Genomic DNA, 71,504 nt, shown 5'->3' with positions numbered 1-71,504 from the left:
ACTCGCTGTCAAGTATAGGAGAGAACCGATGATGCCCTGATATGCGATCTGGTCTACCGATTGGCCCTCATCATCCCTGTCCAATTTAATCGATGAGCTCATTGGGGTAGCCGCTGAGGAGCATGTGTTCATTCCAAACTTCTTTAGAAGTTCCTTGGTGTACTTAGGTTGGCTTATGAAAGTTCCTTCCTTGAGTTGTTTAACCTGAAGACCTAGGAAGAAACTTAATTCTCCCATCATACTCATCTCAAACTTGTCAGTCATCATTTTTGAGAATTTATCACATAGCTTAGGATCGGTGGAACCGAAAATGATATCATCTACATAGATTTGAACAAGTAGGATATGTTCCTTCTTTTCAAATTTAAACAACGTTTTATCCACCGAACCGATGGTGAAATCATGTTGTAACAGAAATTCGGTTAGTGTATCATACCAGGCTCTAGGTGCTTGCTTTAGACCATATAAAGCTTTATTTAACCGGTATACATGGTTTGGAAATGCAGCGCTTTTGAAACCGGGTGGTTGTTCAACATACACTTCTTCACGTAGGTCACCATTTAAAAATGCACTTTTAACATCCATTTGAAAAACCTTAAAGTTTTTGAAAGCAGCAAAGACTAGAAAAATTCTAATTGCTTCAATCCTAGCTACAGGGGCAAATGATTCTTCAAAATCAATGCCTTCTTCCTGTTTGTAACCTTGAGCCACTAATCTGGCTTTGTTCCTTGTGACCAAACCGTCCTCATTGAGTTTGTTTCTAAATACTCATCTTGTTCTTATGACCGATTGATCTTTCGGTCTAGGGACTAGGTACCAGACTTTACTACTCTCGAACTGGTTTAGCTCTTCTTGCATTCCCAAGATCCAATCCGGATCTAACAATGCTTCATCTATTCGTTTCGGCTCAATCTGGGATATAAACGCGGAATTGAAGTATTCCTCCAGAACTTGACGCCTAGTTCGAACAGGTTCTGAAGGGTCACCTATAATTTGCTCAGGAGGATGTTTAGTATTTCTTCTGAGGTTTAGTGCAGGGATGTCTACCAAATTACCGTTTACTTGATCAAGGCTAGACATATCGGTAGGCCAAACAGGATTATCAGACCGACCGACTTCCTCGGATTGGACCGAAGTGTCAGCTTCCTGTTGTGGGACAGCTTAATCCAGCTGGGTTTCAATATTACCCATTTGGTCATGGACAAACCGCCTGAAGACCGGAGTCTCATCTTCACTATCAGAGTGGATATTGTTGTTTTCCAATCTGTTGTGTAGATCAAAGTATGATGTAGTATTACTTTCAACCGATTCATCGAAAACAACGTGAATTGTTTCCTCCATGGTTGAAGTTCTATTATTATACACTCTGTATGTTTTACTCACTGCTGAGTAGCCTAGCATGATCTCGGTATCGATTTTTGCATCAAAAACAAAGAGTTGGTTTTTCCCATTTATATGTATATAGCATTTACAACCGAAAATCTTGAGGTACTTAAGTTTGGGTACTCTATTAAAATAGACCTCATACGGTGTTTGTTGTGAAATTTGTTTATTAAAAACCGGTTTTGTGTATAACATGCAGTATTGATAGCCTCAGCCCAAAATTTCTGAGCAATGCCGGAATCGGCTATCATGGACCCTGCGGCTTCCTTGAGAGTCCGGTTTCTTCTCTCGGCCAGGCCATTTTGTTGAGGAGTCCTAGCACTAGACAACTCGTGTCTAATGCCGGATTCATCAAGGTATGCGGTTAATGTACTATTGGTAAATTCAGTACCTCGATCACTTCGAATGCTATTAATGCGAGTTGATTTTTCATTTTGCAGTCGCTTAAGAAGTGTAATCAGGTTTGATGCGGTTTCACGTTTAGATGGTAGAAATATTACCCATGTAAACCTAGAGTAGTCATCTATAACTACCATGGTGTACAGCATACCTCCTATGCTAATGACCTGAATTGGTCCAAATAAGTCCATATGAAGAAGATCTAAGCATCTACTAGATTGGATATTTCCTTTACTCTTAAAGGTTGACCTAGTTTGTTTACCCATTTGACATGATGAGCAGACCTTATCCTGATTAAACACTATATCAGGAATACCTTCAACTAGCTTTTTACCGCGAATGTAGTTTAAAGTTTTCATGTTCAGATGGTTTAGTCTCTTATGCCATAACCAGGTTTGATCAGTCTTATCTATCATGCATATAGGATGTTCTACTCTAGTTTTCCAGTCTACCTTGTAAATATATTACCTATCTTATTTCCGGTTAGCAGTATAATACCTTGAGAGTTCTTAACTAAGCATGCATGTTTAAGAAATTCTACCGTGTATCCAGCATCACACATCTGACTAATGCTAAGCAGGTTAAAACGTAGGTTTTCAGCTAAAAGTACATTATCAATAGTTAGGTTACCATGGACAATCTTACCCTTGCCCACAGTTCTACCTTTAGAGTTATCACCGAAGGTGATTAGAGCACCGGTTTCTATTCTGATGTCGGTTAGCAAATTGTTATTTCCGGCCATGTGCCTGGAGCAGCCGCTATCCAAGAACCATTCAGAGTTTCCTAGCCATTTCTTTGGATCCTACAAAATGTACATATTTACAACTATTTGGTACCCACATTTACTTGGGTCCACATGCGATTAGTCCCTTGGGTATCCAAACCTTGATAAACCGGACAGTCTTCTTTGCTAAGGTTTTAACCGTCCTTTTGGCACTCGGTCTCGTGTATCTCGGTTTTTCTACATAGGTCTTAAATGGTGGTGATCTTCGGTTTGGTGATCTTTGGTTTGACCTATGCAATTCAGGATAGGCTTTCATATATTTGAGGATTTCGGCTTTTCTTTTCACGGGATCAAGCCACTTTTCAGAGTCGGTTGGACCAACATAGTCGTATTTTAGCTTTTCTTCCTTATAGTATGCGGTCAACTCTTCTTCAGCGGTCCAAGAGCTTTTAAGGAATCTTATAAGGGGAGGTTACTTCTTGTAAACCTTACTTTCTCTACGGGTTTTTGGTCTTTGGAGCTATCTTCTGTGTATCCTAGGCCGAACTTGCAACGGGGATGTCTGTAATGACTACACATTTTCTTTACTATATCACTAGATCTCTTATATGCAGCCATCTTATATTGGAGTCGGGCATTTTCTTCATCGGTTAGTTCTCTAGCCGGTTCACTAGATTGTTCGGTCTTAGGATTTAACTTGGTTTCTAAAATGTGGGTATCATCAGGTTTTACGACCTCCGGTTCGGTTATAATGGGTGTCTCTGGTTCTGTCGGAATGGGTATTATAGGATCGGTTCTAATGTTGAGGTGCTTAGGCAGCATTGCTAGTAGGTTCTTATATTCTTCTACCATGTCATTCAATGCATTGTATAATTCATCTTTAGTAAATTCATCACAAGGAGAGTCAAATACCTGTTCCTCATTTGCCATGAGGCATGTGAGTTCATCATCGCTGTCACTGTGAGCCCACAAGCTTCCTCCATCATCGGCTATCAGTGCTTTCGGTACCTCACTTCCTTCACCGGTTTGTTGATAATTGTTTCGGTTATCTTGGTTATCCGGTTTCCGGGTATCCCTCCTCGGTTTCCTGCATTCCCACTTGAAGTGTCCCAAACAGTTACAGTTATAACACCTTATATTGGATTTATCAACATAGTAGTTGTTTGTCGGTTGGCTTCTTTTCATGAACATCCCAAACTTTTGTGCGAGCATAGCCATGGCATCCTCGGTGAACTGTTCGGCGGTTCTGATCGGTGATGGAGCAAGAGCAACCGGTTCTATGGGTGTGATCAATGCTCTGGTTGAGGTTGAGGCCGAAACCTCTTCTTCAGTTCTAGATCTCATTTCAAACTCATATGCCTTAAGATCTTCGAATACATCGTGTAGCTTCATCTTGTTTAGGCAGTTTGATTCCCTCATTACCATTGTCTTTATGTCCCACGCACTTGGAAGAGATCTTAAAGCTTTCATGATGACCTCCTTGTTATCATACCTCTTTCCAAGTGTTGCTAGCTCATCTAACACGCTAGTGAACCGGTCACTGTACTCCTTCATTGTTTCTCCCGGTTTCATTTTGATGCTTTCAAACTTCTGTGTAGCCACCATTATCTTGTTCTCCTTTGTTCTTTTATTTCCCTCAAAGATCTGGATAACCGTGTCCCATGTCTCCTTTGCGGATTTGCAATCTCTGATCTTGCAGTATGTGTTTCTGTCCACACTGTTAGAGATCCGGTTTCTAGCATGGTTATCCAGGTTGTTTCTCCTTATATCTTCAGCTGTCCATTCTTTTCTGTCCTTATTAATGATTATCGGTCCTTCGGCCAGAATGGACTCCATCTCATCATCCAAAGTGATTAGGTGTAGGTGCATGCATGCCTTCCAGTTGGCAAAGTCATCACCTTCTAGCATTGGAGGCCTATCCTGAAACATGCTTGCTTGAGTATTGTTAGGATCTAGGTAACCGTTGGAGGACCGGGGTTGGACCGGTTAGCGGTTCTCACTCGAAGGGTGGTGGTTAATCCGGTTAGAGATTAACACCGGGGTTTCAATACTACACAACCTGTCACAAACCATTGAACTAGGTTCAAGTGCGGAAGAGGTTTGCTTTCAGGTTGAAGCAGCACACTTGTATAGTAGGCAGAACCGGTTTCGGATGATGAAGGTTAAAGAGAATGGTGGGTCGGTTTCAGTAACCTGGTGATTCGGCTTAGATAAAGTTAAGTATGTTATAATGGTACGGATCGGTTAGATAATGGAACCGGCAGAAAGTAAATGACAAAACAGATTTTATGGATGTTCGGAGATAAAACTCCTACGTCACCCCTTCCTCTCGAAACCGCGAGAAGGATATTCACTAAGGAATACAAGTGCAATCCGATCGAGACTTATTTCCTGCTCGATAACACTCTTACAATTTACACCGAAATTGTAAAACACACACTTTAACTTTAGCACTTAGGCTTTCTAGAACAACACAGTCTTATCACTTGTAGAGTAAATGCTCGTAGAATTTCTCACTTGTCTCACTGTATGTCTGTATCACTGTATGTCGCACATTTACTCTTCTTCAACTGCCCCTTTTATAGGTGAAATATGCCAACGGTCATATTTCACTACCTTGAATCTGATTGGCTGAGCAGGGGTGCAGAGGTTCAGTGATTCAGAGCCTGCGGTCATCTTTTCAGACCTGACGGTCAACCTCAGACCTGGCAGTCTGTTCTTCCGGTGTGTAAGACAAACCTGCTAGGTTTGTCTTTTACTCAATATAGACACTGTCTGTTAGACAGTTGTCTATACTTGGAAGATCTCCTTTCTGACTTATCCCGAAGTGGAAAGATCCTGTAAGACTGTCTTCTGCAGCCTGCAGACTTTCCTCAGACTTGTATGGATATGGAAGTGTTCAGTCTGTTCCTTTGGTATCATTCTCAACAGATACCCGAATTGTCATCTTGTACTGGTCGGTCATTTGACTTAACCGGATGGCTTCCGGTACGAGTGATGTAACCGGACTTCTTCCGGTTATTCCTTTGCCTTGTGGCTGGTCGGCTGTCTAATGTTTCCGGTTTTTAGGCTTTGGCCGATCCTTTCTTTGTGCGGTTATATTCCAAGTGTTCCTGTTCGGTTTAGTGACTTGACCGGCTAGTTTTCTTTAGCCGGTTCTTTTGTTTGTCCGGTCCGGTTCCTTGTTCCTGCATGGAAGATTTATTTAAGTTAGGTTTATGTGAACCGGTCTAATTTTATCTAACACTAATCTACTATAAATCTAAATTTTTTAAAATAGATATTAAGGTTAAAAATGGAAACAATAAAAGATGTTATTAAGAATAGCATAATAAATAAGAATGAATGGATTAGTTATTTTTTCATTTAAATTAACTTAATTTAAAAAATTAAATAACTTCTTCCTCAAACGGTTAGAATCAGAACCGATAAAAATACCGATTGGTTAACATATATGTAAAAAATAAAGGCAAAATTGGACCTAACCTAACCTAGTTAACTAGCTACCCATTAATCAACTAATTGAGCCCTTGAAGATGATGTACATATTTGTATGAGTTCATTCAAAATTGACGTATTAAAATAAATTGCAAATTTCTTAAATTAAAAAAAAAAAAAAAAAAAAAGTCAAATACTCCAAATATATTTGCATACAAGATAACTCATCTTATTTAGGATAACATATTTTAATATGTTAAAATATATTAGGATTTGGAAATGACAGAAATTGACAATTTATTTCTTGAATATATCCAACAAGTGAGGATCAGACTGACCAAGTTCACATGTTACTCTTTTTCCGTGGACCCAAGCTCAGTGCCCTAGCCTCATCTCTAAGAACAAACTTCTGTATTTTTCCGGTAGAGGTCTTCGGCAGCTCCTCCTTGAAAACCACAGTCTTTGGCACCATAAAACGAGCCATCCTTTCCCTACAATACTCCACCACCTCTTTTTCCGTCATCATCATCCCCTCCTTCAAACTCACAAAAGCACAAGGTGTCTCTCCCCAGAATTCATCCGGCCTAGCCACAACCGCCGCCTCATTCACCGCCGGAATCGTATACAAAACCGACTCCACCTCCACACTACTTATATTCTCTCCTCCGCTTATTATCACATCTTTAGATCGATCCTTAATCGACAAATACCCATCTTCTTCCATCACCGCCACATCGCCGGTGTAAAACCACCCATCTTTCATACACTTTGAAGTACCAATCGGATCTCTAAAGTAACCCAACATTACAGACCCACCTCGAATAACAACCTCACCTAGGGTTAAACCATCCCGTTTCACGCTCTTCCCAGTTAAAGGATCCACAACATCAACCGCAGTCGACAACAATGTCCCAACGCCCTGTCTCGCTTTCATCCGAGCCCGATCCTCCGCCGGTAATCTATTCCATTTTGCCTTCCAGGCACAGGAAACCACCAACCCAGCCGTCTCCGTCAGCCCATACCCATGGCTGACTACGAAACCCAGCGCCTCTGTCCTGAACAGAACGGCGGAAGGAGGAGGCGCGCCGGCGGTGAGAATATGAATCGGTTTTCGGAGCGGTTTTCCGTTGGACAACATGTTGAGGACCACCGGTGCTCCACACATGTGTGTAACGTTATGTAAATTGATCGAATCAAAAATAGAAGCGGCGTCGAATTTCCGGAGACAGATATTTACGCCACCCAGAGCTGCGATTCCCCATGGGTAACACCAGCCGTTGGCGTGGAACATCGGTAGTGTCCATAAATAGATCGGTTGTTTTGGCACCGCCCAATCGATTAAACTATCAACTGTCATGAGAAAAATCCCACGGTGACTATGAACGACCCCTTTCGGCGACGAAGTGGTACCAGATGTATAATTAAGAACAATCGGATCAAAATCGGTTATTGGTCGGACCCAGTTGAAGTACGGATCTCCTTTCTTAACCAAATCCTCGTAAGTCGAAATAAAATCATGGGTTGGAATTGGGGATTCGATTTCAGCACTGTCGTCCTCGATGAGGACGAGAATGGGGCGAAGAGAATTAGAAGGGAAGAGGGATATCGATTTGAGTATAAGAGACGATGATTGGCAATCGACGAAGATGAGTTTTGATTGGCAGTGACGGAAGAGTAAGGATATGGTACGAGAGTCTAGTCGGGTGTTGATGTTGTTGAGGACGGCGCCGGACATGGGAACGGCGAATTGGAGTTCATACATGGCGGGGATGTTGGGAGCGAAAACGGAGACAACGTCGCCTTTGCGGATGCCAAGGGATTGAATAGATGAAGCGAGTTGAAGACATCGACGGTGGGTTTCCGACCAGTTGTAGGTGATGGAATTGTAGATGATGGATTTGCAGTCGCCGTAAACGGTGGCGGCTCTTTCGAGGAATCCTAGCGGCGTGAGTGGGCAGGAATTTGCTCCGGCGAGCTTTAACTCATCCATTTTTCTCAATTCTGATAGCTAGCTGAGGAGAAATTAAATGTAATAAGTAAACCTCAAGAGAGTTTAATTCGGGCACGTAATATGTCAATCTAAGTGAAATTTATATAAACAAAATACTATCAAAATTGTGGTTAATAAAAAAGCTTATCATTAATTACCTTCGTCAGGTCTTATCCTCGAGATGCACGAGACCCATTATATATACTATAACTATAACTGCTCATTTAGAAACACTTTTTTATGTTTGTTTTTATCTTTATCTTGATATTGACATGTTTCATAGATATGGATTAAGTATTAATTTTGTTTTTTTAGATGACTCCAAATACTTCATATTTTTTTAAGTTTTATAACAATAAATAAATCAACTCAAAAATATCTAATTACATCTATTACTGATACCAAACAACTACTACATTAATTATTTTAGGGCATGTCTTCTCCAATGTTTCTAGAATATTCTTTGTAGTGGGTTTACTTAGACGATTTGATCTCCCTTGGGCTAGAAAGATTAGCGCACTATGGGGCAAAGACTTTAATGAACTTCGACATTCCCTTGAATGGACCGTGACATCAATGGGCCGTAAAAATCTCCCCCACCTAAGTTGTAGCCGTCCTCGGCTCGACCTTAGACTGGTACCCTTCAATCTTTTGTCTAAATTTCCGCAAATGATCATTTCTTTCCCGGCTATCGACATCGGGTAGACCTTCCCCACACGTCGCTCATTTTTAAATGGTCTCTCGTATTTTTGCACAAGCCCCTTGAGCTCAGATTGTAGAGACTTACACTATTGTAGGAGTAATTTCCTCAATCCTCGGCCCTCCTCCTTAAACCTGACTGCACGCCTCTTCAGATCTGTCAATTTCTTCATCTTATTGGCATCTTCTTCTAAGGATGCCCGAGCAAGATTTGCTTCCTGTCCTAAGGATTCGGCGAGAGTGAAGGTGGAGTGACTTTGACCAACATAACTTCTGGCCAAATTTTGTGGAGTTGATGGTTGTGTGGTGTCTTTGTCCTTGAGCCCCTCGAAGGCCTCCACACACGCTATCTGGACTTTCTCTTTTCCCTTTGAGTTGTCATCATCATCCATCCTGGAAAAAGTGGGAAATGTCTTTTTCCCACATTTTCGACCTCGGTTGAACTGCATTGTCGAGAGCTGCCCATTCCCTTTGATTCTCTTTTTGTTGGGTATCACACTAGTCTTCCCATGATCCAAAATGATTAAGGAATCAGAATAAGGCATTATACAAGCACGTACCTGATCGAACCACTATAGTCCCAACACTACATCATAGTCCTCCATAGGGAATAACGTAAACGAGACCGTTCCCTTCTAGTCTCCGATGCTGGTGTGCACTTTCTTAGCCTCCCCGGTCACTGATTTGGCTGTTGTATTCACGGACTTTATCGTCCCTCTCGTTGGGTGGATGCGAAGACCCAACACCTTAGCCACTCCTCCACAAATGAAATTGTGAGTAACTCTTCAACATAGTGCTAGAAAGGTTTATTGTGTGGTAGGAGACATTGAGCAGTTTACAACCTCGAGACGTTAACATTCGAGGAAACATTTGGAAGGATGAAAGCCTTCGAAGAGTGAACGCACAAGAAAAGCACAAGCGCTAGAGGAAACGAATGAGAAGTGTTACTCACTCAGGAGGAGTGGAAGGCATGGTTGAAAAAAGATGAGGAAGTCTCGTTGAACTAGTGGAAAAGGGATTCCATAGATAGTGGGAACCGTGGTCGAGGAGGTAGAACTCGAGGCATATGCTAAGGAAGAGATGGCTGAGGAGCATTGTCTCGGAAAGACAAAGAAGGTGGTTCGGGTGTATATGAAAAAAGTCGCATTCGGTGTTTTAATTGCAACGAGATGGGCATTACTCAACACAATGTCGAGCAAAGAAGAATGAGGTAGTACACCTTACACACGCGATAAACGTCAAACCAACATTCCTTACGGTAATCTCGAAGGAGATTCCGCCAATTAATGTTGTCATGCTGAATAAAATGAAGCTAACTCCATAAATTCGAGAAGCTAAGAATGACAAGACATCAAGAGATACTTGGTTCTTGGACAACGGTGCTAGCAATCACATGACTGGCAATAAAGAGAAGTTATTTGAACTATACGAGGTAGTCACCAGAAAGGTGAAGTTCAGAAATGGTTCCATAGAACAAATTTGTGGAAAAGTTTTTATCATGTTCGAATGCAAAAATGGAGACTAGTGGCTTCTCGAGGGAGTTTTTTTCATTCCTTCTTTAAAAAGTAATATGGTGAGTCTCGGGCAACTTACCAAGATGAGTCATAGGGTGGTGATGGATGGAGAAGAGCTTGAAGTCTTTGCTAAGAACACTTCATGCCTTATCATGAAAGTGAGACAAACTCATAATTGACTATATCAAATTTGTTTGAAATTGGAAAAATCGGTTTGCCTTTTAGCTAATCTTGAAAATCCAGCATGGTTATGGCATGCTCATCTCGGTCATGTCAACTTCCAAGCACTAAAGTCCCTTATAAATAAGGAAATTGCTATTGTGTTTGAAGAAAGTGTAGTATGGGATTGGCAAAGTGAAAAGAGTGACCGTCCCTTCAAAGTTTACGAAGAGGTTAATCACGAGCATGTTGGAATTCAAACGATCTCATTCGAGAGTGGATCGACAAGAGGATAGTCTACTTTCAGAATGTTCCAGCAAGTTGTCTCGAATCTTCCACAGCTCGAGCAAGTGACTGAACAAACAAACCAAGGCAATGGTCTACCCACTCCATGGTCAAGTGGACACGTTGGGAGTGATGAAGAACATGTTCGATATAGGAACATGACCGATATCTTGGAAGAAGCACCTCGAGTGACACTTGATTTTGAAGAGTTGATGTTAGCACAGATGGAGGAGACGTCTTGCTACAATGAAGCGACTGGACAACCACAATGGGAAAATGCAATGGCTAAAGAAATTGAAGCCATCGAAAAGAATGAGACGTGGTCTCTTGTCCCATTGTTAGTAGGACACAAGGTAATTGGAATCAAATGGGTATTTAAGCTCAAGAAAAACTCAAACAGTGAGTTGATCCAGCACAAAGCTCGTTTAGTTATGTGCAACGACAAGGCATTGATTTCGAAGAAACTTTCGCTCTAGTCGCTCGAATGGACACAATTTGAGTCATTCTTTTATTTAGAACGCAATTTGAGTCATTCTTGGCTTGGCATCTGGTTAGCAATTACATCAACTCAATGTAATGTCAGCTTTTCTCAATGGAGAACTGAAAGAGAAAGTGTATGTGACTCAACCAGAATGATTCAAAGTCACGGGGAAGGAAAATAAGGTGCTTAAATTAAAAAAGGCCTAAGGTAAGCTCCTCGTGCGTGGAATCTAAAGTTGGACAAAAGTTTGAAGCAAATGGGCTTCGTAAAGTGTAGACAGGAGCAAGTAGTGTACACAAGAGGCAACGCTAATATCCGAATTATTGTTGGTATTTACGTGGATGATCTTATTTTAACATGTAAAGATTCAAAGGTTCAAGAAGTAGATAATGGGGGAGTTTGAGATGAGTGATCTCGGATTGCTTTCATACTACCTTGGAATCGAGGTAGCTCAGTTCGAAGGAGGTGTCTCGATGAAGCAGACAACATATGCCTTGAACAATTTGGAATGTTTGATTGTAACTTAATAAAGGCACCGATGGAGCATATATCTCAATTTTTATAAGTATCCCGAAAGACAACCAGTTAATTATTGTTTATTACTATATTTTACATAGAAAAAAAAACGTGTATCTTAAGCCTTGTTCTCTTTGAGTTTTAAAATAACTCATATAAAATTAATTTCTAATCAATCACATCATTCATTTCATTAATCAAAATATTAAAATATTCTTTATTTAAAATTATTATTTTTTATTTTATTTATATATATCAATACCTTTTAAGTCTTTTTACCAAAAATAACCATCACCTCCTTAAAATTATCAACAATAATTATTTTTTTCTTCTTCTAAGTTTTTGAAAAAACTCAATTCAAACAAGGCCTTAAAAGTATTTTAAGAGGTGTTCATTGTAATTCTTTCTTAACTTTTTAAGAGTTATGCATTATATAAATAGATAATAAATATGATCGTGCAACGCACAAAACGTATCATTAAATTCTCTATCAAATCATAAGATTAAGACCGTTAAAATTTCGAATTGACTCTTAAAATTTTACGATTTTACGTTAGGTTAACGAGTCTGGTTTTAAGTAAACTCTTAAATATGTAACTCTTACGATTTTAAATTTACGATAATAAGATTTTACGATTTTAAGAGTTTATAAATAATTTTGATTTTACTATTCTATACAAAGTTTAAAAAAATAAATTTATATTTAAAAATTTAAAAATAAAGTTGTTTTTTATTTAAATAAATTAATTAATATAATTAATTTTTTAAGTATAATTTTTTAGTAGTATTATTTACTTATTATTATTTTCTAATTAATTTTATATTTAAATATATAAATTTTTAAAATTAGTTAAATATAACATTTTTAATTATATATAAATAATAATAATATATATATATTCATTTTTAAAATTAAACTCTTATCATTTCAAATTCATTAATATATTAACTGATATAATTAATAAAAATATTATAAATTAAACTAAATACTCTTGTAATAATATTTTTTATAAGATATCTAAAATCAGATTTAGCTACAAGAGTAATGTTTGAACTGATTTTTTTTTTAAAAAATAATTTATAATGATTTTGAAGTGTTGATATTTTTAATATTATAATAAAATAATAAATAAATATTTTAAATAAAATACATTTTAATATTTTAATTAATTAAATAATATAATAATAAGAGAGATAATTTATACAATTTATTATTATTATTTTTTAATTATTCATAATACTAAAATTTAACAACCATTATTGAAATTGACATAGTTAAGATAGTTTGATTTAGCATATTATTAGTCTTATTATTCTTATTTACTCCAAAATTGTTGTTAAACTATCACTGATTGATGATTTTGCCAGTATTCCACAAGATGAGTCTCAAACACCAGGGTGGTCATCCTTTCCCCTAAATAGCCACCTGAATCCTCAAATACCCGCCGGCGCCGGCGACTATCACGGCGAGGGTCGGCTTATCGCCTTCACCACACCCAACAACTACGCCCAGAGACTCTCACAGCTATTCCGCCTCAAGGGCTGGCACCCTCTTTGGTGTCCCGCCATTGTTGTCGACATAACCCCTTCAACCACCACCTCAATCCGCCGCTTACTCTCTGCTCCTCCTCCCACTCTTAAAGCCCCTCTTCAAGATTTCTCTGCCATAGCTTTCACCTCCAAAACAGGAATAGCAGCCTTCTCCCAAGTCCTAGATCAACTTTCTGCACCCCCTTTATCTTCCGCCGGCGAGATATTCACAATCTCAGCACTTGGCAATGACGCTAACCTCTTGGATTCCACGTTCGTTAATAAAATATGTCACAATCCGGAGAGAATTAAGGTCTCGATTCCCGCAATTGCGACGCCGGCCGGATTGGCTGACTCGTTAGGGACAGGGAATGGCCGGAGAGTGGTGTGCCCGGTTCCTATGGTCGTCGGTCTCACGGAACCGCCGGTAGTTCCTAATTTCCTCGACGACCTCACTGCACGAGGATGGATTCCAATGAGAGTCAACGGCTACGAGACGCGATGGGCTGGGGCGAGTTGCGCTGAGGATGTGGTTAATGCCGGCGAGCGATTGGATGCTCTTGTTTTCACCAGCACGGCAGAAGTGGAAGGACTGCTGAAGAGCTTGAATGAATATGGGTTGGAATGGTTGGAGCTAAAGAAGAGGTGTCCATGTTTGCTTGTGGCGGTGCATGGGCCGGTAACGGCTGCTGGGGCAGAGAAGCTGGGCGTGGCGGTGGACGTGGTGAGTCCTAGATTTGACAGCTTCGACGGAGTCATTGGCGCCCTCCAATCAAGATGGCAACATGACTCCGATGAAGTGGTCATTCTTGAGCCAAATAAATAATTGTATAATAAGAAAACAGAACAAGGAGTTTTAATGATCTACTAGAATCACTTCAAATTTAAGACATCTAACATGATCATAGTGGATTAGGATAATCTTTACTAGCGAAGAAACAAATAGAGCAAAAATAATGGGTATTCTTTTTAAGGATCTTATGATTACAACAGCAGCATTGGTAATAAGACTAATGAAAGTAGTTCCAATCTGAATTTGGGATCATGAAGATCTCTACAATAATATTAATATAATTAAAATGTTACCAAAAAAAAATTAAACTCATTCAATAACTGAAGTGGATGGAACCATGGACGCCAAATCTAGTTCTTCATCAGAATCAATTACATACTCAAAATCATAATAAGGATTTACCTGCCCACCACAATTATTATGAAACACAATCAATAGGTGCCGTCCAGATTGATCAATCTTACAAATAAAAAACCAAACCATACCTTTGGCCTTGGGGTAACTGCTTGGAAACTATGAAATTCTGGAGTCGCAAAATCAGGAGGTTTGAGAACGATGTATGCTCCCTTGTTTTTATACCTGTCCTTTGTTGCCTGTTGTTGTTCAAAAGCAGAAAACAAACAATTGAATTCCTCTTGAGTAATAATTGTTTCAATTTGATGAGCAGGAGGAGGAGCAATAAGAGTATAATACCTGAAACTGTGGATAATCTGGTGCACTGAATAGAGTGATTAACTTCCCAGACTCTACAGTGTGATCTATAGTGTACCCTTCATCCATTCCACCAAGACCGGATCTTTTTTCTCTTGCATCTGGACCTTCATGGGATCTGATAATTAACTGACATTACCAGTTATGGCATCAGAAATCAGAATCACCAATCTTCTTCCAGATTATATACTCTCATCACACCAAAATAAACTCTGGAAATTGAACAAATGGACAACTATATATTTTACAGTCATTTTTGTTTCTTGTTAGATTGGATTCCGATTCAAATCCAACAGAAAAACTGTGAATAAGTTTTACAATATGGGTCACACCAAATTCATATACACCTCATTCCCAAATGTGATCTCATCTGGATCAACACTTGGATGAAAAATCTCACAAAAATAGTCTTTCCATTGATGATGCTATTATGCATTCTGATAAAAAGAAAGACATGGACAACATATAAAGTTTAGTTAACCCCTAAACTTTAGATGACCTTGTCCATTTACAAAGTTTATCCACAAGTAGTACACACTTCTAGACACAAACCTAGTTCCCCACATTGAAAAGGGTACATTCTCATGTTCTGTCATAGCATCAAAATGTCATTTATAGTTATCAATAATATATAACATTTATGGTAAATTAAAGAATCGCATCTGAACAACCATAACAGTCAGCAAAGTCACAAATAGCTCCCAAATATAATAAGTACATGATATGGAGGGTAAAAAATCAACTTAGGAAAGGATGAGTACTAAACAGGTTGAATGAAATGAATAAATCACCTTGAGATTGAACTTCCTTAAGAACTCCTCTGTACAATCAGGACCCCATAGAAGGCCAATGCCTCTCTCTTTATTTGGAGAAAGACCAGGACTCATGGACGGATCAGACCAAAGAATATCACCAGGAATCAAGTTCGAGCCTTCCCAAGGAGGATCCAACACACTTCTCCGAGCTTTCAATAACTCCTCCAATGAACCAAGAATCAAAGGAGGGGGGCCAGGACTAGCAACAATCAATTTGCGATTCTTCTTCCCTTTCGACCTTTTGGATGTGAAAACTGGAGCAGCACGAAAAACCCCTCCATGAGCAGTGTAAACATTCCCTGCTATAATAGAAGCTAGTGGAAGTCCTTCAAAACAACCTAAACATTTCCGATAAACATGCTTTCCTTTTTCACCATATTTCGCCAAAACTTCAGCTTCAAAACCGTAAACAGAGGTGCAATACTTTGATTCATGATTTCCACGAAGAAGATACACCCTATTTGGAAATAAAATCTAGAGAAAAAGAACGATCATCATGAGAATTTCAAAAAAAGAAAGCAAAAGCACACAAATTTGGGTAATGGGTTCCAATATCACCACTAATAAGTACCTTCCAAGCTAAGAGAAGAACGAATGTCTCAAGTCCCCAAGCTCCCCTGTCTACATAATCTCCATTGAACACAAAAATACGATTCTCAGATGGAAAACCCGCGTTCCTAAGAAGAAACAACACATCATGTAGCTGCCCATGAACATCACCAACCACCACGATGCTCATATCATCGCCGCAGTCATCGATCTTCACGCAATTAGGTTCTTTGTGAAGCAACTTCGAAGCAGTCAATACCAAACTATCGAAAACCTGAACCGGTAACACCGTCGGCAATTCCGTCGGCAAGAGGTTTCTAGAAGACCAATCGAAAACCTCCATCATTGTCATCACCCAATCGATGGTCAAATGACCATCGGACGGCCATAAAATAGGGATCTGAGGATCAGGCTTCACCTGGATGTTAGACGAAGAATTCTGATTAAGATGTTCTTCGGATGAAACCGAAGAGAAGAAGTCTTCATCAGAGGAAGATGGGGGCTTGGGATTTTCTTCGAAGTTCAACGAGTTTGCATCAGTTGACGTAACAGCAGTTGATCCTACTATTATTGGTTCCGAATTCGATGGTAAAGGATCTGAAGGCGTCGCCATTACTGATCAATATGGACTGGTATTCTTGAATTGTATCATTCCAAAACCTATAAATTGAAAAAGTGAAATTAGCAGAGCTGAAGAACAGTACGTCACAAAGGAGGAAGAAGAGAGGAAATTTTGTACAGGACGAATGAAAGACGGTAATTTTGAAAATACTTGAATTTAGGTTTAGCTTTAGCTTTAACAAAAAAAAAAATGATTTTTTTTAATTAATAAAATAAAAAATATCAACAAACATTACAAAGTTGAATATCTATGGCAAGAACTTCAACTATATTAATTTAAATCAACATCAAATATATTATATAAAAATAATAATAATAATATTTATTTATAACATTATAAGTCTAAATAGTCAATACTATCAAATATCAAATCTAGAAAATAATTTAAGATTTTTAATTTGACTTTTTTTTAATTTCATTTATTATTTTAAACCACAAATATGACAAAATTATAATAATATATAACCAACTTTACAACTAGGAATCAGCCTGTAAAGTCTAGTTGAAACTTGAAAGTTCTAGTTTGATGATCATATTTAATTTTAGGCCTTTTTTTTTTATGAAAACTTAGATCAACTTATTTGGTTCTATATTATTTTATCAAATAGTTCAAATATAACTTTTTTTTCTATGTAATTTTAAATATTACATAATTTAGTTATTTTACCTAAATAACATCAATTTTCTAACTAACTCTACGTCAAACAAGTCCTAAACAATCTGTCCTCACTTCAATTATTACCATTATTAAATAAAATATTTTTAGTTATTTAAAAAATAATTAAATAAAACAAGTGTTTGTCCTCACCTCAATTATTAATTAAAATATATTTAATTTATTTTTTAAAATATTAAATAAAATCTAATTTTCTCTCATCTGTGTTAAACATCAAATTTTGCGGCTTAAGTCGAGAAAGTTACAAAAAGAAGTCTACTTAAAATTCAATAGTGAAATTAAAAAGTTAAATTTGTTGAAATTGAATAGTTAAATTAATGACATAAATTAAATTTATTTATAAATATCACATAAATAATAAATTAACTATATCTAAAATTATTAAGACAATTTAATATAATTTTAACAAAAAAAGAGTTCAAAATTCTGAAATTTGAAAAAAAAAAAATCTAAAATCTCAATTGGTTTCTAATAAGGAACCCAATTTGATAATCGGTCTTAAATAATTTCAACTTAATTAAACATATTTTCATTTACTCTCATCAATTAAATCACTTAATTCAATAAATAAAATAATAAAATATTCTCTATTTAAAAATAATAATAATTTATTTTATCATTATATATTAATACCCTTTAAATATTTTTATCAAAACAAATCTTGTTTTTAAAAACCACAAAAAAAAAATATTATTTTTTAAAAGATAATATGTATAATATTCCTTATACATGTAACAAATTTTGAAATATCCCCACATATATATATATATATATATTTGTTTAAAATTGAATATAATACTCTAAACATTTAAAATCATTTAAAATGTTATAAAACTAAGTTAGTTTTGGTTGAAAATATACACAAATTCTCTTATACGTGATATATTTATTTTTTTTATTTTTTTAACTACTATGCGGCAAAATTTTCATTTTCGTCTTGAGATGACTTCTTCAACTTCATTCTCATACGACATTGCATCTATTTTGTTCCATTCCAAACAACAATGATGCAGACTAAGGCGACGACGAAGTTGTTACTCATTCGTCTCTTTCATATTTATATATGTTGTTTGTGTTATGCAGGTAATATGAGATAGTCTACCTACAGTTAAAATGTAAATAATATTATTACTCTTTTTAAATATTTTATGTATTATTCTAAAAAGGGAGAAAGAGTTTGAGAGTTAAACAACAATAAAGTTAATTTGAAGAATATTGGATTAAAGTATTAGGTCAATCCACTAAGCTAGTTAATTTCAAAAGGAATGGATTAAAGTGTTAGGTCAATCCACTAAGCTAGTTAATTTGAAGAAGAATGGATTAAAGTGTTAGGTCATTCCACTAAGCTAATTCAAGTTAAAAGAGTATTGTACAAAATCTTCAAATTGAAAGTTAGAGATAATTACTTATTCCAGATAATAATGTGATTACAACTTACAAGAAGAGTAGATTATAAGTAAAAAAACTGAAAATAAAATTGAGTGGAACCCCATTCTTATTAGTGTACAACTTACAGCAGCATATTTGCAATTCACCCAAAAAGAGAAATGAAAATGAAACAACTTTGATACATGTGCTGAACAGAGAATGTTGAGAGTTAGACAGATAGAAAGACTGAAGGCTGGAAGAAAAATAAATTACAACTGATGAAGGAAAGAAAAGGAAACTGTTGGATCATCAACACTCAAAGCAGAACTGTTTGTTGCCTCCTGGATTCTCCTCCTGATTTAGGACAGACAACTGACTATGATTTCATGTTTGTTAACAACAACAACAACAACAACAACAACATATGACTGTTACAAGTCAAAAAAGGATTACGATATGGCAGCCAATTTGGTAACATCTTTGCTAGATCTGTTGTATTTCATATGACTGTTAACAAGTTGTCCAGCTGCAATAGCCGACATTAAAGAAAGCTCCCCTGCAAGAACAGCTCCAGCCACAATACTGGCCAACATCCTTGCATTCGATCCAGGTGATTCTCTGTTAGCTCCCTTCACTCCCAACAGATTCAGGCAAGCCGATTGCGAAGCTAACTGGGTACCACCTCCAACAGTCCCCACCTCAATTGATGGCATTGTAACTGATACATGAAGATCTTTTCCATCATTCACAGCCTCCATCATTGTTATGCAATGAGAGCTCTCCACATTCTGAGCTGGATCCTGACCAGTGGCTATGAATACAGCTGATACTATATTAGCTGCATGCGCATTGAACCCGCCAAGGGCACCAGCCATGGCTGACCCTGTTAGATTCTTCAGCATGTTCAGTTCCACCAGTGTTGATACGTTTGTCTTCAACACCTTCTTCACCACTTCTTCCTTGATGATTGCCTCACACACTACTGATTTCCCTCTCCCTTCAATCCAGTTTACAGCTGCAGGCTTCTTGTCTGAGCAAAAGTTTCCTGAAAACAAATGTACAAACGAATAAACAAACAAACAAACTCTGTTTCTCAATTCTCAATTCCTAATTCTCAATTATCAGCCATGAGAGAAGTGGGTTGGGTTGGGTTTAATTACCGGAGATGCCAACTACATCCATGTCAGGGAAGTCGGACATGAGGAAATCAAGAACATTCTGAACTCCTTTTGATATCATGTTCATCCCCATAGCATCTCCCGTGCTACAGGTGAATCTCATGTACAGATTCTTTCCTGCGATGGCGCATTTGACTCCCTGAAGTCTAGCAAATCTGCTGGATCTGTTTATCAAGAACCCATTTAGATACAATAATGTAACATGACGCAATTGAATCTAAACATAGAGAAATGATACCCACTTGTTGAAAACGATGGAAAGGGTGTCGAAATTAATCGGATCCTCCATAAACATTTTCAGATCTGCAGCTCTCTTCGCCGTGGGAAAGCGAACAACGGGAGCTCTAGTCATGCCGTCTTTAAAAAGAACACTAGTGGCACCACCGGAGGCGTTGATCGCCTTACATCCTCTATTCGCACTCGCTACCAAACAACCCTCAGTGGTCGCCATAGGAACGGAGTATTCCTTACCATCAAGAAGCAGCGGTCCGGCAATGCCAACTGGTATCTGAACATACCCAATTGGCATCTCACAGCACTGACCCAAAATTGACTCGTAATCGAATCCTTCCAAGGGAAGTCCATCTAGAGTCTTACCAGTAATTCTCTGTAACGCCTCTCGTCGAATCCCAGCAGCTTTCTTACAGTCACCGAGTTTAGATTCAAGCGAATAAGAAGGAATCTTACCATCAACAACCGCCTTAACGATCTCTTCATCTTCCCCTGTAATTATGAATTTCTCTTCCGAAACCGCTGTCACTGCTGCCGCCGCCGCCTTAGGAGGATGAGAAACCAAAGGGGATGAGTCAATAGAGGCGGCACAGGGTGTACATCGTTTCTCCTCGTTAAGGATTAAGTTATCATCGGAATCCCAGACATCATCTTGAGGAGATCGTCCTGTAAAGAGGGATTGAACGAAATCGATCCCAAAGAAACCCAATAGATAAACGAATGAAGCTATGAGTGAGAGAACGGCGACGAGCTCGGAGAGAGTAACGACGTGAAGGGGCATGGAATTCCTGATCTTTTCTCTCCATCGATGGAGGAGGAAGTATGCGACGGTGAAGAAGAGGGTGAAGAAGATCCCGTTGGTTAGATAAAGTGGTAAGGGTAAGGCATCAGAAGCCTTGGCCTTTTGAAGATGATGACGACCCTTTGAGGTTCCCTCGGCGACGGCCACTTTCGCCGGCCGGATCGAACTCGCGGGTGGTCGCCGGCCGGTGTCCATTCCCGCGAGAAAGAGAGAGAAAGAGGGGAGAGAGAGCACGTGGAGAAGTTGAAGTTATTATAGTGAAGAAGGAAAGGTTAAGCGGATCTTCAGCACTTATAGGCAGGCCAGCACATGGACTTTTTTTATTTATTTTTTTTTATTTTTTCAGAAATAATTATTTATATGTGAGTGCATCACATATTTAGAAAAGTATAATATAAAATATCATGTAATAATATTAATAAAATAATTAAATAGTGAGCATTACAATTTTGAATATTTAAATTAGTAAGACCAAAAGAAAAAAGATCAGAAAGTAAATAATGTAGTTGAATATGGAATATGGATGGAGAAAATAAAATAATCTATTTTTTTTTTTTTTATATAGTGTGGAGGACGTGATTGACACTCTCTATAATAAAATTTTTGTGTTGAATAAATAAATAAATATATATTATAATGGCATGTAATAATAGGCCTGTCAAAGCAAGGTTGTTTTGAATTTTTAAATATAAGAGAAAAACAATAATAATACTGTTCCACGTGAGCCACGCGGCATGTTGTATGCATTGCTTTTGACACCGTATAAAGACTTTTATTTTGGAAATATGAAAGAAAGATTTCTAAAATTGTTTTTTTAAAGATATTATATGAATATATTTATTAATTTTATTTCAGTTTAAGATTTGAATAGGTGATATTTATTTATTTTAAAATCATTTTTATTACAATATTATTTAAATTATCTTAATGAATTTTGTAAAAATATTATACTAATTTAAACTTTTGAAGAGATTTATTTTATTTGAACTTGTTAACTATTAAAAAAAAATTTGTTAGATGTATGAAAAAAAGTTATATTAATTGTTATAATTGAGTAATTATATAAAGAAAAATGATAAAGAATGAAAAAAAAAAATCTTAACAAGAATGTATAAGGAATGATGTATGATGTTTAGATTAAAAATCTAAAATTATCTTTAATATTTAATTTTAATCAATTTAAAAAATAACACATTATTTCTTACACATTTTTACTTATATAAATTAATAATAATAATAATAATAAAAGAAAGAGATGAAAATAATAATAATAATAATAAGAGATTCAAAGAATATATATATATAATAATGCTTAATTTTTAAAGTGTTCGGATTGTTGAGTAATCCTGGGTCAAGAGCTGTGGTTAATTTGGATATATATGTGAGAGTTAATGGATATTTGGGTCGAATTGTGAGTTGACCCACCCATAAACTTAGAACGGTTAAAAATAAAATTAAAAATGATATATAAGTATGGTTCGAAATTGCAACTTAACAAAAATAAGTACAACCTTTAACCAACTAAGCTAATAACACTTTATATTTTAAATTCAACATCAAATTTGATGAACACAAGACATTTTAACAATATAAGTTCAACTTTTTAATTAACTAATATCCCTCTATATATATAATGATGCATAATTTTTAAAGTGTCCGGATTGATGGGTCGAGAGTTGTGGTTAATTTGGATATATATGTGAGGGTAAATTGATACTTAAGTCGGATTGTGGGTTGACCCGCCCATAAACTTAAAACGGTTAAAAATAAAATTAAAAATACTATAAGTATGGTTTGAACTTGCAACATAATTAAACAAATACAACTCTTTAACCAACTAGGATAATAACACTTTATATTTTAAATTCAACACTAAATTTGATGAACACGGTAGTTCATAAATAGTTTTTAATGGAAGAATTCCGCCATATATATTTATAGAGATAGTGGACATAATTCATATAGATAAAGTAAGTCTCGTCTGAGCTACTTTAATGATAGTTTTTATATTTTTTCTTTCACTCATAATATGGGGAAAAAGTGGACTCAGGTGAAATTAAATGAGTTGAGGAATCAAATTATATCAATTGTTTTAGAAATCGTTCTGCAATGTGAGAGTAATGGATATTTGAGTCGGATTGTGGGTTGACCCGTCCATAAACTTAAAACGGTTAAAAATAAAATTAAAAATTCTATTATAGTTTTACCGTAATATATTTTTCACGATTTTTTATATTATTACTATGCAAATGCACGGGATAAATGCTAGTTAATATAATTACTATCCTTTTGTGGAATTAAAGATTAAAAAATGATCAAAAATTGTAACTTATCTATTTATAAAAACATCACCTCAATAAAAAAAAAAAAAAAACAAATTGTTAGATTTATTCATAAAAACAATTATAATTATTCTTCAATAATTTTGCATAAATCATTTCAAGATTAATTAATATAATAAAATAGAAAATTAAATTTTCTTAGTTTAATACATTTAAAAAAAAACATTTATACCATTTTTTATGATTTTTTTTTTCAATTTAAAACTTGTATTCTATTGAAATTTATAATCATCAACAACATTCAAAGTAACAACAAAAAAAACAATAACAATGTGAAACTCCAGGCTTTCAATTAAGTCGTTATTAAAGAATGATTTAAATGATTAGTGTTTTTTTTGTCGTTTTGTTTGTTTTTGCATTGGGTACATACATGTATATATTTAGCTATCAATATTATGCAATGAAAGGTAGTTACGTCTAAACATAACTAATAATAAGGATTTAGTTTTATATTTTAATTTAAGAAATCATGACCTTAATTCAACTGAAGATAATTTTAGTAAAAATAAGATATGTAATATTTTGTTTTTATATACTATTTTTATAACTTTAGTTATTAGTGGGGAGGAAAATTAGTGGGGAGAATGAGAATGAATGAACATTACTTTGGGAGTTAGAAAAAAAATATATAAATTTATTTTTTCAATTAATCAGATTGCGTCATATCATTAACCCTTCTATATTTCTCGTAGTTGTTCTAAGTTTTATCTTTATTAATATTTCAATGATAATAGATATGTATAAACATGACTATGATATTTTTACTATCCATTTTACTATATAATCTAGGTCATTTTTGTGTGTCTCATTCTAAATGTGGTTGACAATCAATTGCCAGTCTAGTTCAAAACATTTATGTTGGTACAAGACTATGAGCCAATAAAACAACTCTACCAAAATGTTAATAATTCATCAATTAAGCGTGCCAATTCATCTAGATGAGCATGTGCATAATTTGCATTTTTTTTTTTATGTATATTGCAATTGTACTAGCTATTGCTTTATTTGAACAGCGATCAATAATTGCGGTGATGGGTGGACTTAAAAAAATTAGGGTGGGCTAAAATAAAAAACTAGAAATTTTAGATAAAATAGGTAACTATATAAAAGTAAGTTTTACCATTTTTTTAATAATTAAATAAAAAAATATTGAATTCTATTGAATTTTTTTTAAAAAAAATTAAAAGGTAATGTCACATTTTAACCGTAAAAAAGAATTTGGGGTGAGCTTCAACCCACCCGAGCTCCTACATATCTCCGTCTCTGGATCTGTCTTAATTAGTTAATTAAAATATAGTCTGCTTAAAAAAAATGATATATTGTCAACCACATGTAAGTAACTTAATTATTAAAAAATTATCAAAATTAAAATTGATATTTTTTTGTTTTGTTTTATATAATAATGTGTTCTAAATAATGATTCATGAACATGATATGATGGCAATGCCATTTTTTTTTGTTTCATTTAGAATCAAAACTATATTATGGTTCTTGATATAAAATAGTGGTTTAATATAATTTTTTATTTGGTATAAAAATGATTTTTAATCATGTTATCAAATTGTTTTCTAGATGATATTGATTTTTTTTTTTACAAATATGAATTCTTTAAAATTATTATCCAAGCATTGATAACAAATATACTCAAATATCTTGTTTGTAAAAAAAAATGAGTAACAGGAAGTTTTAAGAAAAAAAAAGGTTAAATCACACCGATCCTATATAAAATCAATTTTTTTAATTTTTAAATGTAATTGTAATTTTATTGCCAAAATATCATTTTTTTAATGGCTCAATATATATATATATATATATATATATATATATATATAATTACGAATATAACTTGGATCACAACTAAAAGAAAATCTAATACTAAATAAAAAAATATCTTCTTTAATTTTAAAATGGATGATTTCACTAAAATGGTGAGTGTGATATATTAAGTATATGATGACGAAATATTAATTTAAACCACCACCTAACAACTACATTGTATTCAATTGTTAAAGTGACAGTCAAATAATCAGATCATAAATCATAATAAATTTAATTTTATTGTGTCCCTGTAAATAAAATGTTTTTGTCCACTAAAAATTGTATTCAATTTTCAAAATAATGATCACTTTATTTTTTATTTGATTATTATTACATCATCTTAATTTTTTTTTTAAATACAAAAATAAAATAAAATAATATATATATATATATATATATATATATATATATATATATATATATATATATATATATATATATATATATATATATATATATATATATATAAACTTTAATATAGATCCGAAACTGTATTGAGTACGAGGAGATATTTTATTTATGTAATGAATAGGTTAGAAACCAAGAATAATAAGCAATTGATTATGCATCCAAATTCTATATGATATGTCATAAACAGGTTCAAACTAGGAATCAAGTCAAAATAAATTAATTCATATATTTATAAACATTAATAATATAAATGGGTCGGTGTACTTTAATAATAATTGAATAAAAGACAAATATATTAGAGTTAATTTGTTTCTCTTTGTGGGGAGGCTTGATTCTTGAATGGTTTCTAAGTTATTAATTCAATGGAATGAGTAATTTGTTCGGATTCAATTATACAATTTAATTAGATTTAAGTGCTAGAAAATTATTGATATTTTTGGTATATTAAAAATACTGGCAAAATAAAATAAAATTTGGTATACTAAAAGAAAATGTATGGTATACTAACTATATAAAAATTATCGGTATGGTATGGTAAAGATATAAATTTTTTAAAATTTGAGTATATCAATATATACCGAAATAATATTTATAAATTATATATATATATATATATATAATAATAAATAATGCCTATAAAATTATAAATAATTAAATTTTCATTTTCAGCGGCTCGGTTCAACCGACTTTTTAATCCAAAAATTCATCACAACTGTTAGTGTTGATTTTGTAAAATCTTCATTCGTCGGTTGACAATTAAACATTTTTTTTTTGAAAAATTAACAAGTATATAATATAATAAACTTTAAAATGGAAAATAACCAATATATATAATATAATAACCTCTTCTTTTTTAGCCTAGCGGCAACAAAAGTTAGATATCTCCAGTTTTCTTGAGATACTGGTTCAAGCCCTTTAAACAATAAGTTATGCGTCTGATTGAATGATTAAGTGTGTTTATGAAATATTTACTTAACCCGCGGGAATTAGTTGCACTTCAAAGAAGAAGCGGACCCAAAGTTTTAAAAAATAACCTATAAAATAAAAAAAAAAACTAATTAAGAAACCTTCTTATTAATAAAATTTTAATAAATTATATAATAAAACAATTATTTAACTTTAAAAAAATGTTAAAATATTATATAAATAAAAATAAGTTTAAAAATGAAAAAAAATCAAATATATAAAATAATAAATATGTGTTTTTGTTAAATTTCGAACCATGATCGTTCTTTACCACTAAACTAGAAAGACATATAAAAATATAAAAATAAATAAATAAACCTATATATATAGGTCGGTCGGTTAAACCGTTGATTTTTGTCATTTAAATCGTCAATGTAACCGGCCATGTAACCGGCCAGGGTCCGCATAGGAAATTATAAACTACTTAGAACTCAATTCGGTCATTTTTCGTTGGTTCAGTTCGATTTTGTCGGTTTTTTCTTACTTACCCTACACATCTCTAAATTTTTAGCAAGATTATACAGTCATTAACGAATCAACTAATTTTAATAAATTTATTTCATTCTCTAAACATATTTGAGGCTCAACTCTCAAAATATCATCATGTCTCTCTAATTTTAACATATTTATTTCATTTTTAAAACTGTTTTTTTATGTTAATTCAATTATAAGAACTTAACTTCTTAAATAAAATCAAAATATAATTAAATATAATATTATTCCATATATGTAATCCCTAAATATTTTATTTTACGAAATATTAAACTAATTTGATTTTATAACAAAGTGTGATTTTTTCTTAAAAAATAGATTCAATGTAGTCTAAATGTATTTTTCGGTATAAACAATATAATACCGACACTATACTAAAATCTCGGTTTAGTGTCAATTTTCGTTATGAAGATTGTGTTACTTGTATTATATTGAGATTTCAGTATTATCGAAATATTAGTACAGTATTCGAATGATTTTTTTTTTTATTAAAATTTTCGATAAAGTAATATAGTATTCACAAAATTAAGGTATATAGTACCGACTCACCTTAGATCTATAAATAATTAGTTAACTATACAAAATTTGGACTTATAACTAAATAGTTCGGTTAATCCGTTAAAACTTAAAGGATTATCCATTAGATAGTTGATTATATTTCTTTTGTCTAAAAAAGTTTTTAAAAAAATCTTAAAATAAATCTATGAATATTTTATGGAAAAGATAAAATCTTCAATTACCAAAGTGTCTATGCGTCTCTCACCAGGATTCCAGGAAGGGTAAAAAGTAATTTTTTAATTTTTTTTTAATGATTACTCTTATAGTCGGGGTGACAATATGTGGTTAGGACGGGAATGTATTTATCATTCCCGTCCTATTTTTACTTCGAGGATTTTTTTACTACTATCCCATAGAAAATTCCCGTGGGATACCTTTTATACCATATTTTAAAAAATAAATATTTTTTTTATATAATCAAATTATATAAACATATTATTAATATAATATATATTGTAATATATTAAAAATTATATTATTATAATGAAATAAATTTAAAAGTCTTATAAAATATAATAAATGAATAAATATATTGATAATTTTATATATTTAATTGTGTTTTTGATGTTCGGGGCATAATCAGGATGAAATTGGGACGGTTCGGGGAAAACAAATATCATCCTCGCCCCATTACCGATCAACTACCGGTCAAATCGAAGAAAAATCGTCACAAACAGGAGTACAGGACAATTCAATTTCGCATCCTTATACTCATCATCCTCGTCGTCATCATCATGGAGGACACATGTAACCAGAGATCTCATGTGTAGATTGAATTAAGTTTACTTATATTAATGTTTAATTCCGTATGTAAGCAAAGTTTAATTGCTTATGTAAGCAAATGATTTAAGACTATGCTTATTATATTAAGACTATTATCTATAACAAACATTAATTAATTAATAAGTAGAATGTAATAATGTTTTATTAGTGACTTGAGAATGCTTTTTTTATTTATTTAAAGTTGAAGACCATAAGTTTTACTAAATAAATCATTATTATAGCAAGCCAAGGACGAACGAAAAATACATATCATTAAAGTCTATTAATTATTATTTAATTTGAATTCATTGTATTCTTCTCAGTCAAAAGTCTTTTTTTTTGACTATTTTTTTAGGTTAATTAAATTTACATCTATTATAAATTATTAAGACAAATATCAAAATTACCCAAGAGTTCAGGACTATATAAAATATTTCCTCCGTTTTAGGACTGAATGAATTTTTAATTTATAAAATATTTTAGATTAGAATTTATAACTATACAAAATATTAAAATGGTTGCATCAAGTCTGTCCCAACTATAATAATTAATATATAAAAAATATATATTTGTTAAACAATAATTTATTTATTTTTATTGATTTAGTTGTTTGTTGTATTCTTTAATTTAACTTCTGGTGTTCTATAATAACAGTAGTTTTATTTTATCTTTAATTATATTGCTTTCCGTCTAATAACCGTTGTTTATATATATATAATTAATAAATAGCCAACCAAAGTAGAATGTAGACAAATTATGAGTTATGACCAATTGACTTTCTAATATAAGCCTTAATTTACTCGTTTATTTTTTATGAGTTTCCCTATCATTCTATTGATGATTCCTAGTATATATCCTTACTTGAAAATTCCCATTCATATTTTCCATCTATTTAAGTAGTTGAATTTAATGTTTAACAATAATATTTAATGCAACATCCAACCTATAACGATACATGTTACATACTTACAGTCAAGAGTTTTCAAGATATTTAGTGTAACCTCTTTTTACATCATTACTGATACCAGAAACATTTTATGCAATAATCTTTTTAATCGTTATAAAAATTAATCGGAATAATCTTTCTTCGACTGACATTCACTGAGAATAAATAACATGTTCCAAAGGATGACAATTTGAAACCGGCTCGCGAAAACCGAACCGAATTGCCCCGTTTGGGACGTTTTTTCCCCGAAACTGAACGAGGATGGGACGGGGATGGTATTTGTGTCCCCCGTCCCGCCCCGCTTCGATTTCACCCCGTTTTCACCCCAATTGTGCCCCGAATACCATAAACATAATTAAATATATTAAATTACCAATATATTTATTTATTTACTATATTTTATAAGAATATTAAAATTATTTCTTTATAATAATATAAAATTTTAATATATTACAATATATATTATATTAAAAAAGTGGTTTATATAACTTTATTGTATAATATTTATTTATTTTTTAAATAAAAATTATTAACGGTGCCCCGCGGGATTCCTCGAAACCAAAAAAAAATGAACGGGCGGGGATGGTATTAAAAAAATCCCCGAAATTAAAACGGGACGGGAATGATAATTGCATTTCCCGCCCCGAACCGCCCCATTGCCATCCCTACATGTCCCTGAGTATGAGATTGTGGTGTGGCCAAAAGCTTGAGAGATTTTGTTGCTTTCGTACGCTTCACATCTAAGTCCCATCCATCAGCATTTATCAATGTTGTCAGTTGAAAAAACTAAATGAAATACTTCAAAGGTATGTGCTAAAAGAAAAACATATCTTGAAGCCGAAGAAGGGTTATCCCAATTAGTTTTTATAATTGGAAATAGTATTGCATGAAATGTTTATTGAATCAATCATGGTATAAAAAAAATAGTCTTTCGTGGGAATTCTTGACTGTCACTAGTAATAAAAGAGTCTATAGCGATTGGTCTCCCAATTGCTATTAGCCTCGAATCCAATCGCCGTAGACATAAAGCGATTGGTTATAACACAATCGCCATCAATCGGTAAAGGTTCCCTCGCCGTTGTCTTATTTGGGAGCGGCGATTGGTATAATACCAATCATTATAATCTTATGGCGATTGGATTAAAACAATCGCAATTAACCTATAGTCTCTGGCGATTGGTAGAAGACCAATCGCAACTTCCATGTAGTCTCTGGTGATTGGTAGAAGACCAATCGCAACCTCCATGTTGTCTCCGGCGATTGGTAGAAGACCAATCGCAACTTCCATATAGTCTCTGGCGATTGGTAGAAGACCAATCGCAACTTACCTATACTCTTATGATGATTGGATAAAACCAATCGCAACCTACTATATAAATAATAATATTACATTTAATAATAATATTACCAATACCTGTAAAACCGAAAATATAACTACTACTACCATACCACACCAAATACACACAATTGAATCAATATTAACCAAAATCATCATAACCAATATTAACTAAAATCATAACAAAAGAAGTTTCTTAACACCAACATTTAAAATCAAAGTAGTATTACACCAACATTAACTAACACAAATTCTTACTTAATTCGCGTCTTCCCCAGAATTATCGTCGTCTTGTTGCACCGGTGGAATTGCGGTTGATGACCCTTGACCCGATGATTGGCCGCCAAAATTAGTAAATTGGGAAAATAATGTAGGATTTATCGATGCACCGCTGGGTATAAAATGTGACATAAAACACATCATCTCGGCTCTCTCTATCCTCAACCTCTCTTCAGTTTCAACTTTCTCTATCATCAACCTCTATTCCATTTCAGCTTTAATTTGAGCCATTTTCGTCCTCATCCTCTCTTCCATTATGCTTTCTATATCATCGAATTTTCTTTGCATTGTCACATTCTCTCGACGTAGGTCTTTTTATGACATTGCAGGCCCTCTAACTCTGGAAGCTAAAACTGATCTCATTCCTATAATTTTTCCCTTCTCTTGAGGACCAAAAACTTCTTCAGCCAAATCGACATTAGAAATGTCAGGACGTTCAGCTCACAACTTTCTTAATCCATCCTATAACAAAATATGTTAATACCAATAATAGATAAAATGTAAAGTAAACATATTTTATATATACATATACTTACCACTTTCTCTAGAATGTGTGGATCAACAGTTTTATCTTTTTTGGTCTTAGTCGCCAAAAACAAATCTTCATAGGATGGAACTGATCCTTCTTGAATTTCCTGAGAATGTAAGTTAAAATTTCAATTAATTTGAAAACAAAGTTGAAAAATAAGTCTTACCATTTCTCGCCGTATCTGTGTAAATGAATTGCTACTAGAATGATGTCCATATTTTGATTTCTTTTTGTTTTCTCTGTTGTAGCACTTCGTTTCTGCAATTAAAATATAATGTTAGATTCAAAATGTTATATTTAGTACAAAATATGAAAGGAGAACCTGAAATTTGTCGGTAATGTAGTGGTTTTCAAGAAGCCATTCCCAATCTTGTTGTGTCATTTCATCAGGTTTAGCCGCCCTGATTGCTTCCACGTCTCTCTCGTGCGGCCTTATCCTAGTGAGATTTATGTCGTACATCCAATCCTCCCACCTTTCTTTAATGTTCGTCGTTTCGATAATTCTCAATACCATCATCTGAATCAAATTTATCCTGAAATAAAACATTCTATAAGAAAAAATAATTAATTTCAAACAAAATGTATTTAAAATGATTAACTTACAATAACGGATTGCCAAAGAGTATCTAAGGTGGCGGGGTGAGGTGGCGCCAATGGACCGTACAATGTGGAATAAGATTATTCTCTCGAACAATGGCCCCTAAATGCCGACTCCACATGCCCCTATTTTTGCAACACGGCTTTCTTTCCATTGGGAAAAATGTGACTTGCACCTTTTCTCCAGTAACCGTCAATTTGGTCAATTCAAAGTTTTTGTTGGTACCTCGCTTTCTTCGGGAGCTTGAAGATTGTGTATGTGTGCCTTCATCCGTCAATTGTGTGGGTTCATCTAAATTTTGCACATCATCATCAGTGGATGACCGCTCATCAGTGGATAGTCGTGTGGGCTCTACAACATTTTCCACCCCAGGGATATCCTCCATTCGAGTATGCAACGAAGACTCACCCGGATTCCTTTTTTTCTTTCTAAGTGCATTGCGTTGTGATTGTAAAAATCCAGGCTGAAAACTCTTTGGTGGTGCCATTTATACGTGAAAGAAATATTTAACATTAACTTATGAATAACAAAGAATAATGAAGAAAAATAACAATAATAATATGTTGGGTCAAATTATTTTGACTAAGTGTTGAAATAATTTGACCAATGATATTTTGATGATGAGATAATTTATGAGTTTTTGATACAGGTGTATTGAGACAACATATTACTAAACTTGGATCTAATGAGGGTCATTAGACCGATCTTGATTTTCATTCGCATAGAATTAGACGCAAGTCTAATGAAATTAGACGTACAGTCTAACTCATCGGAGTTAGACGTGTAAGTCTAATAGATGTAAAGAATTAGACGGATAGTCTAATGAATACACGGAATTAGACGCAAGTTTAATAGAATTAGACGTACAGTCTAACTCATCAGAGTTAGACGTGTAAGTCTAATATATGTAAATAATTAGACGGATAGTGTAATGAATACACGGAATTAGACGCAAGTCTAATGGAATTAGACGTACAGTCTAACTCATTGGAGTTAGACGTGTAAGTCTAATAGATGTAAAGAATTAGACGGACAGTCTAATGAATACACGGAATTAGACGCAAGTCTAATTGAATTAGACGTACAGTTTAACTCATCGGAGTTAGACGTGTAAGTCTAATAGATGTAAAGAATTAGACGGATAGTCTAATGAATACACGGAATTAGACGCAAGTCTAATGGAATTAGACGTACAGTCTAACTCATCGGAGTTAGACGTGTAAGTCTAATAGATGTAAAGAATTAGACGGATAGTCTAATGAATACGCGGAATTAGACGTAAGTCTAATGGAAATAGACGTGGCAGTCTAACTCAGTGGAGTTAGACGTGCCAGTCTAATGGTTATTTTATAATTAGACGGGTAGTCTAATTAGTGAAAGTTAGACGGGAGTCTAACTCCTTCAGACAAGTCTGAGGTAGAACCGGAATTAGACGCGTCAGTCTAACTCAGTGGAGTTAGACGTGTCGGTCTAATGGTTATTGAATAATTAGACGGGTAGTCTAATTAGTGAAAGTTAGACGTGAGTCTAACTCTTTCAGACAAGTCTGAGGTAAAACCGGAATTAGACGTGACAGTCTAACTCAGTAGAGTTAGACGTGCCAGTTTAATAGATGTAAAGAATTAGATGGATAGTCTAATGAATACGCGGAATTAGACGTAAGTCTAATGGAATTAGACGTGGCAGTCTAACTCAGTGGAGTTAGACGTGCTAGTCTAATGGTTATTTTATAATTAGACGGGTAGTCTAATTAGTGAAAGTTAGACGTGAGTTTAACTCCTTCATACAAGTCTGAGGTAGAACCGGAATTAGACGCGTCAGTCTAACTCAGTGGAGTTAGACGTGTCGGTCTAATGGTTATTGAATAATTAGACGGGTAGTCTAATTAGTGAAAGTTAGACGTGAGTCTAACTCCTTCAGACAAGTCTGAGGTAGAACCGGAATTAGACGTGACAATCTAACTCAGTGGAGTTAGAGGTGCCAGTCTAATAGTTATTATAATTAGACGTGAGTCTAATTCTATTAGACTAGGCGGTCTAATAGACGTTTTTCCATTAGAAGGAGTTGACTCATTTCATTAGACTGATTTTCACAAATTCGTCTAACTGGAATACGTCTAATGCTCTGTTTAAGTAGTACGCTTAAATCTAGCATATCTCCTACCCACGTGTTATAGATGTACCCTACTTCTGCTCCACTTTCCTGTGAAGATTAGTACAACAACTATATGCATCCAATCAAGGAATGTCACGTAAGAGAATTTTCCTCACATTACCTGTTTTGCAGGTACATCCCTGATGGAATATTCGGTGCACTACCAGTTCGGTACGGCCACGATCCTTGTGCTCAGAACCTGTTGTGTACAATGGAGGCTTTCCAATGGAAGAGTGCCACGTATCATTCTTGAAGATTCGACCGTTAGCTCCTGCTCAGTATTTAATCAATCCTAAGGATAACGGACAATCAGTAGAACGAACAAGCGAATACAAACGATCAAGCATTCTAATTTTGTAGAGAGAGAAACTACTCAATCATCTTGCTTACTGAACTTACTCTGTGAAGCTTCTTTCTGATTGTACTGTGTGTGAATCGAGAGAGAGAGCTAGAATCAAAACACCTTTAGCTGAGTGATATTCTTCATCTTGTAATTGAACAGAAAGTGTTATGTTCAATAGTGAGCTAAGTGTGTGTAAACTGTATTTGATTCTTATCATCTTATAGTGAATCCTTCCGGTGGTTGGAAGAAGGGGTGACGTAGGAGAGTTTCTCTGAACATCCATAAACAAACTGTTGTGTTCTTCATTTCTGTCATCTTTTCATATTTCATCTTGTGCTTCAAACCCAAGTAAACAATTCCTCCTTGAATCTGTTTCAAGTGTTTACACAAGTTTGCGTAGAATAGAAAGAGATATTAATCCCTAACAGGATTTCTATCAAACCGTTTTTCATTAGCCTTCATCCTTAACCAGTCCCCCGTCTCTAACGATAAAGCCGATCCTATCAATTGGTATCAGAGCCTTGTTTCTATTCTCAAGCATCAAGAACCCAAAGCATGTCTTGCATCAATGAAATTCCTCTTCTGTCAATGGACAACTACGATCTGTGGATGATAAGAATGCAAGCTCACTTGGCCGCTATTGACTATGATATGTGGAGTGTTATCACCGATGGCCCCATAAATATTTCAAAGTCAAGAAGTGAGTGGACTACTGAAGATAAGGTGACCGACAACCTGGATAATGTTGCTAAGAACATTCTGTTCCAGTCACTCAATACGAATATGTTCTGTGAGATTAAGTCATGTTCCATTGCAAAAGAAATATGGGATAAGCTCAGCCAGATCCACGGAGTGAGCACTCAAGCAAAGAATAACCAGGAAGCATTCATTTGCAGTCAGAACAAGTCCAGATGGGCTGACAGCGATTCAGAGGAGTCTCCTACTGAAAAAGAGAATGAAGCTGTAACATGGCTGATGGCAGATGACCAATCTAAGGTAAATGACATCTCTGCACCAGAATTTACAAACGAAGAGTTAACTAATGCACTCAATGAAATGGCTATTGAGTACAAGAAGTTAGCTGACTATTTTTATGAAATGAAAGTTAAATATGAATCACCTGTTTTCTCTTCAAAGCAAGAACCAGAATCAAATGTTTTTGATGAAAACTTAACAGAGATCTCATCTGAGAATGAGATGCTCAAAGAACAGATTCAAACTCTTTCATCCGAAAACAAGAGACTGAACTATATTGTTAGTGCATGGACAAGATCAAGAGATGCTGTCAAATATCAGATCAGCATGTTGAAACCTGCTAGATCTAGATTCGGTTTGGGATTTGATATCAATGACCCTAATCTGTCTTTCAAAAAGTCAAAGCCAAATGAGAAACTTAAGCCAATAAGTTTTGTCAAAGGAAGTATGACTGACATTGAATCTGATCCTATTCATGAAGAAGTGACTTTTAAAAATGAAATAGTTTATGTTCCACCAACTGTTAGCTGGCTTAAGAATAAGCTAGAAAAGGCTAATAAGTTGGGTAATTTAAAACCTGACTCTAAGTCAAGAAGTTTTAAAAGAAAATCTTCTTCAAAAGCTAAAGGATTAGTGGCTAGCAGAAAGTTGTTTGCCAAGTCAAAAACATACGCATTAATTATAACTCAAAATGGGAAATCCATTAGAATAACTCAAATATGGATTCCTAAGGGACTGATTGATCGAGGACCCAATTAAAGGTGGGTACCAAAAGATTGTAAATATCTATTTATGTAGGTACAAAAAATGAAGGACTGGAGGAATTTGTATGGTATCTTGATAGCGGATGTTCTAGGCATATGACTGGAAACAAACGGCTTCTCACTGATATATCTGACTGCTCTGGACCTAAGATCACATTTGGTGACAACAAGAAAGGTAAGACCATGGGTAAGGGTAAGATTATTCATGGTAACCTAACTATTAATGACGTGCTCCTGATTGACAACTTGTGTTATAACTTAATCAGTATTAGTCAACTATGTGATAATGGTTTGTCAGTAGACTTTCAAACTCATGCATGTTTAGTTAAAGACCAAGATGGAAACATTTTATTAACTGGAAGTAAAGTAGGAAACTCATATAAAATGAATTGGCAAAAAGAGACATCTGATCCTATGTGCATGATTGTCAAGAATGACCAGAAATGGTTATGGCATAAATATTTGAACCATATGAATTTTAAAACCATCAACAACATTTGTTCAAACAATTTAGTTATTGGTTTACCCAACCTTCAGTTTTCAAAGGATAATATATGTACTGCTTTCCAGTTAGGCAAACAAGGCAGATCATCGTTCAAAAGCAAAGGGAAATCACAATCCAGCCGTATCCTAGAACTTCTACATATGGATCTCTTTGGTCCAATTCATGTAAAAAGTGTAGGAGGAATGAGATTTGCCTTAATTGTTATTGATGACTTTTCACGTTTTACATGGGTTGCATTCTTACCATCAAAAGATAAAACTACTGAAAATTTGATTAGGATATTTAGAGGAATTCAGAATCAGAAATCTCTAAATATCACATGTATTAGAAGTGATCAGGGAACTGAATTCACTAACAGATACCTATCATCTTATCTTGAGGAGACTGGAATTAGGCACGAGTTGTCTAGTGCCAGAACTCCACAGCAAAACGGCATTGCTGAGAGAAGAGTGAGAACTCTGAAGGAAGCAGCGAGATCCATGCTTGCTGAATCAGATGTTCCTCACAGATTCTGGGCAGAAGCCATTAATACTGCTTGTTATACTCAAAACCGATCAATAATCAACAAACATTTTGATAAAACTCCCTATGAACTGTATTATGGGAGAACTCCCATAGTTTCTTACTTTAAGATATTTGGGTGTAAATATTTTATCCATAACAATGGAAAGGTTTATTTGACTGATTTTGATGCTAAAGCAGATGAAGGATTCATGTTGGGATACTCATCAGTAAGCAATGCTTACAGAGTATACAATAAAAGAACACAACTATTGAAGAATCCCTTCATGTAATTTTTGATGAGCCTGTTGAGAGTAAATCCAATGAACCCATTGATCTTGTTGACAGACTGCAAGCGGCTAGTCTTGAGTCTGTAAGTGAAAAAGAAGAAACCTTGGACAAGCGGATGGCTCTATCTGATCTTGTGGATGATCTGGTTGAAGCTCAACCAGATGTGCAAACTCCTGTTCAACAAGAAGTTGAGAGTTTGGATGTCGCGGTGTCACCGGTTTAGATGACCAATCCCCTTGGTTCCAACTTCAGATGGAACAGAAACCATCCACCATAACTGATAATCGGAAATCCTTTTTCTCCTCGAAGGACAAGACGTCAACTGATGGATGAAATGGCCAATTCTGCATTTATTTCTCAAATTGAACCAAAGAAGATTGGTGAGGCTATAGTTGATCCAGATTGGATCAATGCTATGCAAGAGGAGTTAAACCAATTTGATAGAAATAAAGTGTGGTATCTTACTCCTAGACGAACTGACAAGTCAGTCATAGGAACAAGATGGGTCTTTAGAAACAAGCTTAGTGAAGATGGCTTAGTCATTAGAAACAAAGCTCGTTTAGTTGCTCAAGGATATAGACAAGAGGAAGATATTAATTTTGATGAGTCTTTTGCACCGGTTGCAAGACTAGAGGCAATCAGAATCTTCCTAGCATATGCATCATTTAAGAACTTTAAAGTTTTTCAAATGGATGTAAAAAGTGCATTTTTAAATGGAAAATTAAGTGAGGAAGTATATGTTGAGAAACCCCCTGGTTTCGTAGATCATGTTTTGCCTAATCATGTTTATAGGCTTAACAAAGCATTGTATGGTCTAAAACAAGCTCCTAGAGCTTGGTATGACACTCTAACCAATTTCTTGTTTGATCATGATTTTGTTGTTGGAACAGTGGATAAAACTCTGTTTAGATTTGCTAAAGATTCTCACATATTACTTGTTCAGATATATGTTGATGACATTATCTTTGGATCAACTAACCCCAAACTGTGTGAGAAATTTGCCAAGCTGATGCAGGATATGTTTGAAATGAGCATGATGGGAGAACTTACATTCTTCCTTGGACTTCAGATCCGTCAGCTGGAAAACGGAACTCTCATCAACCAGGCCAAATATACCAAAGAATTGTTAAAGAAGTTTGGTCTGGAGAACTGTTCTGCAGTAGCTACTCCAATGAGTTCTTCAGTTAAATTGGACAAAGATGAAGGTGGCCAAAGTGTAGATGTTACAGCATATAGAGGACTCATCGGTTCCTTGCTATATGTAACTGCTAGCAAGCCAGACATTCAATTTGTTGTTGGTGTTTGTGGCAGATTTCAGGTTGATCCTAAACTTTCTCATTTTACTGCTGCTAAACGTATTCTTAAATACTCGAAGGGAACTCAAAATGTGGGACTGTGGTATCCGAAGGATTCCAGTTTCAATTTAATTAGTTTTTCAGATGCAGATTATACAGGATGCAAAATTGATAGAAAAAGCACTAGTGAAACTTGCCAGTTCCTTGGAGATCGTCTAATCACATGGTTCAGCAAGAAGCAGACCTCGGTCGCAACATCTACTGCAGAAGGAGAGTATATTGCATCTGGCAGTTGTTGTTCTCAAGTTTTGTGGATTCAACAACAACTCAGAGACTATGGGATTGAGGCTGATTAATCTCCAATTTTCTACGACAACACAAGTGCTATCGCAATCTCATATAATCCTGTTCTGCATTCTCAGACAAAGCATATTGAAATCAGACATCATTTAATCCGAGAACACGTCAATCATAAGAAAATCCGTCTTGAACATGTTCCTACAGATCAGCAAACTGCGGACATTTTCACGAAACCTCTACCGGAAGCTAAGTTTTCTCACTTTAGAATCATGCTAGGTCTTGTTGATCTTGATTGATATATTTGTGTGCATAAACTAAGGGGGAACATATCGTTCAAAACGTAACTGGACAGATATGAAAGACGGAGGTCTTAACTTGTCCTAAGGATTCAGAGTTTGAGAAACACAACTACTTAGACGAACATCTACCTTAGCAGTTTCACCTTTATATGAAATCATTGTCTTGGTTATTTTAACCTGCTTGGTTAGATGGATGCGTCTAATAGACGGACACGTCTAATAGACGTTAGACGTTTTTATGTCTTGAGCAAGAGGATGCTCACGTCTAATCAGACACGCGTGTCTCACGTGCTGTTATAGCATAATTAGACGTACACGTCTCATAGACTGATTTTTTTTTAAAAAAAAAAAGTTGAAAATGTAAAAAGGAGAATAAAACGTCTAACTACTGGTGTAATTAGACTCCTCATCTTCTGGCTTTTCGGACAACTGTCTTTTAATGATGTCTGTTTGAGTCCTCTTTCCCGCCGAAAAACAAATTCAGTCATTCCTCAAAAGAATTGAAGACACGTGTCTCTCAATATGCAAGAAATGACTAACATTTCTGACACCTTTAGCTTGTACACTTAGTATTAAACGTTTTGTTTCATGTTAACATTAAATGCTGTGTATATTGGGAACTGTCTTTTGAAATTCTTGACGGTAGGAGCAATCATTAGTTTTCTTCTTCATGATTTAGACCCCAATATTAATATGTTCATTCACTCTAAAAGGTTAGAAGATCTTTGAAATCCCTCTTTCTCTCTTTAGAAGTCGAATCTCTCAAACCCTTGTTCATCAAATCATAATGCTGCCCTTTCGACCAAAATTGATTCAAGTGGACTTTCAATCTGTTTCCACTCTTGAATCTCCGGGCATGCAAAGGATATTCGAATCGCTAAAAGCTTCTGGGCTGAGAAGATTCCTCACCCCTCATGAAACTTATCATGAACAACTTGTCAACGAATTCTTCCAAACCGCTAGCTTCTATCAAGATAGTGTTGTTACTGGAGTCGTAATGGGCCAGATGGTCTGGATCACAGAAGAATCTTTTGGTGAGTTTTTCCATCTCTCAACAGAAGGTATTGATGATTTCTCAACCACTCACCCTAACCTAATGATTTCGATGATAAAAGTCTTTTTCCGATTCCCCTGAAGTAGATATTCATGGAAAGAAAAACCTCCTGAAGGTTAAATATGCGCTCTTAAGCGACATCATTTCTAAATCCCTTTTGGCTAAAGAAACTTCTTACAAGTATTGTACGAAGGTCTTTCAGATCATGGTGGCTATCCCCAGAGGTGTTCTAGTGAACTGGACAAGCTTCCTCTTTGGGAATCTTGTCAGAATGGTTGTTGCTAGGAAGAAGATCTTCAGCTTTGACGGTCCTCTCAGTTCTTTTCTCTATCATCGTCTGAACGAACTTGGTAAGAGCTTTCCCCTTCCTTATAAGATCCTGAACTACTAGAAAGTGGTAGATTACATTCAAAGGGTGGAAACGCTCAAGTCTAAAAAACGAAAAAGTGAAGACTCAAACTCCCCTCTAACTGCAATCTTAGAGACATCTTAGTTTGAAGTCTATCCTGTCCAGAAGTCATGACCAGAAAGAAGAAGACTAGTGATAAAATGTCTTTTTGTAGTTATTTTGAATGTCTTAATGATGTTTTTGGTAAACCTATTTTGGCTTCATTGAACAACGTTTTGAGTGTTTCTTCTGAAAACACTCACATGTGATTAATCTGGATGTTTTTGAATGATTACTTGCATGTTTGTTTATTTACTTGATGAATGCATGTTGTTATATATGTAAGCAGGTTTACAATTTCTTCATCAAAAAGGGGGAAATTGTTGGGTCAAATTATTTTGAATAAGTGTTGAAATAATTTGACCACTGATATTTTGATGATGAAATAATTTATGAGTTTTGATATAGGTGTATTGAGACAACATATTACTAAACTTGGATCTAATGAGGGTCATTAGACCGATCTTGATTTTCATTCGCATAAAATTAGACGCAAGTCTAATGGAATTAGACGTACAGTCTAACTCATCGGAGTTAGACGTGTAAGTCTAATAGATGTAAAGAATTAGACGGATAGTCTAATGAATACACGGAATTAGACACAAGTCTAATGGAATTAGACGTACAGTCTAACTCATCGGAGTTAGACGTATAAGTCTAATAGATGTAAAGAATTAAACGGATAGTCTAATGAATACACAGAATTAGATGCAAGTCTAATGGAATTAGACGTACAGTCTAACTCATCGGAGTTAGACATGTAAGTCTAATAGATGTAAAGAATTAGATGGATAGTCTAATGAATACACGGAATTAGACGTATAGTCTAACTCATCGGAGTTAGACGTGTAAGTCTAATAGATGTAAAGAATTAGACGGATAGTCTAATGAATACACGGAATTAGACGCAAGTCTAATGGAATTAGACGTACAGTCTAACTCATCGGAGTTAGACGTGTAAGTCTAATAGATGTAAAGAATTGGACGGATAGTCTAATGAATACGCGGAATTAGACGTGGCTGTCTAACTCAGTGGAGTTAGACGTGCCAGTCTAATGGTTATTTTATAATTAGACGGGTAATCTAATTAGTGAAAGTTAGACGTGAGTCTAACTCCTTCAGATAAGTCTGAGGTAGAACCGGAATTAGACGCGTCAGTCTAACTCAGTGGAGTTACACGTGTCGGTCTAATGATTATTGAATAATTAGATGGGTAGTTTAATTAGTGAAAGTTAGACGTGAGTCTAACTCCTTCAGACAAGTCTGAGGTAGAACCGGAATTAGACGTGACAGTCTAACTCAGTGGAGTTAGACGTACCAGTCTAATGGTTATTATAATTAGACGTGAGTCTAATTCTATTAGTCCAGGCGGTCTAATAGACGTTTTTCCATTAGAAGGAGTTGACTCATTTCATTAGACTGATTTTCACAAATCCGTCTAACTGAAATACGTCTAATGCTCTATTTAAGCAGTACGCTTAAATCTAGCATATCTCCTACCCACGTGCTATAGCTGTACCCTACTTTTGCTCCACTTTCCTGTGAAGATTAGTACAACAGCTATATGCATCCAATCAAGGAATGCCACGTAAGAGAATTTTCCTCATATTACCCGTTTTGCAAGTACATCCCTGATGGAATATTCGGCGCACTACTAGTTCGGTACGAACACGATCCTTGTGCTTAGAACCTATTGTGTACAATGGAGGCTTTCCAATGGAAGAGTGCCACGTATCATTCTTGAAGATTCGACCGTTAGCTCTTGCTCAGTATTTAATCAATCCTAATGACAACGGACAATCAGCAGAACGAACAAGCGAATACAAACGATCAATCATTTTGATTTTGTAGAGAGAGAAACTACTCAATCATCTTGCTAACTGAACTTACTCTGTGAAGCTTCTTTCTGATTGTACTGTGTGTGAATCGAGAGAGAGAGCTAGAATCAAAACACCTTTTAGCTGAGTGATATTCTTCATCTTGTAATTGAAAAGAAAGTGTTCTATTCAATAGTGAGCTAAGTGTGTGTAAATTGTATTTGATTCTTATCATCTTATAGTGAATCCTTCCGGTGGTTGGAAGAAGGGGTGACGTAGGAGAGTTTCTCCGAACATTCGTAAACAAATTGTTGTGTTCTTCATTTCTGTCATTTTTTCATATTTCATCTTGTGCTTCAAACCCAAGTAAACAATTCCGCCTTGAATTTGTTTCAAGTGTTTACACAAGTTTGCGTAGAATAGAAAGAGATATTAATCCCTAACAGGATTTCTATCAAACCGTTTTTCATTAGCATTCATCCTTAGTCAGACCCCCGTCTCTAACGATAAAGTCGATCCTATCATAATATCATACATTTGACTGTTTAGGATTTGACTTTGTTACAATATCCCAACCCGATTTATTACCAATGTCTTTGGTATAAAATATTTGTTTTGCTTGGGTTGCCAATATAAACGGCTCATTTTGATATTGAGACTTCCGTTGACGATTTAGGCTAACAAATCCGTATTTATCAGTTTGAAGTCGTGTAGCTCCGGAATGCACATCATACCAAATGCACTTAAATACAACAATTCGTTTACCACTAAAGTATTGCATTTAAATTATATCTGTAAGCACACCATAATAATTTCGTGTTTCCGTGCCATAACAACCAATCACGAGTATTCTACTATTCTGAGTCTTCAATCCAAGGTCATGTCTTCTAGTGGAGAATTTATATTCATTTACTTTACACCAAACAAAAGTTGATGCATATTGTGTGGAACCGATTCCTAACATTTGTAGCTCAAAACTTTTTTCGCTTTTGTCAGAAAGTTGTTTAACTCTATTTTTGAACCACGTGTTATAATCTTCATCGCATCGACCACTTGAACATTCTTGGATATACTCGTTGCATATTACACACATAATATACTTTATTACCACATTTTTTGATAACATTCATACATATAAAAAAACTTGAGAAAATTCATATCGATAAAATGGCTCTGCTTCTTCACAATTCTTTAACACATATGAATGAGCCAATTCTCGTTCATCTGATTTGTAAATATATATTCTCCTCGATGATAAATCCTCAACAGATGAAAATATGGCAAGAGAACTCGGTGATTGGGGTGACATGTGGACCGAGGAATCTTGAAAATACGTAGCACACAAGCTCATACTTTCATTTACCAGATAACTCTCACTAATTGATGTTTCAGGATGATATTTATTTCGAACATATCCTTTCAAAGTTCCCATATATTGTTCTATCGGATACATCCATCTATATTGAACTGGCCCTCCAATTAAAGCCTCCATTGCTAAATGAATAGGCAAATGTATCATAATGTGAAAAAATCTGGGCAAAAATATTGTTTCCAACTTGCACAGTGTTACAAAAATATCATTCTGAAGTTGTTCTAAGTCGGCTTTTAATAGTAATTTTGAACACAACTTCTGAAAGAATTTTGAAAGGCCCACAATAGCTTCATATACCTTATCCTCAAGTAAACCACGTGTAGAACCCTAAGAAAGATATGAGTCTAGGTGGGGACAAAGCTTCTCCTCTCTATCAACCAATGCACAAATTCAACACATTTCCTAAGTTCAATTCAATAATCATGTTCAATAATCATGTATCAGCCTGAAATTTCATTACAGTAACAAGACAACATCACATTTTGCAGCTTCATAATCTCTTGGATCAACTCATTTCATAACAATTGGTTGTAGCTTCATCAAAACATATTATAGACAATGACTTCATCAAAATATATCATAAAAAGTAGCTTTATCAAAATAGTGTACACATACTATGAATCAAATTCACTCATTATAACATCTTAGCTAGCTACAGTTTAGCATATTCAAACAAATAAAGACTCGTAGCAGATTGAAACATTAGATACAGATTTTTTAGTTAGAATTTGGACAGATTTTAATCGATTTAATAATAACAAAGAGGAAAACCGTTCCTAACAGAAGAATGAAGGAGAAGAGAATCGGAAGAATTCGTCAAGAAGTGGAGTTCAGTGATTCAAATAGGAGCGGGCTTGCTTCGGTCGCCTTGGATTCAACGCCGTCTGAACTCAACGAACACAACTCCAATCGGATTCAAATTTTCAAAGATTCCTTCAAACAATTTGAAAAGATTCCTTCAGACGATTTGAAAACGAGTAAAATCGATTGCGGGTAGAATCGATTTGAGAAGATTCCTTTTCGATCTTCATTCTTCCTTTAGCTAACGAGTGATCGGTGACATTCCAGACGAAAGAAGAAAAGCGGGGCGGCGAAGAAGAAAGAAGTTGGAGAAGAAGAAAGAAGTTGGAGAAGAAGAAAGAGAAGCTGGGATAGGGTTTAAAAAGGAAACCACGATTGGTTTCAATTCAATCGCTGATATGACTTAAAAATGGCGATTGGTTTTTATTCAATCGCTGATATGACTTAAAAAAACGATTGGTTTCTTTTCCAATCGTGGGTAATATTTAAAAACTCTAGTAGCGATTAGTTTTACATTCAAGTTAGTAGCGATTGGTTAAAGAACTAATCGCCAGTACATGAGTAGTTGCGATTGGATTTAATTCCAATCGCTATTATGAACAATAGTAGAAATTTTTCTAAACACCAATCGCCATGTTTGATAGCTATTTACCCTTTTTTTACTAGTGTGTGCCATATATTGTTTTAGCGAGATAAAAATTTGACATATTGACCAATATAATAAATCACAATGTCTGAGTAGGAGACTTTGGTGTGGCCAAAATCTCGAGAGAATTTGTCGCTTTTGTACACTTCACATCAAAATCCCATTCATTGATCATTTATCATTGTTGTCAGTTGAAAAAACTAAATGATATACATCAAGGGTATATGCAAAACGAAAAACATATTTGGAAGTCGAATAAGGGTTATTCCAATTAGTTTTTTTATAATTGAAAATAGTATTGCATGAAATGTTCATAGATGGTGTAAAAAAAAAATAGTCTTTCGTGGGAACTCTTGACTGTGCCATATATTGTTTTAGCGAGATAAAAATTTGACATATGGACCAATGGATTGTTGAGGATCTCTTTGATTGACGTATGTGTGAATAGACGTTCCTTAATTCTATAGGGGCATGAGGCAAGATTTTTGTGACATGAAATAAGGACATGTATGAGAAAATTGATTCTAGCTTAAGTAAATACTCGATTAATATTCATTTAAAAAATTAGGGAGACTGTTAGATATATTACTTTTATTGTTTTTATTAACACTTAAGGATATTTTAGTTTATTAGCATTTAAGAGTATTTTAGTCTATTGTAATCACTAACTATATAAACTTTTTCATTATATTCAGTTTATTTTATGTTTGCTAATAAGAAACCCTAATTTATCTCTTTATTTTATCATTATATTAGAGCATTCATTTATGGATTCTCTTTGTTCAACTTAAAATTTTTAATCCACATCTTTCGATTTGGATTTGGTGTTTGAGTCTGCAATCGTCAATGGTATTTTTCGTTTTCGCTTCCTTTTGCTTTAGCTGATTTTGTATGGAAATTTGTATTTGTGCTGCGTCGTGTCACATCATTTCGCGTCGAGCCATATTCATGTTATTGTATTTGTGTTTCTGTTGGAGATTTGTATTCGTGTCGCGTCGTGCCATATTTGTGTTGTCGTTAGAGATTTGTATTTGTGTTGCGTCGTGCCATATTTGTCTTGCTATATTTGTGTTGTCGTTGGAGATTTGTATTCGTGTCGTATTGTCCCGCGTCGTGTCATATTTGTTTCTATTTTCACCATGTCTGGTTATAAAGATGATTCATCACCGAGTGCACAATAGACTTATCTTTCACCGCATATTGGTAATCCAATTGATGCTTACCTTGGATCCATATATGTTTGAGCAGTTTAAGCAGTTCTCTGCCTCACAACCTCACGCCATGTCTGACTTTTTACATAAAGGTTTTTCCTCGTCTGATAATTTAGGTACATCGTGTTATGCCCAAACTCATCTTTTTCTGTTCAAAAAGGCTAGTAGGGTCAAGGGTGCAATTATGGAATTGTTCACCCTTATGTATTTATTTATGGGTCATTTTAGGAAGAGACTTGTATTATTATTACTTGGGACTGAGATATAAAAAGGCTGTGCTAATTATATTATGGGACAGTTTGTAGGAAGAACTATGGTAGAAGAGGCTCACACTTAATACTTAGGAATAGACTTGCTGCTGCCATTATGAATTGGGATATAATTGCTATGTGTTAACTTATAAATATAGCCAGAATGTATAAGGGACGTGCTATACTAGAGGCTTTTATTTATACTTAGCCAATTTTTAATAAAAACAGCAAGTGGCATGGACCCATGTGAAGGGACCCACTAGATAATTAGGATAAGTTTAATCCTAATTTAATTACCTTTTTAGTCAATAATTAAACCAACTTTCTTTTCCTTTAATTTGGACACATGGCAGCTAAATAACACTCCACTCATACCCATTGCATGCTTTCCACTTACCCCAGCTGCATGCTACACACTTAGCATAACAGCCCTTAGCTCACCTTACCCCCTTTAGCCTAATTCATTTCCAAATTCAGTTCTCTCTCTCTTTAAGCAAGAATTAGGATCTTTCCTTCAAGGCAAGAGCCAACCTAGCCAAGAACATCTTCTTTATCTCAATTTCGAAATTAAGGCAAGTTTTTTCTTAAATTCTTTTTTTATGCCACACAAAGCTATATATCACAAGTACTTTCTGCCCAAATTTCATATATGTTGGAAATACATGTTTTCATGGCATAATAATGTTTTATGGATAAACTTGGGTTGTAAACAATCTCTTTTCTAAAGAAAGATAAGGGTCTTCATGTTTTCCAGAAATTATAGGGTTTCCATGATTTGTAAGTATAAACTTTTATAAAACAGAAACCCTTATGATTTATGCATACATGGGAGCATACTATTTATGAAGGAGTATTGACGGAAACGGGAAGAAGCTGGCTGGCATGAGCTCTAGCCAACTAATTCCAAATGTACTGGCTGAATTATTTATGGGACCAGAATATTTAGCATGAGCTCTATTTATTGATGCCCAACCCAAAGACGGTCCAAACAGATTTAGGGCTTTTAGTGATGGACTCATAATTGTGCCTTTTCCAAATACGGCTCAAACAGATTCCTAGCCTTCAGGATCAGCTCTGAATGGTGTAGGGTCAAACATGGCTCAAGATGTTACTGTACAGGCTCATTAACTCATATTTTCTAAACATGCATATGGTTTTTTATGGACTGATCATCTCTTTTAAAGTATGAATCTTTTATGCATACATCTTTCTTTTTAAAAGCAAAGTATTCCAGCAGGTTTTATAATATTTAATTGCTTGCTGAGTCTTTAAACTCATTATGTTGTGTGTGGTGTAGGTATCCAGCCTTAGCTTTTATACACTTGAAGGATTGAGGCTTGGAGAGGAGCAAGCTGTGGGAGAAAGTGTGGGAGGAGGGACCGAGGCTGTTAGATTTACTTGTCTTTTGTATCAACACTTAACAATTATTTTGGGTCCTTTCTTACTGTTTAATGGTGCATGTATATAAGACTTGTACAGAAACATGTTAGCATGATGGTTTATAGGTTATCCTGTTGTAGTTCTTATTGCGGTTTGATGGAGCTTATATATATAATATATTTTTGAACAGAACAGGTGTTTATGACTTCAGCTAGGGATCTTAAAGTTAAATAGAGATACATGTTGAGTAGTAGTTATTAAAATATGAGCAGGAACGTCTCACATCGTCTCCCTTATGGATATTAGATTCATGCGCATCTCATCACATGTCTCATAATATTAACTCATTTGTGTCAGTCAATTATGTTTCATCATCTTCTGTCATGAATGTCGATGGTAATCCAATGTCATTGTCAGGAATTGGTTTTGTACATACATCTTGCTTTTTCTCCCACATGTCTACCATATTCTCCGTCTTTCTTTAAACCTTGTATCTGTTAGTCAATTGTGTGATTCTGATCTCACAGTTTTGTTTACTTCTTCCAATTGTTGTTTTAAGGACCCATGGTCGCAGAAGGTGATTGGGACAGGCCGTAAGAAATGAGGACGTTATGTTTTGGGTGAACTCAAAGTATCAGATCTTGCTGCCTCCAGCATTGACTTGTCATCATTTCGTTTGAATCGTTCATCTTCGGAATTTTACCGTTGGCATTCTCGTTTGGGTCATGTTTCTGAATCTCGTTTAAAGTTTCTAGTGTCTACTAGAGATTTGTGTTGTTTAGAAAGTCATGATATTTCTGATTGTAGTGGTTGTAAATTGGCTAAATTTTCAGCATTGCCTTTTTATAAAAGTATTTCTTTTTTCACTACTCCATTTAATCTCGTGCATTCTGATGTGTGGGAACCTTCTTCTGTTTCTTCTAAAGGAGGTTCTCGATATTATATTTTATTTGTTGATGACTTCACTCGTTATACTTGAGTTTATCTTATGAGACGCAGGTTTGAATTTCTTACTATAGTCACCAATTTTCGAGCTCTTGTGAGAACCCAACATTCTTCGTTCATTAAATGTTTTAGGTGTCATTTGGGAGGTGAATACACTTCTAATAATTTCTCTCAGTTATTTGCCTCTGATGGTACTACTCACCAAACCTTATGTATCGACACTCCTCAACAAAATGTTATGGTTGAGAGAAAACATCGTCATCTTGTTAAAACAACTCGTTCTTTCATGTTGTCAGCCAAGGTTCCTAGTGTGTTTCGGGGAGAAACAGTTCTTACCTCTGCTCATGTGATCAATAAAATATCAATATCTCATAATTTAGGTTTGTCCCCTTTTGAAAAATTATATGGTCATTCACCTGATTATTTATCGTTGCGTGTTTTTGATTGTATTTATTTTTTCCTTCGATCACATGTTGAGCGTAATAAGTTGTCTACCCGGTCTGCCTTATGTGTCTTTCTAGGTTATGGTATTGGTCAAAAAGGATATCGTTGTTTTGATCTAGTTAGTCAAAAATTGTATGTCTCGCGTCATGTTGTGTTTTTAGAGCACATTTCATTATTCTTTATTCCTGTTAGTTCACATCATATGACCCAAGTAGATCTAGTTTGTATTGATCCCTTTGACATTGAGCCCAATGAAGATCTATTTGATATTTTGGTCGACGATACATCCATCTCCCATTTCTTGCTCCTACAACCACCCTATGCCGGATGAGATTACAGATCCTCCTCCTTGTCACTCCACTCGAATTCGTAAGTCTACTAAACTTCCCAATTTTAAGTACTCCTCTTATTTTACTTCATTTGCTTTCTTTGTCACTTTTGTTCTTAATTTTTCTAAGCCTTCACCTTATAGAGAGACAATTCGTGATCCCCTTTGGCAAACTACAATGGTTGAGGAACTTACTACTTTACATCAGGCTCATACATGGGATTTGGTTTCACTACCGTCTGGAAAACATGTCATTGGCTCTCGTTGGGTCTACAAGATTAAAACAAAATCAGATGGTTCCATTGAGCGATACAAGACTCGACTTGTTGCTAAAGGTTATTCTAAAAAATATGGCATGGATTATGAGGAAACATTTGCTCTTGTTGCGAAAATAACAAATGTTCACACTTTGATTGTTGTTGCTTCAGTTTGCTAGTGAAAAATCGATCAAATGGATGTGAAGAATGTTTTCTTGAATGATGACCTTCATAAAGAGGTTTATATGATGCCTCCCCTAGGTGTTCCTCATCAACTTGGTGAAATTTGTAAGCTTCACAAAGCTCTTTATGGTCTCAAACAAGCACCACGTGCCTGGTTTAAAAAATTCTCTATGGTGATCACTTCGCTTGGCTTTTCTTCCTAATCACCATGATTATGCTTTATTTGTTAAGTGTACAACATCATGACATATTTTTCTATCCTTTTATGTTGATGATATGATTATTACAGGTGGTGATCATGATGGTATTGAATCATTGAAGTCTGAGTTGGCACGTTCATTCTCTATGAAAGATTTGGGCATGCTACGTTATTTTTTGGGAAGTGAGGTAGCTTATTCTCTAAAAGGTTATCTCTTATCTCAATCTAAGTACATTGCTAATTTGTTTAAGCGTGCTCGACTAACCGGCAACCGAATTGTTGATACACCCCTTGAGACCAATGTTAAATACTCACCGTCCAATGACACTCCTTTGGAGGATTCTGGTCTTTATCGTACTATTGTTGGTAGTTTGGTTTATCTTACTGTAGCTCGCCTAGACATTGCGCATGCAGTTCATGTGGTTAGTTAGTTTGTCACTGCCCCTTTTACAGTTCATTGGGCTATTGTTCTTCGAATTCTCAGATATCTTCGGAGCACTCAATTTTATAGTCTCGTGTTTCCTTCCGCATCTTCATTAAAGTTGTGCGCCTATTCTAATGCGGATTGGGTTGGTGATCCTACGGACCACAAGTTGACCACTAGATATTGTATTTTACTTGGTGATTCACTTTTTCCGTGGAAGAGCAAGAAATAAGATATCATCTCTCGGTCTTCTATAGAAGCCGAGTATCGTGCCATGACCTCAACTACTTGTGAATTGTTTGGTTACGCTAATTACTTACTAATATGGGTATTTCTCTTTCTCACCCTACGCCGCTACATTGAGATAATCAGAGTGCTATACAAATTGCACGGAATTATGTATTTCATGAGAGAACTAAGCATATCGAGATTGATTGTCATGTCACTCGTCATCATCTACAGACTCACACCATCACTTTGACATCCGCCCCTTCCTCCTTGTAGATTGCTGATATATTTACAAAAGCGCACTCGACTTCGCGTTTTCATTTTCTGACTGACAAACTCTCAATTCTTATTGTTGTTGCATCGTGAGTTTAAGAGGGGATGTTAGATATATTACTTTTATTATCTTTATTAGAACTTATGCATATTTTAGTCTATTAGCACTTAAGGGTATTTTAGTCTATTGTAATTATTAACTATATAAACTCTTTTATCATATTCAGTTTATTTTATGTTTGCTAATAAGAAACTCTAGTTTCTCTCTTTATTTTATCATAAACAACTTATGATATGTAATATTTGAAGTTTATGTGTCGGTTCTCTTGCAATTTAAAATAGAGTTTTTTTTAATGAGATTATAGATGTGGCTAGTATTTGGGACTTACCTATTGTCTTTACGGGTGATGTTAACGAAGTTAGATCCCTATCTAAAAAGAAAGTGGTCATTAATCTCACGAGCCTTAAACATGAATTTTCAAAGACTATTAAGAATCTCGAGCTCATTGAACTACTCTTGAAGACATACAATTTACCTTTATGAGAGGTAATGGGAGGGGCAAACATTGTTATTTTTGTATCGACAATTTTTTAGTTAACGAGTCCATCCCTCGAGGGGTCACCATTGACTAATATCCTTTAGAATTTTCTTCTATGGAGTTGTTCAGACTATCGTCTAAACTTGTTAGAACGAAGGGTGTTGACAAAGGAAAATCGTGTTTTCAAATTCGAGAATAAGTGGTTAATTAGGAATGAATTCATATCGTGTGCAATCTTGGTGATTGAGCCAAATGAATGAAAAGAGATATGAGATAATAAATCTCATCTCAATTAAATCTCTTTAAAGTAATATCCGATAAAGTAATAACCTCACTTAAGTAATAACCTCTTTAAAGTAAAATATGAATATATAATAGCTTGTTTCTTCTTTCCACCAAAGCCAAAATTAACCTAATTCTTGACTTTATGTAAAGCATAAATAACTCATGGTATTTTGTGCTCATGTTGTAACAAGTTGTAACCCCTAGGGATCCCGTAGCTTAGCACGTGTGATGGACACGTGGCAATACAGGCCCAGGGTGGCTCGAGGTTCGATAGTTTCAGCATTGGTTTGTGTGTCATGCATATTTTAAAATAAAACATTATTTTTAAAAGATTTTGATATTACCTGGTAACTTTAAAAATCAATTATGTAAAAACAATTAATTTTATTCAAATTTTTATAATCTAGATTCTAGAGATTTGTTATAATCAAATGACGATTAGATTTTTTTATGAAATTCGATTTAAATTAATTAAAAATAGTTAATTTAAGAAAATATTATTTATTTGAACACAGAGTTGCCAATTTATTTTAGAAAAATCAATAAAAAGGTGTAAGTGTACAAACGTATCTTGCACTAGAGCTTTGTTTTGGTTCGAAATTTGGTGATACTTGGGAAAGGGGTTTCGCGCTTCATCCTCCGTACCCGTTTTAAAAATGGTCTCTACTTATAAAGTTGGCTTTTGAAAATCATTTGAGTTTTTAACCAATTATTCTTCTGATCCTAGATATGCTTCTAGGAAAGATGGAACTTGTAGTGTGTTGTAGTTGGAGTGACATGTTGATGATGTGTGTAGCAGTTGTCAACATGTTTCCAAGAGTTGCTTTAGGAATTCCTTTCATTTGTGTCTTATCCTAACAATGATGATTCTTGAAAAAACTGTTTTTACAAAACATGACAAAGTATTCATAAAATCCATGGGGTGTAAGGGTAATCGTAGGTATTGGAATATCAATTCCTGTCTAGGATGAATATCGATAAATTATTCAAGTTTTAGTTATGTACAAATGGCTAAAGAGTTAACAATATGGAATATGCAGGAAACATGAAAGTTTTAGTAACGTTTCACGTGGGTTACTTAACGAGTAACTCCTTAGAATTATCACAAATATATGTTCATGAGACTTACCAACAACTAAGTCTTAGTGAGGAAGTTAACAAAATTTCATATGGGTCTTGTTATCGTGTGATCATGTATATATGATCATGATATCGTTATTTTTTATCACGGAAGTTAACAAACTTTTCGTGAAGATCACTCATAGGTGAGGTCGAGAATGATCATGTATAAATGATCATGGTGCTATCATTAGATAGGCTTTAGTGTCGGGAATTAGGAATAGAACATCATTGGAGTACCTATCGTGAGATATGATTTTGATCGGGACATGAACAAAACAGTATCAGAGAACGGGAACTTCATTGGGGTACCTATGGTGAGATAGGATTTCGAATAGAACTTTGTGAGATTACCTATCCGAATATAGGATTTGAACATGATATATACAAATAATCGTTATGCTTGTCGACAAACAAGGTTTGAATACCTATCGAGAGATAGGGTTTTTGTCTGCGTACCTATCAAAATATAGGGTTTGCTTGAGTGTGTAATCAGGAGATGAAATTTGGTTACCTATCGAGTGATAGGGCTTTGTTCGAGGACCTATACGATAATAGAATTTGGGGTTTGAACAAGATAATGTACAAACGATTGCTGTACTGGTTAACAAACAAAGCTTAATGATTTTGTGACTTAGAAGGTAAGTATTGAAAAATAGAGTTTTGGCTAATACATATCAAACCATTAATATCATTATCCACCTAGGCTTTATCTTTTATAAAATTTAATATTCCTCTTATAACCCTTAATATTATAAAATTATTAAAAATTTAATTTCTTTATTATATTTTAAAATAATAATAATAAATTATAACTTAATATTTATTCATATTTAACTGTTTTTGATTCTCTAATTTAAATAATAATCAAGAAATTATTTGATTTTTATTTAATTTTTTTAATTATATATATATATATATATTATCTTTGTAAGTATAAAATATTATAATGTGATAATTTTATACATTAATTAAATATAATAATTATTTTAAAAAACTAATAATGTCAATTAAAAATTAATAGTCGTATATAAAATTAATTTATAAAATAAAATTATATTTCATTATTAATAAATGATATTTATAATTAATTATATAAATTAGTGATATTATTATTATTAATTAATACAACTTATATATATCTAATTTATTTTAGAAACTAATTTATAATTGTAACATTCTAATTTTAAATATTATTTATTAAAATTATTATTATTAACATTTTATTTTATACAAATAATTAATATTTTTTAATATATAAATATTTATAATAACCTCTAAATTATGCATCTTAATATTAATGATAATAATAATTTTTTTCTTAGTAACTTAATTAAATAACTTCGTTCATTTAGTTTGTACATATATAATTTTTATAAAATATTATTATTATCATTAATATTAAGATCCACACATTTTTTCTAAAAAAAAATATTATGTAGATATACAATTTTAATTAAACATTTTATATAAAACCAAAACATTAGAAATAAACTCAAAATCAAATAAACACTCGAACTAATGCAAATAAATGAGAGAGATGAGATGGTGCTAGTTTCAGCAGCCCAACCACCCATTAGCATTTGGTGTTTTCAAACAAAATCGAATTTGGTTTTCCCCCGTTTTCAAAAGAAATATTCTTTGATTTTATGTTCTAAGAAACTTGATATTTTTTAAATATTATAATATTATTCATTTTATATAAACTAGCATGTATCCCGTGCATTTGCACGAATAATAATATAAAAAATCGTTAAAAAAATATTCCGGTAAAATTTTTATGGTCGGGTCAACCCAAATCCGACCCAAGTATCTATTTACTCTAACATATATTCAAATTAACGACAGCTCTCGACCCGGCAATCTGGACACTTTAAAAATTAAGCATCATTATATATATATATTAGTTAGTTAAAAAGTTGAACTTATATTGTTAAAATGTCACGCGTTTATCAAATTTTGGGTTAAATTTAAAATATAAAGTGTTATTAGCCTAGTTGGTTAAAAAGTTATATTTATTTGTTAGGTTGCAAGTTCGAACCATACTTATAGTATTTTTAATTTTATTTTTAACCGTTTTAAGTTTATGAACGGGTCAACCCACTACTCTCACATATATCCAAATTAACCACAGCTCTCGACCTGGCAATCCGGACACTTTAAAAATTAAGCATTATTATATATACTAGCATTTAGCCCGTGCATTTGCACGATTAATAATATAAAAAATCGTGAAAAAAAATTACGGATAATATTTTTAATTTGTCAGGTTGCAAGTTCGAAACATACCTCTAGCATTTTTAATTTTATTTTTAACCGTTTTAAATTTAAAGGCTGATCAACCCACAATCCGACCCAAGTATCCAAATTAACCACAGCTCTCGACCCGGCAATCCGGACATTTTAAAAATTAAGCATCATTATATATATATATATATATATATATATATATATATATATATATTAGTTAGTTAAAAAGTTGAACTTATATTAATATTAAAATGTCCCACGTTTATCAAACTTGATGTTGAATTTAAAATATAAAGTTTTTGTAGTCTGGTTGGTTAAAGAGTTGTAATTGTTTTGTTAGGTTGCAAGTTCGAAACATACCTCTAGAATTTTTTATTTTATTTTTAACCGTTTTAAATTTAAAGGCGGGTCAACCCACAATCCGACCCAAGTATCCAAATTAACCACAACTCTCGACCCGGCAATCCGGACACTTTAAAAATTAAGCATCATTATATATATATATAGATTTGAACTTTTTTCAATTGTGGGTTTAGTGAATTTTATATTTTTTAAAATCTAATGAGAATAAAATTTATAATAATTATTTTTGAAAGTTTATTTCCGAAAATCATTTACAAATATTTCAATTTTATAATCTTAATTAAGGTCCTCTTAATGTGAACATTTTTCTAAAATTGAATAAGGTGATCAATTACATTTATATAATTAGAAATCATCATCTTGACAATAAGAAGACTAACTCAGGATGACCAAAGATTATAAGAATTGTGAAAAAATATTTTCATAAATTAAACAAAATAGGCTGCTAAATTAAAAATATATATAAAAAATAAAATGTAAACGAGTCTTTCAATTTTATACCATGTTAGAAAGATCAATAATTCAAACTTAAATTTAAGTTACATTTTAAACACATAAATGACTTCAGTATCCAAATTAATAAGAAAATTGCAGTATTTGTCTTTGAATTTTGACTAATTAATTTTGTATAAAACATAAGTTTCTAAGTATTTTTTTTTGTCATTTATTAATTAAATTTATTAATTAAATTGACAAAACATTTTAGCAAACATTTTTTTTTATCTCGAGCATTAAATGGGAAGTAAGTTGGACTAGAGGACTAACAACTATAATATTTTTACGTGGTTGTCGATCAAAATGATCTTGTTTAGAGTTTTTTTATAGGTAATTAATCGGGGATGGTATTTGTGTTTCACATTTCGATTTCACCCCAAACATTAATAAATACAATTAAACATATCACATCATTACTATATTCTTAATATTTTACTAATGACCAAGTCGAGAAGTTTCATATCTCCTTCCAAGACTCCTCGTGATTCTAGTGAACGGATTTTCTTATCCAAATGAAGAACTTGCATGATTTTGTCTAAATCAACATATATATATATATAGAATGATTGAAATTTATTGGGAATGAACATAAAAATAATGTTAACTTTTCGAACGAGCAACGATGTTCTCCAACGAATCGTCGAGTTTCTTGGATGTAACTTCTAATATTATCATAATAATGACATTTATAAATTAATTTTATAGATCTACTTTTAAATATTTACCGATTTTTTTTAGTTCAATAGTAAATAATAATAATTATTATTATTACTATTATTATTATCATTATTTTTCCTAACATTTCACTATGGTTATTATAATATTTATTTAACTATGAAACAATACAAATGTTTATAGGTTAAAAAAAATAAGAGGTATATATATTTTAATGTATAGTTACAATAATTAAAAAAAAATAGTCATACTAATTCTCCTTTATTTCTAAAAAAATAAATAATAAAAAACTATATATGATAAGCAAATAATATATTTGTGATTAAAATACAGTTTAATATATATTTTTTTAAATTTAATTTATATTCAAATATCTTAACAATATATTATAATAATTGCAATATAATTGACAAATAAAAAATAAATATATTATTTTTACACCTCTACAAAAATATATATCAAAATATTAAATAATATAAACATTAAAAAGGATTTAATTTAAGTGACATCATAATTTTATCATTTTATTTATTTTCTTAAGGAATAATTATAATTGTAAAATAAAATAATATATAAATTTAAAAAAGATCATTTAATTATTGAAATAGTTTATTATATTTTCAATTATTAATTAACTTATTAACTCAATATTAAAATATTATTATTTTAAATAAAATATTATTTATTAAATATTAATATATTTCAAATTTAAATATAATCCAAATCCGAAAAGGATTTAACAAATATTGAATAGTTTAAAAGAAGTTAATCCTTGTACGCCAAACAATTGTGGAACCCTAAATTGATTGATTAATTAGGGTTCTTTGGCCGCACGTTCAGAGCTCTCTCTCCCCTTCAAAGCAGCCTTCACTTCCATAGGAAAAAAAAAATAAACTATCTTCTCAATCTTCCAAGCCAAGGTATTCACTCTCGTCTCTCTTTCTTCATTCCTTGAATATAATTTGGAATTTTATGATTGTTAATCTATAGGGTCCCGTGATTAAAGGCCATAAGATATTGATTTCCGATTCAAATTTATAATTTTGATGGATACCATGTGTTTCCATTCCATCTACTTATGTTATTGTCCCATTTTTCCTAGGTTTGATCGCTTGTTCGTCGACTATCAAGCCCTGTTTTTTACCAGATTTGTGCTTGTCTTTCCGTAATGGCGACTAGTAAGTTGTTACTTTTTGTTCATAGCCATGTATGAATGAATGATTGTATGGGTTATAGAGATTCAGCTTATGGGTGAGTTTTGTGCAGGACTTCAATTTGAGAACTCATGTGAAATTGGTGTATTCTCGAAGCTGACAAATGCATACTGCCTGGTTGCTATAGGTGGTTCTGAAAACTTCTACAGGTTTGTATGATCATTCAAAGCTTCCTTGGATTGGATTGGGATTGACATTAGTGTGAGGATAGACCTAAGATTTTTACCTGTTGTTTCTGATTGCAGTACGTTTGAGTCTGAATTGGCAGATGTCATTCCTGTTGTTAAGACATCCATTGGTGGAACCAGGATTGTTGGACGTCTTTGTGCTGGTATTGTACATCGATTGTCATCTTCAATCCCCTTTTATTGTCTTTTTCCCTAATTCATGACCTGTTTTCATTGTTCAGGAAACAAAAACGGGCTTCTTTTGCCTCATACCACAACCGACCAAGGTAACAAAAACACTGCTGCCATATCATTCATGTCTCAAGAACTGATTCTGATGATTTTTTTTCTTCTGTGATCTATTTTGTTGTGTTTTGAAGAACTTCAACACTTGAAGAACAGTTTACCTGATCAAGTTGTGGTGCAAAGGGTAGATGAGAGACTCTCTGCTCTTGGGAATTGCATAGCATGTAATGACTATGTTGCTCTTACACACCCTGATCTTGACAAGGTGACCGAACTGAACTAAACTATGTTGCTCTTTCTAGGTTCTTTTGAATTGTTTTTTGGTTTGAGAAAAAATTGTGGATTTTAGCTTGATCCTTGTTGTAACAGGAAACGGAAGAGCTGATTGCTGATGTTCTAGGTGTGGAAGTATTTAGACAGACTATTGCTGGTAATATCCTTGTTGGAAGTTATTGTTCATTCACCAACAAGGGTGGATTGGTCCATCCTCATACATCTATTGAAGATTTGGACGAGCTTTCAACACTCCTCCAGGTCCCGTTGGTGGCTGGAACAGTTAACCGTGGTAGTGAAGTCATAGCAGCTGGCTTGACTGCTAATGACTGGACCGCGTTTTGTGGGTCTGACACCACAGCTACTGAGCTGTCTGTTATTGAGAGTGTTTTCAAGTTTAGAGAAGCCAAGCCAAGCTCTATTGTCGATGAGATGAGGAAATCGCTCATTGATACCTATGTCTAAAGTGGAAACATCATCCTGACCTATGTCTAAGACACCCATATTTATGTTTTTTTTGTGTCAAGTATTTTTTTTTGTTCTTATCTGAAAGTTTAAGTTTGTACTAATTGATTTACATTATATATGGATCTTAATGATTTTATGATATCTCCTTTCTTAGTGCCCCATATTTAATGATGTTTTTACTTCCATTGTGCATTCATGGTGTTCTATTTAGAATTTTGACGTGTTTTTTAGATAACTTTAAATTTGATTTTATTAGCTAAGTCTGGTATAGGTAGAGGGATGGCAATGAAACACTACTTCGGGATTTTATAGGCTATTTTATGAATGATCGTTTTAACAATGAGATCTATCTTATTTTAATGTATTATTTTTGTTTTTCTGGTTAGTTTGTTATGTTTATAATTCAAACGATATTTACAAGAGTATTTTTTTTCATAGTTTACGTAATTTAAATCTTTTTTTAATAAATATGAAATATGAGCAAATTCGAATAAAAAAATTTGCCCAAACTGGATTATTCATCTATTATGAAAAATTTTATGTGTCTCATGTCTACTCTCCTACCTATATGGGTAAAATAGTAATAATTTTTTTTACCCATTCTTATAAGAGAGCACCTGGGACATAAAGAATTTCGTAATAGACTAATGTGAATTTTATTTTGTATAGGTGTAACACTCTTCATAAAATATAATATATATTGATTAAATATAATACTATATATTTATAAAAATAATATGACAATTGAATTTATTGAGAAAAATACCCATTACCCTATTAATATGTATTTTAAAATCCCATTACCCTATCCCTATATATATATATTAAAAGCTTTAAATATCGTTTTTTATATTATTGGTTTGAAGAAGTTTATGGCACTTCTTTAGCCAGTTTGGGGCGTCTGATTTGCGAGCTTTTATATCTCCGGTCTTCAAATCTGGAACAAGGAGAAGAGTAGTAGTATTTGATGGAGGAGGAAAATCAAGCGGTCATCAATGGAGATGATTCTCTTGAAAATAGGCCTGGAATCTTCATGATCGGATCTCCCAACGTCGGCAAGCGTACTCTCCTCTCCAGTAAGCTCTCACCACAGTCTATTTTTTTTGTTATTAATTGATTGCTTTTGTTCATGAAATTGGAGGTATTATTGATAGATTAGTTATGTTTAAACAAGATAGAGAGTTATGCTGCAGGAATTGAAGGATCGAAGTCTTTATGTCCTGTAGATTCATTTATTTATGGTAACGAATCTTTAAAACACGTTGATGATCTCTAACATTGTAGAGGAAATAGGTTTGAATTGGTGTAGTCTTTTCTCAACCTATTAATGGAGTCCTTAATTAGTGCTAGATCGTCAGATGTAAACGAAGTCAGTCAGTCAGTTTGTCTTACTTGAATGAAAACTCCAATCTTGCCTAATCGACTAGTTTTGTTGCGAAAATCTTGTCTTCTTCCTCACATAACAAAATGAAATCGAGAGTGAACAGCTGCAGCAACTCATATTGAATATGAAACTTAACTATGCTAACATATTTACCTGGCTGTTAAGTTTTCGTGTCGGTTTGATTAACCATGTAGATTTTGCTTGCTGATTATAGGACTAACCTCTGTGGATTTTGAAGATGCTTCCGATTCATCGACAGATGTGCTTGCCCATGGGTATGTGTGTTGTAATTATTATTTTTGTGTGTGTGTGAATGTGCCACTTATTTGATACTAACTTCAGGTGGACTATCAACACTAAGTATTATACAGCTGATGTTTCTATATGGCTGTCGCATCTTCACAATAACTTCTCTATTGGCTCTCTAGCAACACAGGAGCAATTGGCAGCCCTGGTGATGGTTTTTGATATAAGCAATGTAAGAAAATACTGTCTCCTCTCTGGTAATGTATTGTTGATATGTTGTTTCATCTCTCGTATGTTGCAATATGCAGTTAACTTCTTTTCGTGCTCTTAAAGAATGGGTTGCTCTTAATGATATTAAGAAGTTTGATATTCTTATATGCATTGGGAATAAAGTGGATCTTCTTCCTGGACATGCGGCTCACATTGAGTATAGAAGGTATCTGCAGAGAAAAGGAAATTCTTTCCTGAGTCCTTCTTGTGTTGAGTCCTCGGATTATGGGATAGATGAGAGTGAAGGAGTTAGCCTACTTGGAGGAGAGGGAGACGAAGAAGACTCATCATGGCATATTAAGAGATCGTGTATGGAATGGTGCAGTGAACTCAACGTCGAATACATTGAAGCATGTGCATCTAATGCTGATTTTGACAAATGTAAGTTGACTGAACTCTTCATTTCCATCTTTGTTCGATTGAAATATGATAAGGAGATGTTTGGTTCAACAGGTTTATCAGTTGATGGTGATTTGCAAGGAGTTGAAAGACTCTATGGTGCTCTTTCAGCTCATATGTGGCCCGGGATGGTCTTAAAATCTGGTGAAAAGATAACCCAACTATCATTGCCAGATGAGCCAGGCAATGTTCCTTCTTTATCTTCTTAGGATGTGTTTGATCCCCAAATAATCCACTTTTTCATAAACAAGATTTTGAATTTTCAAATAAACCAAGATCAAGATCAAACAAGCTCCAATAAAATAAATGTTAGAATAAACCAAATGAAAATATCTATTATGTTGTACCTTTGCAGAGATGTCGGAAGTGGAATCTGATTACGAATTTGAGTACCAAGTGTTATCGGCTGGCTCAGCAGAAGAAGAATGGGACGAAACTGCTAGTGGATGGGTAACTGCCAACGATTGCTCCTCCTCCTCGTCATTCAGTCAGAGTAGGACTACTGATGTCAAGCCGGAGTCTGGTGCTGGTGAAGAGACAAAAACCAGTTCAGATGGAATAGAGCAATCTGAATCATCAGACAGTCGTGTGGCATTAGTAACATCAGAGGAGACACGAGAAGAAGCTGCAGCATCAGTGGAGACACGAGAAGAAGCTGCAGCATCAGTGGAGACACGAGAAGAAGCTACAGCATCAGTGGAAACGCTAGAAGGAGCTGCAGCATCGGCACCCAAAGAAGATAAACAATACCAGTTTGAGGATTTGGAACATTTGATGTCTGAGATTGGAAATGTCAGGAATAACCTCAGATTGATGCCCGATTTCCAAAGGCGGGAAATGGCTGCCACATTGGCCCTTAAAATGGCTGCAATGTTTGGCGATGACGAAAGCGATGGTGAAGGAGATGTCGAACATACTATTTAAGCATATAGATGTTTTGAATGGAGCCAATTCCAGTTATATATGGTTTCTCTATAGTTTTGCAATTTTTTTTTGGCATTGTAACACATTATAGTTATTTAAGTTAAGTTATTGGTAAGTTTCATACAACTTTATAAACATTATTGTTCATTTTTCAAATACCAAAACATTTGAAACTATAAAATTTTATTATTTTAAAGAGACTGGTTTCAAGTAAGTTTGTAGACTAGTTAAAATTTTAAGATTTATGAATTTATAAATTATTTTGATTTTTCATAAATAAAATTAATTTATATTTACAAAATCAAAAAAATAAATCAGTGTAAGTAATGTAATTGATTTGTAATTATAACTTATTTTAGTGTAAATTTATTTATTATTATTTAAATTAATTTTATATTTAATTATACATAATAATATATAAATTTTATGATTTTTAATATATTCATACTTTTTTAATTTAGTAATAAACATACATTTTTTTAATTTAGTAATAATTTTTATTAAATAAATAAAACAAATATTTTGAAAAAGACAATTATTACTAGAGACATTTGACACTCATTAAATTTATTAAAAATGTAATAATTTTTCCTATAAAATTTTCATATAATCATAATCCATTGATTTTCATTTTAAATAAATGAAAGTTGACCTACTTTTAGAACTAAGAGTGTTTGGTTTAATTATTGGTCATTCCCATCCAACATTAAAAATATTGATTAGAATAACAAATACAATTTAAATATTAAATATATTTTAATTATTTAACAACCCAAAGGTCCCAAAGAATTCATTTTTTGGTAAAACAATATTTTCTCCATAAAATAAAATTAAAAAGAAAACCCTAAAACCAAACCACAAATTTATTACATACCCTTCTAATAAATCTTTGCATGGCTTTGCTTTTGGCTGGAAATTTGTAGGCATTCATTGACCAAACAACACTCATAAGCATTAACATTCACAAATTTGTCCCAAAAGATGAAACCAAGATTGAATTTATCTCATCGCATTGAAATAGACCTTCTGAAAGAGAAGTTATTCTCGTTTATGTCATCCTCCTCCTCCTTTCTATCAACAGTCTTGGCGTTGTCGTTGTCGTCATTCTCAATTTTGAGGTTCAATTCGAAAGTTCCATCTGGCAACGACGTCAGTGAGCCCCCCTCCCTATCATACACTCGATCATGCCCATCGTGCGAGGAACGGGTCGAGTGATCTGTTGTCTTGACCCGTTGGACACTACCCCCTTTAGTAGAATGCACAGCAGAGGTCATGGATTCGGCTATGCTTGTTCTTGCAGGAGACTTTGCAGTTTTAACCTTCTGTTTAACTGTCTGATGCCACTTCTTAAGCGCCTTTGAAGTTTGTTCATCGAAAATTGACTTCTTCATATGAGAACCCATCTGAAAGTTTTGAAGTACATTGATTATTATAAAACATCATTCAATCCAGAAAAATTAACATCTTCGTTCATACAATCATACTTGAGTTATAAGGGCGTATTGGGGAAGAGTAATATAGCTGCAAAGGAGTAGGAGAGCCACCCTGCAATCAAAGTTCAAAACTTTAGAGAAATTTCGACAAATAAATAAATAAATAAAAAGATTCTCACCCTATAACAATTTTCATAACCACTAATTTGTAATCAGCATGGAAGCAATTTTTCATCCCAAACGAATACTGCAAGAACAAAGACAAAAAACAAGAAGATTATTCGTCACGTTTCCTTGCATATTGGCTATATTTATAAATGATTTTACCCATATCCACAAGAAATAAGTAATCTGGAATGCATTCTGCAGAATAAGAAGAAGAAAAACAAGGATTATCAAGAGAGAACAAACAGATATCAAGAATTCAAAACAAACAGATGTCAAGAATTCAAAACAAACAGATGTCAAGAATTCAAAGACGGGCAATTAATTCTTCACCTGAAAAAGTGAAAAATGGATAAGATGATGAACTAATTGTGGCCGTCCAAACCAAAAGTGCTTATCCGATGCCTGCACGAGAGGAATTCCTTGCACAACTGCGTGTCTTTGGGTGATTTCCATAGCCATTTTTGTCATAATAGCTTGAAGCTCTGTTCCAACCGCCAAGATTATCTGAAAATTACAGTATAGTCCACAAATTACATCTGAATTCATAAACAAGACAAGTTCAAGAAAAGAGATTCCTTAATCCTTACCACAACAGGAATCAATGATCCCCAAAACAATATTTGCCATCCTGAAAGAAGATTTTTATGAGTTCATAATTCATGTTGGAAAGAAAAGCTACGGCTATTCCCAGAAGAACAATGTCTCACCATTAATATTCAGAAGCAAGAAGATCACAAATGACGCCCACAAGACAGGACTGTTAATATTAAAAACAATACAATTTTCAACAAAATACATATTTTTTAATCTAAAAAATCATATTTGTTTAGATAATAACCTTACTCCTACAACTTTTTTGAAATCATCCTCCAATGACCTTTGGATATACTTTTGGAAGTTAAATTTACTTCCTGGACCCATATGAACCTGCACCAGTAGAGCAAATGAAGATCATCATCATCCACTCTCATTGAATTTCATTCTAAAGAGGAAACTCTTACACTTATGAAACCATTTCGCAACGTTAAATAGTCAGACTTAGTCACTGATCTGAAAAATTGTTGAAAGAAGCATCCCTGCAACATATTGTTATCAATGGACCAGCCAAACCAATAAGAGATATAATAAATATGTCTTACAATATAGAAGAAGAATGGACTCCGACTACAGAAATTAGTATGAGCTCGAACAAATGATGTCTCGTGGGTAAGCCTGAATCTTGAAGGATCTGCACATACCCACAAAGAAAAAAAATGTAAATTTCAAACATTTAATCAAATTTCCCATAATAATAATAATCCTACCGGTGGAAAATTCAAAGTCGGGGGATGTAGTTTCCGATTCCCAATGTTTCCAACTACGGATCTTGAAGATAAAAATCAATTTATGTAAGTTCATTCCTTTTGCAACATAATACAGATTTGGTTAGTTTGTGTTTATAGTTAAATACCCTGAGTCTTGCAACTCCAACTGTAACTGCGCTGTATATAACATGAAATAGTGCCAAGAAGAATATGAGTATGTGCAATTGATGAAGTCCACTTATAGTTATAAGTGGTACCTTTCCCTGTAGATGATGAAGAAAAAATCAATCAATAATGTTGTTAGAGAAGAATTTAAATATTGACTTACATCCAAACAAGCTTTAGTAGTGGTTCCAGCTAACATCCGATGCCACAAAAGGCGTCGTCTTGAACTTTCTTCACTGGCTTCACTTGTAGACACTGGACAAGGCAACATAGTATTGGCCACCTTTATTGGGATGCAGATTCCGGCGATGTAAGCTTGGCCAAATGTCAGGAGCAATGATATGAAACCAAGCACCATCAACTCTGTAGATTCATTCATTCATTCATGTCATGTCATGTCTGTATTGAACAACAACGTTAATAAACAATTAATTTTACCTGTTTTAACCTTGTCAAGAGTTTCAAACAATGCTTTCTTGTGCCTTTCAGTAAACCACTGTAAATCAAAAAGGGGGAAGAAACAATGAGAAGGTGAAATTGGGTAATTTTGCAACATAGAAAATTTGGATTTGGAGTAATGAAAAAGTACTGTTCCGAGTTTATGAAGGCCCTTCTCGAGAGCAATTGAGATAATGATGATGATCGCGCAGACACCAGCGACGGCCCATGTGGGTGTTTGGTCAAGTTCCCTCGTCTTAGTAGTGGTGGTCATTTTCTCTCAAAATTCTCCACACTATTGAGAGTAATCAGTAAAGCTAGTTAATGAAGAAGTAATAAGCGATGGACATTGCTAAAGCAAGACTACATGGATGGATTGAGCAATCTGAAAGAAAGAGAAGGAAAGGAAGCTTTTTCAGCTAAACCCAGTTCATACATACATACCAGTGGTGGAAATTTGAGAAAGGGGGGCTGGCTGGTTTCTTATCTAGCTTTTTCAACTTGTGTAGAAAAAAAGATCTGTGAAAGTGAGTGAGGAGTCAATTTGCTGAAGATTGTCAAGATTTTGATCCCAAAATACAGTATTACGGTATGGCATAATTCCCATTTACGTCTACTATGAATTAAGGATGACCAAGGACCCGTTTTTGTCTTCAAGACTGTAAATTTACAGCACCAAACAAATGGGTTTGTTTTCTATTTAGGGTTAGTTTAACTTTTCAGTCCACCTTCCCATCTAAGCTAAAATTATAATTTCTATATAAATTTCTTCCATCCAAACAGATCTTAAAATTTTTTACAACTGTAATAATTTTTTTAATATTCTAAATCTGATTAATAATAATAAAAAAAGAGAAACGACTAAGAGATAGAATTTGGAAGAGGAAATATGAGATGGAATGATGTGTCACTATACTCACGGATAAAAGTATAAATGATGAGGAGACAAAAAAAATTGTTATTTTTTTACCGAATTAGATTGCGCGGTCAACGTCATTCATTTTCAAATTCGTTTTCCCAAATTTTATTTCTCAATTATTTCTCTAATAAAAATAAGAATTTGGTGTTATATGAATAAATGTTGGAGAAATAATATAATACTATCATGTATCATTTGATTAGACTTAAATATAATAGAAAAAAAAAATCATTTTTAAGTCTAATTCATATTTTTATATCATTTTCAACCCTATTTATTATATCAAATTCTCATTATTTATGTTACTATGGTTATTATATCAATCTTAATATTTTTATACAATTGGGTCAGTTTAGCTGAATTATATATATTATAATGTAAAACATAATAATGTTACAATGGGAAAACATCTGACACTACAGTAATGTTGATGTGGACATTTGCAAGATAAGTTGGTAGTGTGAACATAAATACAAAAGAGGAATACAAAAATAAGTTATTTATTTTTTCAAAACAAATCCACGTGAATTTCACAGAAGTGATTAAAATACAAAAATATTAAATGTTTCCAAATTTATAATATTTTGTCAAATATAGTAAGGAGGAGTTAATTTATATTTATAATTTTAAGTATAAATTATATTAATAACTTATTTAAAAAAGAAAAGCTAAATCTTTAATCGCGTCCTTTAGAATCTGGATGAATCAGTCAAAATTGTAACAATAATAAATAATTAACTATTAATATAAAAATGTAAAAAACAATGTAAATAAAAATCTCCTTAACATATGTCTTCTTAATATTTTTTGGGGGTTGGATATTTGAAATAATATAAATTAATGAATTAAATATTTTAATATGAAAACATAAATGATTTTGTGGATTGAATTCACTTATTAAAAAATCTAAATTAAATTAAATTAATTAATTAATTCGAGGTATCTAGTATAATTTGACATGAACACCTTGTTAGTAATTATAAATAAAAATAAATGTAATTGATGACTATTTTGATGATTGTTGATAAAATTAAAAGAAATAAAATATTTAAAAATGGTGAATTATAAAAAAAAAACAAATCAAAAATATTTTAAATTGATATATTCTTCCACCTTATTTTTTTCCATATATATGTATAACTTTAACATAAACAATACAGTTTTATTTTTATTTTTCAATTTGTATGTTGAAGTAACCTAACATAGTAATTTATCATTTTTATTTATGAAAGATAAAAATTGGTATCCAGTAATAATAATTAGACATATTTTCTAATAAAAATCACAATGCATTAATTCCAACTTTGAACCAATTAAGCTTCTTAATCTCATGGATTTGACAACAATAAAAAAAGGTTGAAGGTTATTATTAAAAAAATAATTTATTAAACAATGACTCTCATTTTCTCTATAAATGTATCTAACTTGTGATACAAAAAAATAATAAATAAAAATAAAACATTTCTTTATTTTAAGAGACTTTAAAATTCAGATAGATTGGTCAAAGATTTAACAAGGTAAATCACTTTTAAAATGAGAGTAAATATTTCCCACTTTTATCTTAATTTTAACAAAGTAAATCCCTTTTTAATTCATGAGTAAATAACAAAATTAAGAACACATAGAGCCTTTTAATACTTTTTTTTTCTCTAGATTACAATTAAAAAAAGTATAGTAAATATATATGATATGTCAAATAATCATTTTTATTATTTTTAAATTATAATTTTTATAATAAACATGACAAAATAATCACTATTCACATAGCCCAAACATAATGAAATGCTTACTCTTCACATAATCTTTTTTTGTTTGGTGTTGAGATTATTGAAATAATTTATGGATTATTTTAATAACTTTATTTGGTATAAATTTTAAAAATGGTAGTCTGAATTTGAAAACTTGAACTTGTGACTAAGGTTTTAATCTCGTGAATTTTAGAACAATAAACAAAATCTTAATAATTTTGTCCAAATATATATATATATATTGACAAAAATAAAAATTATGACTTGTGTATTAAATAAGTAAATCAGTGTTTTTACTATATCTTTATTATTACAAGAGACTATACAATTGAGATATATTATGTATTGATGGTCAAAGATTTACTAATTAAAGTAAATCGATCCCTTATGAATTGATGAGTAAAATAAAAAATCAATAATACATAATAACCCAAACAAATTAAATGAAATAGTTATTCTTCACATGTATAATATATTTCTTCATCCAAAAAAACAAAATGCCAAAAAACAAATGATTCATCAATTTACCTTTATCCTTACATCCAAAGCTAAGGCTAGATCTTATTGGATTCCTTACTAATTGTGAGCACCTTAAGATATTTGAGGCCTTAGGTTTGTTTCCTTGGATTGATTAAATCATGGAAAATTATATTATGATTTATTTTATCCTTACTCATCTAGCTTTTTATATATATATATATATATATATATATATATATATATATATATATATATATATATAAAGCTAGATAAATAACTAAAATAAATAAAAAATTCACATGGATTGTTTTCTTGATATATATTAAATTATTAGTATATTATTAGAAATGAGTCAATTAAACACAGTGTAATTAGATATGATATAAAAAAATTAAAAATCAAAATTTTAAAAAAATTAAAAGATTATCGAAAACCAATATCATCAAAATGACGATGAACTTTTTAACCGATTTCAAGAACCTTCTCGAACGAATTAGAAAACATAATAATATATAATTGTTATGAATAGATTTAAGAAATAAAATGTCACAGATTCATTCACACTAAAAACGTTTTAAATGGAGGTGAAATTATTATGAATAATCTCGTTACAATTACAATGTTAAAAGTTTGAAAATATACAAATTTTGGAAACTTGTTATGTCTTGTATGTGTAAATGCATATTTGATAAATAAGAAGGATAATTAAGAGCTTGTTTGATATTGGATATTTTAATAATATATAAGCTTATTTTAATTAATTTGGATTTTGGTAGTTGTAGTGAATTACTAAAATGTCATGAGTGCAACCAATATATATTGTCCATGTATTTGCACAAGTAATAATATAAAATTTGTGGAAAAAAATTAGAGTAAAAAAATGATATTATTTTTAATTTTACTTTTAACCGTTTTAAATTTATGGGCGGGTCAATCCACGATCCGACCCAAATATCCATTACTCTCACATCTCTATCCAAATTAATCACAGTAATCAACTCGAGAATTCAAATATTTTGAAAATTAAGAATTATTATATATATATAGATATCCAAAATAATTTGTTTGAATTTGAAAAACTTAAATCATTTGAAACTAATTATTTTTATTTTTATTTTAATTTGCAACCAGAATTTGATTAGTGGAATTTGTAAAACTTAATAATCTATTGAGAAATTCAAAAAGTTCATGACTTGAATTCCAAACTAATGATCAACAATAATGTCTCCCTAATATTGTTGTCTCATGAATCGAAATATTTTGCATTCTAAACAATTGTCCTGAAACCCTAGTTTAAAACTTAGTTAATTGTCCGATTTAAATTTAATGCAAAGTTTTAAAATACACTGTCGAATCGGCGGTCCAATCGGTTCGACCGGGAACCGGTGAGATGAACGATTCTGTTTTTCACTTCAATACGGGTACCTTACGAATCGTTCAAAAACCGGTCTGACCGTCCGGTTCGATTGAAAATCTGAACCGGAATTTTACGGTTCGAAAGGTTTGTCATAAACATGCGTTGTTTCTCTTTCTCACCTCGATGACTGGCCGTTTGCCGCTTGATTGGTTCCAAACAGTCGGTCTGGTTCCAAACAGTCGGTCATTCTTCATTATGTTGGTGTGACCTTTTGGAGCGTCGGTTCTAAATAGACGCCATTCTCTGTTGACCGATTGCATTCCATTCAACGGTCGTTTGCAGTTTCAGTCGATGTCCCTGCAAATTATATTAGTATGGAAGAAAAAAGAAATGAAATATATAGATAAGAAAAATAACAAAGATAAAAATTATAATAATAATAATAGATGTAAGTCAATCTGTAAATATACAGTAGAGATAGTGTTGTATTTTCAGATGTCGTTTAAAAAGTAATAATTTGACAACATTTTTTTTTTTTAAATTCATGGTAGAATTAATTATTTTATAAATCTAAAATATATAAAAAAA

General features: G+C 33.3%; 7 protein-coding genes across 8 annotated transcripts; 3 read left to right on the top strand and 4 right to left on the bottom strand.

The window, feature by feature from the left end:
• Window positions 1–6,224: 6,224 nt before the first annotated feature.
• LOC124920717 (2-methylpropanoate--CoA ligase CCL4-like) lies at window positions 6,225–7,966 on the bottom strand. Its single transcript, XM_047461272.1, has one exon. The coding sequence runs from the start codon at window positions 7,932–7,934 to the stop codon at window positions 6,288–6,290; it is 1,647 nt and encodes a 548-aa protein (XP_047317228.1). The 5' UTR covers window positions 7,935–7,966; the 3' UTR covers window positions 6,225–6,287.
• A 6,095-nt stretch (window positions 7,967–14,061) lies between these two features.
• On the bottom strand, window positions 14,062–16,704 carry LOC124921310 (serine/threonine-protein phosphatase 7). Its single transcript, XM_047461946.1, has 5 exons — window positions 16,009–16,704; window positions 15,414–15,911; window positions 14,605–14,751; window positions 14,397–14,504; window positions 14,062–14,313 (listed from the first exon to the last, which is right to left on the bottom strand). The coding sequence occupies exons 1-5, from the start codon at window positions 16,597–16,599 to the stop codon at window positions 14,221–14,223; spliced, it is 1,437 nt and encodes a 478-aa protein (XP_047317902.1). The 5' UTR covers window positions 16,600–16,704; the 3' UTR covers window positions 14,062–14,220.
• A 2,056-nt stretch (window positions 16,705–18,760) lies between these two features.
• LOC124919760 (3-hydroxy-3-methylglutaryl-coenzyme A reductase 1-like) lies at window positions 18,761–21,110 on the bottom strand. The gene is made up of 3 exons (XM_047460086.1): window positions 20,072–21,110; window positions 19,812–19,993; window positions 18,761–19,696 (listed from the first exon to the last, which is right to left on the bottom strand). The coding sequence occupies exons 1-3, from the start codon at window positions 21,055–21,057 to the stop codon at window positions 19,101–19,103; spliced, it is 1,764 nt and encodes a 587-aa protein (XP_047316042.1). The 5' UTR covers window positions 21,058–21,110; the 3' UTR covers window positions 18,761–19,100.
• A 29,364-nt stretch (window positions 21,111–50,474) lies between these two features.
• Window positions 50,475–51,093, top strand: LOC124919470 (uncharacterized mitochondrial protein AtMg00810-like). The gene is made up of 2 exons (XM_047459715.1): window positions 50,475–50,592; window positions 50,753–51,093. Exons 1-2 carry the CDS (start codon window positions 50,475–50,477, stop codon window positions 51,091–51,093), a joined length of 459 nt encoding a protein of 152 aa, XP_047315671.1.
• A 7,008-nt stretch (window positions 51,094–58,101) lies between these two features.
• LOC124919754 (eukaryotic translation initiation factor 6-2) lies at window positions 58,102–59,842 on the top strand. Its single transcript, XM_047460080.1, has 7 exons — window positions 58,102–58,233; window positions 58,416–58,491; window positions 58,580–58,676; window positions 58,773–58,858; window positions 58,937–58,981; window positions 59,075–59,205; window positions 59,310–59,842. The coding sequence occupies exons 2-7, from the start codon at window positions 58,482–58,484 to the stop codon at window positions 59,676–59,678; spliced, it is 738 nt and encodes a 245-aa protein (XP_047316036.1). The 5' UTR covers window positions 58,102–58,233; window positions 58,416–58,481; the 3' UTR covers window positions 59,679–59,842.
• A 738-nt stretch (window positions 59,843–60,580) lies between these two features.
• On the top strand, window positions 60,581–63,063 carry LOC124919753. Its single transcript, XM_047460079.1, has 6 exons — window positions 60,581–60,757; window positions 61,280–61,340; window positions 61,408–61,543; window positions 61,620–61,962; window positions 62,035–62,163; window positions 62,336–63,063. Exons 1-6 carry the CDS (start codon window positions 60,649–60,651, stop codon window positions 62,902–62,904), a joined length of 1,347 nt encoding a protein of 448 aa, XP_047316035.1. The 5' UTR covers window positions 60,581–60,648; the 3' UTR covers window positions 62,905–63,063.
• Window positions 63,064–63,606: 543 nt separating this feature from the next.
• LOC124919752 (MLO-like protein 10) lies at window positions 63,607–66,996 on the bottom strand. Of its 2 annotated transcripts, XM_047460078.1 has the most exons (16): window positions 66,857–66,996; window positions 66,564–66,707; window positions 66,413–66,470; window positions 66,138–66,337; window positions 65,956–66,072; window positions 65,810–65,870; window positions 65,645–65,733; window positions 65,507–65,581; window positions 65,344–65,432; window positions 65,213–65,262; window positions 65,093–65,133; window positions 64,836–65,009; window positions 64,665–64,700; window positions 64,517–64,584; window positions 64,389–64,449; window positions 63,607–64,307 (listed from the first exon to the last, which is right to left on the bottom strand). In XM_047460078.1, the coding sequence occupies exons 2-16, from the start codon at window positions 66,684–66,686 to the stop codon at window positions 63,909–63,911; spliced, it is 1,641 nt and encodes a 546-aa protein (XP_047316034.1). In that variant the 5' UTR covers window positions 66,687–66,707; window positions 66,857–66,996; the 3' UTR covers window positions 63,607–63,908. The 2 variants fall into 2 exon arrangements, with proteins under 2 accessions (XP_047316034.1, XP_047316033.1); XM_047460077.1 differs by having other exon boundaries at window positions 66,564–66,873.
• Window positions 66,997–71,504: the final 4,508 nt, after the last annotated feature.

The sequence above is a fragment of the Impatiens glandulifera genome, chromosome 1, assembly GCF_907164915.1.
Source record: "Impatiens glandulifera chromosome 1, dImpGla2.1, whole genome shotgun sequence".
Taxonomy (NCBI): Eukaryota; Viridiplantae; Streptophyta; class Magnoliopsida; order Ericales; family Balsaminaceae; genus Impatiens; species Impatiens glandulifera.
This window is presented reverse-complemented; position numbering and strand designations above follow the sequence as displayed.

What these genes read in the sequence shown, in the direction of transcription:
- LOC124919753 (XM_047460079.1), top strand. Translation starts at nt 60,649, where the DNA reads ATGGAGGAGGAAAATCAAGCGGTCATCAATGGAGATGATTCTCTTGAA. An exon ending in CAAGCGTACTCTCCTCTCCA is followed by an intron (nt 60,758 to 61,279) that starts GTAAGCTCTCAC and finishes TGCTGATTATAG; the next exon opens with GACTAACCTCTGTGGATTTT. An exon ending in TAATGCTGATTTTGACAAAT is followed by an intron (nt 61,963 to 62,034) that starts GTAAGTTGACTG and finishes TTGGTTCAACAG; the next exon opens with GTTTATCAGTTGATGGTGAT.
- LOC124921310 (XM_047461946.1), bottom strand. Translation starts at nt 16,599, where the DNA reads ATGGCGACGCCTTCAGATCCTTTACCATCGAATTCGGAACCAATAATA. An exon ending in TTCTTCTCTTAGCTTGGAAG is followed by an intron (nt 15,912 to 16,008) that starts GTACTTATTAGT and finishes CTTTTTCTCTAG; the next exon opens with ATTTTATTTCCAAATAGGGT. An exon ending in CAGTTACCCCAAGGCCAAAG is followed by an intron (nt 14,314 to 14,396) that starts GTATGGTTTGGT and finishes TGTGGTGGGCAG; the next exon opens with GTAAATCCTTATTATGATTT.
- LOC124919752 (XM_047460078.1), bottom strand. Translation starts at nt 66,686, where the DNA reads ATGACCACCACTACTAAGACGAGGGAACTTGACCAAACACCCACATGG. An exon ending in GATCATTGATTCCTGTTGTG is followed by an intron (nt 65,010 to 65,092) that starts GTAAGGATTAAG and finishes TGTAATTTTCAG; the next exon opens with ATAATCTTGGCGGTTGGAAC. An exon ending in CTTATTTCTTGTGGATATGG is followed by an intron (nt 64,585 to 64,664) that starts GTAAAATCATTT and finishes TTGTTCTTGCAG; the next exon opens with TATTCGTTTGGGATGAAAAA.
- LOC124920717 (XM_047461272.1), bottom strand. Translation starts at nt 7,934, where the DNA reads ATGGATGAGTTAAAGCTCGCCGGAGCAAATTCCTGCCCACTCACGCCG.
- LOC124919754 (XM_047460080.1), top strand. An exon ending in GGTTCTGAAAACTTCTACAG is followed by an intron (nt 58,677 to 58,772) that starts GTTTGTATGATC and finishes TTCTGATTGCAG; the next exon opens with TACGTTTGAGTCTGAATTGG. An exon ending in TCATACCACAACCGACCAAG is followed by an intron (nt 58,982 to 59,074) that starts GTAACAAAAACA and finishes TGTGTTTTGAAG; the next exon opens with AACTTCAACACTTGAAGAAC.
- LOC124919760 (XM_047460086.1), bottom strand. Translation starts at nt 21,057, where the DNA reads ATGGACACCGGCCGGCGACCACCCGCGAGTTCGATCCGGCCGGCGAAA. An exon ending in CTTTCCATCGTTTTCAACAA is followed by an intron (nt 19,994 to 20,071) that starts GTGGGTATCATT and finishes CTTGATAAACAG; the next exon opens with ATCCAGCAGATTTGCTAGAC. An exon ending in GGATGTAGTTGGCATCTCCG is followed by an intron (nt 19,697 to 19,811) that starts GTAATTAAACCC and finishes ATTTGTTTTCAG; the next exon opens with GAAACTTTTGCTCAGACAAG.
- LOC124919470 (XM_047459715.1), top strand. Translation starts at nt 50,475, where the DNA reads ATGGATGTGAAGAATGTTTTCTTGAATGATGACCTTCATAAAGAGGTT. An exon ending in GCTTCACAAAGCTCTTTATG is followed by an intron (nt 50,593 to 50,752) that starts GTCTCAAACAAG and finishes TGATTATTACAG; the next exon opens with GTGGTGATCATGATGGTATT.